General features: G+C 37.4%; 3 protein-coding genes across 3 annotated transcripts in view; 1 reads left to right on the top strand and 2 right to left on the bottom strand.

The window, feature by feature from the left end:
- LOC117326290 (doublesex- and mab-3-related transcription factor A2-like) overlaps positions 1–5,979 on the top strand; it is a 7,146-nt gene extending 1,167 nt beyond the window's left edge. The window contains exons 2-4 of the mRNA XM_033882973.1: positions 1,382–1,633; positions 4,741–4,877; positions 5,070–5,979. Of these exons, the coding sequence (XP_033738864.1) occupies positions 1,398–1,633; positions 4,741–4,877; positions 5,070–5,752 (1,056 nt within the window). The 5' untranslated portion in view covers positions 1,382–1,397 and the 3' untranslated portion in view covers positions 5,753–5,979. The remainder of the gene's footprint in view (positions 1–1,381; positions 1,634–4,740; positions 4,878–5,069) is intronic.
- A 16,779-nt stretch (positions 5,980–22,758) lies between these two features.
- On the bottom strand, positions 22,759–51,047 carry LOC117326588 (tRNA dimethylallyltransferase-like). The gene is made up of 11 exons (XM_033883345.1): positions 50,912–51,047; positions 47,492–47,632; positions 46,636–46,734; positions 32,760–32,976; positions 32,024–32,135; positions 28,337–28,455; positions 27,308–27,385; positions 26,425–26,534; positions 25,423–25,540; positions 23,986–24,058; positions 22,759–23,452 (listed from the first exon to the last, which is right to left on the bottom strand). Exons 1-11 carry the CDS (start codon positions 51,035–51,037, stop codon positions 23,113–23,115), a joined length of 1,533 nt encoding a protein of 510 aa, XP_033739236.1. The 5' UTR covers positions 51,038–51,047; the 3' UTR covers positions 22,759–23,112.
- Positions 51,048–54,373: 3,326 nt separating this feature from the next.
- LOC117326289 (transcriptional regulator Myc-2-like) lies at positions 54,374–58,090 on the bottom strand. The gene is made up of 3 exons (XM_033882972.1): positions 57,923–58,090; positions 56,763–57,265; positions 54,374–56,543 (listed from the first exon to the last, which is right to left on the bottom strand). Exons 2-3 carry the CDS (start codon positions 57,262–57,264, stop codon positions 55,852–55,854), a joined length of 1,194 nt encoding a protein of 397 aa, XP_033738863.1. The 5' UTR covers position 57,265; positions 57,923–58,090; the 3' UTR covers positions 54,374–55,851.
- Between the last annotated feature and the right edge of the window lie 13,999 nt (positions 58,091–72,089).

Below are 72,089 nucleotides of genomic sequence, written 5' to 3'. Positions count from 1 at the left end.
TCATCCGATCCGAGACCTTAATTTCTTATGAGTATATTATAAACGGATTCCGTTGGTAAGTTTTCTATTCCGTTTGTATTACGATATTTAATTAAATACCGAAATATAATCAAATTGTTTACTGTCAAAGTGTGTTTCACTGTGCACTACCAACGATAATGTAAACTTGGAGGATAAAAATCGTACAGTAAAAGTTGAGAAAGTTTAATCATGTTGTAAGCGTTTTCCTTCCCTTTTGAAAGTCAACTTCGAAATGTTTCGACTTTAGATTTCAACTAGTGTGAGCAATTATTCTTCGAAAGCTTTATATATATAATCCCCTGAAGAGCGGCAGAATGTAGCCACGAAAGTACTAGGGAGACAGCAGATCTGTGTTTGGCTTTTTATTTTATTATTATTTACCGTCACATGGACATTTCAACTTTATTCTATATATATATATATATTGTAAAACGATTCAGCAGTGTTGTGACTTGACCACTATGCTAGAAAAACTTCAGAGGGGGCTGGATTGATATAAGCTTTGAGCTTGTTTCCAGATTCTATTGCAAATTATGAACTGATATTTTTGTATGTAATGTCCATGGATTAAATGATATATTGTTTAAACTAATTATTCTTTTCTGAACTATATATAAGATATAAAGTTAAAATATCCCATGCAAATGTACTTTTTCCGGTCCCTGTGAGTCTGGAAGTTTTAGCTCATTAATTATATAACTCGGCCCATGAGGAACTACATATATGAATATATATGTATATAGAGGATCTTAAATAAGTTTTCATTAAATGTGAGATTATATTAAACCAGCCTCAGCGAGCTAGAATTAAAACTTCGAGACGGGTATCATAAAATTTTATACACTATGAACACTTAAGATAATCATCATCATCATCATCATCATCATCATCATCACCATCATCATCATCATCATCATCATCATCATCACCACCACCATTATCATATCATCGTCGTCGTCTTCGTCGCCGTCGTCATCCATCAACGAGAAAATAGTCATCGCTCATATATCTTTTATATCATCTACCCTCGTTATAACGCCAAGTAGCTATTTTGGCGGTATAACGAGGATGGCAGTATTATGGGATGGCGATAGGGCGAAGTAGCACTGTACTATGATAAAAAATTATTCAAGATCTCACATCAAAGTGTACTTTAACTTCACGTAAATGAAACCCTGACGGACCTTTCTCCTCGAGTAAATGCCGAGTTTTTAATTTTACAGTTATCCACTGTGATTATTTGTTTGTGGTGTTGAATTACACTTTTAATTCGATTGTGACATTTGGCGAGTAAATTTATTATTCGTCTATTTTAAAGAAACGGATGTTGTATAATCACGTGATTTCACATTAATTACAGGTGTAAATGGTACAAAATGGACCAGGAGGCCGACAAAACGGACGGACATACATCCCGTGACAAATCTGTCGTTCGGATGACCGGACGGAAGCTGCTGCGGACGCCCAAATGCGCCCGCTGTCGAAACCATGGAGTTGTGTCGTGTCTGAAAGGTCACAAGCGGTTCTGTAGGTGGCGCGACTGTCAGTGTCCGAACTGCCTCCTGGTGGTGGAACGTCAACGTGTGATGGCAGCACAGGTGGCGCTGAGGAGGTATACATATTTAAAATCTTGAACATATATTACATTTTAACGAAATGCTTACAATATTACTGACTTTACAAAAAATATACTTTTTTAACTACTTGTAAGTGTACTCGTGAATTTCATCACCCTACCATGTTGTGCTACCACTAAAACAGCTAAAAAGCATCTTCTATTGTATTAAAGTAACGCAGTTTGAAAATGGCATTTAAGTGATGTTTGGGCAAAGTTGATTGACTGATGGATTGATTTACTTTCGTACCATACATGTTGATATCTATTTCATTTTGTATAATTTGGCACTCTCTTGTTGCTGTGCAATAAGCAGATCTGTTTACTGAGCATGCGCCGTGTAGCGCCATTCGCTTGGTTTAATCAGCTGATATCGTGCGATCTACATAATTACACTTGTTAAGTTTACACATACCTCCCTCTACAAATAAATACTGCCAATTCCCCCAAAGTCGCGTCTTATGTTTCGCGACAAAGTTTACAGTATGGAAATTATATGCACGTGATAGTCGAGCGCTGTTCCGGACCACCATACCGATGCCGGCCTGTTTTCTACACACGCAGCAGCGGAATATCAACAAAAATAAACACACAATCAACATCATACGTAGGAGTATCGCCCGATCATTTCTTTAGCTTTCATAAAAACGTGAAAAATAACAAAGGTTTAAAACTGGATGTATTATATCCCGGAATATTTATATGTTTAGGAATACACATTTAGTTACATTATTATCTTAATCAGTCGATTTAAAATCTGACACGGAACTTTCGCCCCATACGCATGCACGGTAATCCAGCTCTGATACATGCTATCAATTTATCGTCTATTTACACGTACATTACGTTTCAATCAATATTGCTCCGTGCGTCCGGTTCTGTGTTTAGATTTGACCGAGCAGGAATTAAACGGTAACGAGACCCCGCCTAAGATAATCCTCGCCATATTGCGTGCATGCAACTCGTTAATCCTTGGTAGCAGGTGCGCGCTGTCATTCGCAGCGGGAAAATTTACTTAATTTTACTGAAAATTAATTCTGAAATGAAGCTAATTATTCCGGCCAATGTACTTTTATATTGTTGTGCATTGCTCAGCAAATTTGTGTCCGTTCAGAGAATGACCGTGATCTTAGGTCCGTGAAGAATGATACTATAGCGGGGTTATGTAGCGAAATTGTGTCTAAAATTTTAATGTGGACTAAATTTAGTAATAACAAGGGAGTAAAGACTGTTTAGAAAGTTACTTAATTAAGGAACAATTTTCTTATATCCTTGTTTTAATTGGCATGGTCTTTACCGTTGGAATGCAGTTTTGACCACAGGGGCTTGGCACGATTTTCCAAATGATAGTCTATATATATATGTATATAGTATGATACTATATACATATATATATGGACTAACAACTATATACACAACTATATACATATATATATGGACTATCATTTGGAAAATCGTGCCAAGCCCCTGTGGTTTTGACCAACCCTTATTCAGCTCCTAGGGAAATTATGTCGGGGGCCTACAGTACAAATCGTCCGCAAATAAAAAATATATCTGTAATCTTTCTCAGACATATTTACATTCCACTGTAAACCAAACTGTTTTATCTTTGTCGGATATAATCCCCTTCTGTTTTACCTCCCGAATGTCTCATCTTTGTCAGGTATACATAATGATTTCATCTATAAGTCTCTACCGTTATCAAAACAAGACCATCAGTTGGTACTTTTCTACCTTACTTTGGAACATGTCTACAAATCATACATTTCATACATGCAGACTGTTAAACCCTTGTCCGGCACCAAACATATAGTCTGTACCATATATGTACTGTTTGTCTGACACAAAATCTATATGTGTTGTTTGTCCCTTTCAGACATCTAAAGAATTAAGCTTAGAGATTATAACATACGTGCATTTCTCAGACACCAAATCTATTATCCGAACCATTAATATTGTTCGTCCATGTCAGACACCAAACTTATAGTCTGTACCATTTAAGGATTAAATCTAGATTTGGTCGATTTCATGGGGTCATGAATTGAGTTGCTCTTGAGACAAATTTAATGAACTGCGAAGCAGTTCATGTTGAATTTGTCTCAAGAGCAACTCAATTCATGACCCCATGAAATCGACCAAATCTAGATTCAATCCTTATATTTCAATTTTTTTTCTAGAATGAAAAAGTCGGCCTAGATATTAATATCTTGTAGCTTGTGCAAGTCTAAATGCGGAAAAGCCCGAGGAGTTCCGGATTTTGCATGTCTAGTCGGTCGAGTAAAATAGTCCGCTATTTTAGGATTGAAAAACAGTATTACTTTGTCAAAATAAAAGTATTTAGCATATCTGGTCTTTCATAAAATACAAGAATACATTATAAATTTGATAATTTTAATAATTATTCGATGCTTATAACAGCAATGTAGAAAAAGTGAAATCGTTCCGCGGAAGGACTTTAACCATGTATTCATACGCACTGATCAGTGTTAATCTGGTCAAATTCATGAGCAAATGAAACAGATTAAGTTTTGTAGTTTCATTGAGTCAAACTTGAGTAGAAATTGAAATATAAGTGTGTACTTTACATACTTGTATATGCATTAGATATTCATTCCATCAAAATATCTTATCGCCTATAGGAGACAAGGCAATGAACGGATATCAAAACAGATTTAGAAGTTCTGATTGAATTTTGGGTTGTATACGTACCCTACGTGTTTTAAGATAAAAAAAAAACTACATTCGTATACTCCACAGATGGTTCTGACTGTTCGTCCGTACCAATATGTATTGTTAAATCATTGTCAGACACCTAGCCTTTAGTCCGTACCATTAATTTATCGTTTTGTCTGTGTAAGAAACCAAACCTATGTCCATATCATAAATGTATTGTTTTGTCTGTGTAACATACCAAGCCTATAGTCGGTACCATTCATGTATTGTTTTGTCTGTGTAAGATACCAAGCCTATAGTCCGTACCATTAATGTTTTGTTTTGTCTGTTAACATACAAAACATATAGTCCGTACCATTAATGTGCTGTTTGTCTTTATTAGACACCAAACCTATAGTCCGTACCATTAATGTGCTGTTTGTCTTTGGTAGACACCAAGCCTCGGAGATGACAATCACTTTGAAGGACAAAGTAAAAACGGCAACTCAGATACTCCAACACCGGAAGCTGTTACAGCGCAATCTCAGAAGTCTACAACAACAATCAGTGTCACGTGATGTCCTCACAAGTAAGCATTAACATATATAACTATAAAAATATTATATTATAATATTACATTACAAGAGTATACATTTGTAGGTTTATTTTATTTCGCAATGACAAATTTATATTAAGATATAAAGAGTATTAAGGTCTTTTTGAAAGTAATGAAATAAAACTTTATATATTTCCTAATAACAATATCCCCAAATGTTTACAGAATACAAAACAAAACCAGCTGTTTACAACTCGGATGGAAAACACCTGCCGCCTATATTCAACGAACGCATGCGCAAACGAAGATGTTTTGCCGATAAAGAGCTTGAACTTGCGATGTTTGAACGCGAGAGACAAAATGAAATATTACAAACGAAAGTGAATGTTGGCAATCCCTTAGGGAACGGAAGTTCTCTAACAGGACTTGTCGGGACGGATATTTCGGATATGACAACAGTGTTTCCCAGTGTCCCACGTGACTTCCTGCAACAAATATTTCCCTTCCACAGCTCAAGTGTGTTAGAATTAGTCTGGCAGGGTTGTCAAGGAAATCTGCAAAAAGCAATTCAACAAATCGCCTGTAATGTACCATCCATCCCATCTGGTCTTTCGTCACTTCCGGTACCGGAAGTTATTCACCGGAACGTGTTTTCTTACGTCAAAGATTCGCACTACATGGGACTAGAGCACATAAAGGAACCGGAAGTCGACGTCTACGACGGTGGTCAGTCCATCAGGAAGCAACATAGAGAGGCGGGTTGTAACGTACCCAAAACTGACGTATCTCTTTCAGAATCAAAAGTTACGAATGTGAAAAAGACCTTAGGAGGTGACTCTCGCGAGACAGTTGTTCCCAAAACTGCTAGGCTCAAGTTTTCTGTTGCCGCAATTATTGGAGAATTATGAATTCGTGTTTCCACTTTTTCTGGATTTCTCTGTGTGTGAAACAAAGTGTTGGAGTTTTGTGTGTGTGTATGTGTGTTTTTGTTTACGACCTTCTTTGAAAAGTAACAGTTTACACTTAATCAAACACACAGCGACTGTGTAAATATTGCATGTGAGGTTCCACGAGTTTCTGTATTTTACCTACTGTTATTATTCGTACAGTACATAATAAAGTTGACAGCATATATTTCCAGTTATCGTTTTCCTCATTTTAATATTGTAACATCTAATTTTCCTTTTCAGCTCTTTGTTTTTGTTTTTTTCACAACCCATTTTTTTCGCCATTTTTTGCCATTTTTTGCCATTTTTTTGTCCTTAATTGTCGTTCCATACTGTTGAATTAAATGTTATGAGAACATAAGGGGGATGCCGTTTCGTTATTTCGTGCCACTAACATCGCCTGATGTACTGTAACTCTATATCCGGATTCCGTGTTCCCTTCAACGGTTACTCTATTAGATACTAGTATAATACTTCCTGTCGTTTAAGGACCATAGGTAATTAGATTTGCGACTCTTCAAAGCAAAATATTTTAATAGGACACGAATATTTGAAAATAGCCACAGTGGAATAACAAATACTGTTGAAAACTAAGTCTTGTATTGTAATACTCATGCTATGATTTATAGCTATTTTAGCAATACATCGTATTGATAGCCATTTAATTTTAGCTTTACCAAACTGACGAAATACAGCATTTTTTTGATGAAAATGCATGCGCGCAAAAGCGACACATAAAACTTGCAGGGGTGTTTATAAATAATATTCGAACATATTGAAAGGAGTTTTAATTAATTCAGTTAATTAAGTAAATAATTGCTCTATTATTGTTTCGAGTCAACATTGATTGCATTATGTTCAAATGTTGTTTATAAACATCCCCAGCAAGTTTCAGATGTCGCAAGGAAAAAGAAACTTTGACTCAACTGTCCAAAGGAACAGCAAGCGAGCTCATTATTTGAACATACTGAGACAAAGGGATATATATGTTTGTTTGAAGAACGAAATTGACCCAACTTTAAAGGGGCACTCCTTTGTTCGTACATCAGAAACGTGCAAAATTTCCATTTATAAAATCTATGCTCGAATGAGGAATAAATAAGTTTTTGTGCCTACCAGTAATGACAGTAACGGCGAAATATACAGAAAAATGACGTTTCATACACAAATACCTTCTGCCTTTGCGGTAATTAGTGATACTTCGGGTCGAATTGAGATTTTTTTTATGATTTAATACGTGAAGCATTATTGTTTTCCTTCAGAGTAAAACTGTCGTATTAATAAAAAGATTAAGTTTCATTTTGGCGACATACACTTTAGTCAAGCGAAGGAATGTCCCATTAAATAAATGCAGACGAAAGATGTTAAAGCTTGTTAATATTTTTTGTATGGCCAAAAAAACACACATAAAACTTATATTTAAAACGATCGACAATCAGAAGTAACACTAGAGCTATGCACATTACCAGGATATCTTGTTTCTTACAAAGGATGATCATCAACATATTTGTAGACCGATTAAAATTAGTTTAAAAATCAAAATCCCCCAGAAAAAAAAAATAAAAAAATAAAAATAACAAATTAAAAAAAAAAGATAAATAAATGAATTATAAACAAGAAATATCTTTTAAAAAAAGGATAAACGGCATAGTTTTAATGCTGGGTGTTATAATGTGAAACTGCTGGTGAAATAAATTAACGAACTAATACGTTTCTGCATGGATAACAAAATCATATCAGTTTGAATCATTTTTGGTGATAATAAGACTGCATTTGAATCAGGAATATAATTTTATTAGTATGTCATTTAAAAAGATTCATCTACTTATTCAGCTTGCATTCAATCTGAACTTTGTTTCGTTTTTAACTGTATATCTTGCATTTACCGCTACATTGACCAATCACATACTTCATCTTGACAAGTAACGCCACCTGTCGCGTCATATCCGGGACCAAAAGAATATTATACGGCTATGCCGAAAAAGAAATACGAAATTCGAAATAAATAGAAAAACGTGTGGGGCCATTGAATCTTTATTTGTTTTAATTACAGTAGATTTATATGATATTGTAATATTCCGTATTACCGCGTGATTTTAACCCGACATTTCCTTTAAAAGACATCATAATGCGCATGCGCGATACTGCATAAAAAATGTTTGTGCACGTGGTGCGTTATCGGGTTGTTCTCTGTTAGAATCATATAACTCTATTTGTATACATTAGAGTCGCTACATATTGAAATCAGACACGAACTCGATACTGTTTAATGGTTTCCCCTCTCCGACAGCTGTGTGGTGTCACACTCGAAATAGACGCATGCAGAATACAAACCAATGATGGAGTTCCACCGCATCAACAATCAAAGACATCGTTAGGCCTCAATTACCAAGCCTTGTATTTACGCGAACTCATCTCTGTTTAAATTAACGGCCACCCGAACATATTCAACAGAATCAAAGTATCGGGTTTCCTTAGCATCGCCAAGATATCCACATCAACGCTTACGATTAGCATTTTTTCAATATTTTCTTTGACAATTTACACTTTCTCTCCTCCAGATAAGAAGAGCGGCACGGCGAGGTGGCACGATATCAGTAGAGCTCTGATCCGCATCTCTATAACGGAAACTAACAACACGGATCACGGATCGTATTTCCTTTATACATGTACTTCAATACGCGTTATCATCAAGACATGAGATGATCAGTCTGGACGGTTGTTTTATATAGGGACCTCCCTCGCGTAAAGCACGTGTATACAACTATTCTTGTCACTCAAGGAGATAGAAGCAACTTAATATTAATCACAAGCATGTACTCTATGTAGTACTCGGCTACGATTTCCTGGGGAGATGAATTATGTATCTTGAATACGAATGGCTTTGTAATCTGAAAATGAGTTCGTTGTTAGTAGCCATATGCTAATTAGATATAAGATTTGTTTCTATCGTCCCAGACACAGACACGACTGTCATGATTAGCAAGTTTTTTTGCGGATTGGGTTCTTTTTGACGAAATACCAATTGATCATCATATTGACAGCTATACCAGGGATAACTCTGGAGGGGGCCAGGGGCCATTTGCCCCATATTTTCCAAAATGGCCCACCAAAACTCACAAATTTCTTCAATTTTCCATGTTTTGGCCCGTACGATTTCTGAAATCTTGTCAAAATGGCTCATGATTTTTGGCTTCAGGGTGAACCCTGCAATACTATTTATATTGCATTGAGCATCAACGGAATTAAACAATGTTATGTCTGTGAAAAAGTTGAGAGTATAGGTCACCTTACTAGCTCAGACTAGCGGGAATTTTCTTTTAGCCTAGTGATAGGATGTTTGCCTTGAACGTGGAAGGTTTGGTTTATTTTGTTTAACGCCCTATTAACAGCTAAGGTCATTTAAGGACGGCGAACGTGGAAGGTCGCTAGTTTGAAGCCGGCACGGGCATGGTATTTTTCATTACTCCTTCCTATCACAGATTTGGTACCATTGACCACTCCAAGTGAAAGCTATAGGAGATTGAGAGGCTTCCTTGGAGATAAAGAACCTTGGTTGTGGTTGTCTTCGAGGAGCGAAAACTTTGTGAAGGAGGGAGTAGTGTAAAAGTAGAGAGTATAAGGTCACCTTACTATCTCAGACTAGTCGGGAATTCCCTTTAGTCTAGTGATAGGATATTTGCCTTGAGAGGGCGCTAGTTCGAAGCCCGGCACGTGCAGGGCATTTTCCGTTACTCCTTCCTCTGAAATACATTAGATTTCTACAAAGGTCGTTATGAGGACAATGACAGGAAATATATCCCAATCTTCATCTTAAGATCCCAGTAAGTTCTTGGCACCCATCATTGATGATCTTTACTGATTTTACATCTCTTCTACTTTTTAACGTCAGGATGCCTTTGGCACCTGCCGTTATAGTCGTGGTAGGAAAATGTTGTTAGCGACACTTGTGTTTCCGGCTAACAACTTCCGGTTTCTGTCATACAAATGATATACATCCGCAGCCTAATATAGTTCCAATTTTGATAGCAATTATTGACACGATTTTACTGATGTAAACCGTGTTTACTGCAATTATTTAAAATGAAATATAAATGTTTAGTGTTCTAGACTATTTTAGAGTATAAATATTAACATTTTCCTCGTCAGTATATGCAATTTTGTTGGCGTAGGAGTACGTACAATGTAGTTCTGTCTCGATCCTGCCTTGAAAACGAAAGTAAAAAAAATCAGTTTGATCGTCGTGGAAATTTACATGCATTCACAGAGAAACTATCCACATGTCTTAGACTCATATGTTCATCCATAGTTCATATGCAGGAACATTTCATATAAGCCTAAAACCAACCCTATTAACGTAGTCAAATGCACCCGAGCATTCCACGAGATAACTTCAGCTGTCACGTGACTCATCACTAATCGGCAAAAATGGCGGTTATGTCTAATGTAACTAAACCAACGACCGTTCGCAGTTTTATATTCATTTGTATGTCGCTGGAATACGCGAGAAATATCACCGGGAATTGAAGGCAAGTTGTAACAAACTACACTGCCATTTTTCTTAAGGATTTTATTAAATAATGTTATTATTTGTTTATTTGAAAAGAATCTAATGATTATGATCCGTGACTGATGTACTGGGGTCGATGTCAAAACTAGATATGTCTCGTCAGACAACGCAGCCGCAATTTTCCATCGGAGTTAAAATATGTTACTAGGGGTCATAAAATAGATGTTTGCTAGGCCTAATTAACATCTTATAGTATAAATAAAATTTAAAAAAATCTTAAGCTGTGTACATCTTGGATTTTATCTTTGGTTCATGTTCTGTTGATAGACCAATTTGTCGTTCAGTTGATTTTTTTCAAAGTTTACAAGCAGCTTTACTGATTCAGGAGTATATCAATAATCTTCCACAAGCATTAAAGTAATAGGGAAAGAACTATATATACTCCTCAGCTATTGGAAAGTTGTCAGCAGATAAATATGCTATACACGTTTTCTTGAATATACAAAGTATATAGAATAGGAATAACCAGATTAAGATATTTCATCTGATACAAATGTAGCGGTCTGACTATAAAATCCAATTTTAAATTTCTTATTATATGACCTCAGACCCTGACGTTTCTCAGGGCCTTTGGCCCTTTGATTAAATTTTCGTTATAAAGTGAGAATGTTAATTAACGTATTGGCTTGAATTCAAAACCGTAAAAAATAAGAAATGTCAAAATTCAATGTTCAATTACGATAAAGACATAGCATACACAGCTATGATCACACTGGACACTTGTCTAAAGTTTCAAGAATATCACTTCAGTATTTCTTGAGAAGTAGCGATAAGACACTCGAGATGTTAATATGTAATATATGTTGTCAAGTTCCTAATGTCATATGTACTCAACATTTTTTTTTTCTTTTCTAAATCACATATAAAGTTTCTTAAAAAAAGTGGCAATGTATTTGTCGAAATCCAAAATAAAGGGTGGCGGCCATCTTGATTTTGTTATTATATACATTATTATATTTATTTCAAAATTTAAGACAAAAAAATATCTACGCTGAACAAACTTCACACATGAATTTCAAATCCAAAATGGCGGAAAGCGGCCATTTTAAATACAAACAAGAAATATCTTTTAAAAAGATAAAGGGCATAGTTTTAATGCTGGTGGTTATAATGTAAAACTGCAACATAAGTTTGAATCATTTTTGGTGATAATAAGACTGCATTTGAATCAGGAATATAATTTATTGATGTGTCATTTTAATAGATACATCCACTTATTCAGCTTGCATTCAATCTTAATTTTGTTTCTTTTTTTAACTGCATATACCTGCATTTTGCATTTACCGCTACATTGACCAATCACACACTTCATCTTGACAAGTAACGCCACCTTTCGCGTCATATCCGGGACCAAAAGAAAATTATACGGCTATGCCGAAAAAAAAACAATATCAAAATTAAACATACGTATCGAGGATTTATACTTGTCTCTAGTTTCAAAGGGATTTCTTGAATAGTTCTTGTGAAAAAGTGGAACAAACTTTTCTCTATCGAAATTCAAAATTGTGGCTGTTGGCTATCTCGAGTATCATATTAAAGCCAAATTGTGAAACACAAAACTAGTTTCTAACTCATTAGAGAGCCCTACACTTGGTAACCACTAACAGTCGTGTGTGGGCATGTCAGTCACAACAGGGCACGTGACGACATTCCGTTAATTACAGCAGAGACGGTGATTTATCGCCACCTATCGGCCGCGATCTGGTGTGAATGACGTGGAATAAAATATTTGTAGGAGCAACCCTGCTTTGATATATAACTGGTTCACACAGTAGTGCAACTATATATGACGGGTTCACACAGTAGTACAACTATATATGACGGGTTCACAGTAGTACAACTAGATATGACGGGTTCACAGTAGTACAACTAGATAAATTATGACGGGTTCACACAGTAATACAACTAGATATGACGGGTTCACACGGTAGTACAACTAGATATGACGGGTTCACACAGTAGTAAGACTAGATATGACGGGTTCACACAGTAGTACAACTAGATATGACGGGTTCACACAGTAATATAACTAGATATCACGGGTTCACACAGTAATATAACTAGATATAACGGGTTCACACAGTAATACAACTAGATATGACGGGTTCATACAGTAGTACAACTAGATATCACGGGTTCACACAGTAGTATAACTAGATATCACGGGTTCACACGGTAGTACATCTCGATATCACGGGTTCACACAGTAGTACAACTAGATATGACGGGTTCACACGGTAGTACAACTAGATATCACGGGTTCACACGGTAGTATAACTAGATATCACGGGTTCACACAGTAATACAACTAGATATCACGGGTTCACACAGTAGTACAACTATATATCACGGGTTCACACAGTAATACAACTAGATATCACGGGTTCACACAGTAGTACAACTAGATATGACGGGTTCACACATTCGTCACTAGATATCACGGGTTCACACAGTAGTACAACTATATATCACGGGTTCACACAGTAGTACAACTAGATATGACGGGTTTACAGTAGTACGACTAGATATGACGGGTTCACACAGTAGTACAACTAGATATGACGGGTTCACACAGTAGTACAACTAGATACCACGGGTTCACACAGTAGTACAACTAGATATCACGGGTTCACACAGTAGTACAACTAGATATCACGGGTTCACACAGTAGTACAACTAGATATGACGGGTTTACAGTAGTAAGACTAGATATGACGGGTTCACACAGTAGAACAACTAGATATAACGGGTTCACACAGTAGTATAACTAGATATCACGGGTTCACACAGTAATATAACTAGATATCACGGGTTCACACAGTAGTACAACTAGATATCACGGGTTCACACAGTAGTATAACTAGATATCACGGGTTCACACAGTAGTATAACTAGATATCACGGGTTCACACAGTAATATAACTAGATATGACGGGTTCACACAGTAGTACATCTAGATATGATTGGTTCACACAGTAGTACAACTAGATATCACGGGTTCACACAGTAATATAACTAGATATGACGGGTTCACACAGTAGTACAACTAGATATCACGGGTTCACACAGTAGTACAACTAGATATCACGGGTTCACACGGTAATATAACTAGATATCACGGGTTCACACGGTAATATAACTAGATATGACGGGTTCACATGGTAGTACAACTAGATATCACGGGTTCACACAGTAGTACAACTAGATATGACGGGTTTACAGTAGTACAACTATATATCACGGGTTCACACAGTAGTACAACTAGATATCACGGGTTCACACAGTAGTACAACTAGATATGACGGGTTCACACAGTAGTACAACTAGATATGACGGGTTCACACAGTAGTACATCTAGATATCACGGGTTCATACAGTAGTACAACTAGATATCACGGGTTCACACAGTAGTACAACTAGATATGACGGGTTCACACAGTAGTACAACTAGATATGACGGGTTCACACAGTAGTACATCTAGATATCACGGGTTCACACAGTAGTACAACTAGATATGACGGGTTCACACAGTAGTACAACTAGATATGACGGGTTCACACAGTAGTACAACTAGATATCACGGGTTCACACAGTAGTACAACTAGATATCACGGGTTCATACAGTAGTCACTAGATATCACGGGTTCACACAGTAGTACAACTAGATATCACGGGTTCACACAGTAGTACAACTAGATATGACGGGTTCACACAGTAGTACAACTAGATATCACGGGTTCACACAGTAGTACAACTAGATATCACGGGTTCACACAGTAGTACAACTAGATATCACGGGTTCACACAGTAGTACGACTAGATATCACGGGTTCACACAGTAGTACAACTAGATATCACGGGTTCACACAGTAGTACAACTAGATATGACGGGTTTACAGTAGTACAACTAGATATGACGGGTTCACACAGTAATACAACTAGATATCACGGGTTCACACAGTAGTACAACTAGATATCACGGGTTCACACAGTAGTACAACTAGATATGACGGGTTCACACAGTAGTACAACTAGATATGACGGGTTCACACAGTAATACAACTAGATATCACGGGTTCACACAGAAGTACAACTAGATATGACGGGTTCACGCAGCAGTACAACTAGATATCACGGGTTCACACAGTAGTACAACTAGATATCACGGGTTCACACAGAAGTACAACAATATATGAACCCGCAGCAGTACAACTTGATATCACGGGTTCACCTAAGTGTAACCAGAACTGCTTGCGAACTCGTAGGAGTAGATATGGAACAAATCAAACTGAGAATGACATCGGAGATAAGATATAGCCGATAGTTTGCAATATGATATCCTTTATGTACTTTTTAAACAACCCTGAATCACCCATATATCTACATCAACGGTCGTAACAATTTTACTTACATCTCCGTAAATATCAACAAATGGACAATTTAACACCAGCATCGCTATACAGAATGGTCAAAAATATAAATTTAAAGATTTTTTTTTTTTTGCAGCATTTTAATTATGAACTGTACCCTCGCTGTAACACATGGGCCGAGTGTAACATGACTCTCCTCACATATCGGTCTTGTTTGGATTCCAACAGGTTCAACACATCTCAATGCTGATAGAAATCAGTAAACTTTCACTTCAGATGTCTTCACATGAATTTATGCACTTTTGTATCTCTGAAGCATGCCGTACAGCTATCATCTGACACTACATGGGTAAATAAGTTCCTCAAATTTCAATTAATACATCTCGGGGAAAATTTCCGGCATTCTTCGGAATCAAAGTCAGAGTTTATTTCCGAAGAATGCCGGAAATTTTATCGGTAGGTTACTTATTGTACAATTGCTCCCTGTCTCTGGAATATCATAAATGAACGTAAAACTAGTTTTGATCTCTTGGATATGGCATTGTTGTAATTTCAATGGAAATTCCCGGCCAAAGTTCCATCTTTCAATTAGATATTTGAAAATTTGTAATGTACTGATGTACATACGTGTTTGTAAGCTACATACATAAACAAGTTTCATTGTCCAGAATTAAGCTCGTCCACTGAAAGGCCGTAATGGTGGACGTTAAACCCGTTAATGATTATGATATAAACAGATTTAAACATGTATCTATACTAGTATTTGAAATCATACATTAAGAATGACATCTGATACAGTTCTGTACTATTTTACAAGACCATTGATATTTATATTTACAAACGATATACGTATGTATTTATCAATAAAATAAAAATGACAGAAATTAAGATATAGAAGAGCCAAGAAATAGATAGACAACAATAGCGAAATATGTACACGTGTTTGTTACACGTAAACAAACAACTTCAGGTCCGAGCGAAATCTTAATCTAGGAGAATAATATACCTATCAGAACCATCTCTCTTATATTTATCGTAATACAAATTACAAACCTGTGATCATGGTTCTTATCTACAAAGTTGTCAGCCTCAAAATCTAGAGTATCACGTGCTTTCTACATACTCGTGTATCATCAAACGTCATTATAATGATATTGTCATCTGTGGAAGTAAGTAATAGTTGTAAAATACCAAAATGAAGTTTTCTGTTTGAACATGTAATTAACGCATGTACATGTTTCGTGGGGCAGTGGGGACATGTAAGGAGACTCACACTGTGTTTTATGTCTTTATTCAGTATTTTCATAACCATCTGTAACAGTAAGGAGACTTATTTATTTATTTATTGATCTATTTATACACGTGAAGTTGTACATGTCTCGCCTATTCCACTTTGACATTATAGTAAGTTTACGCAAACTCCAAAATTCACTCAAATTTCTTCATTTGTTTCCAACAAAATTAAACACAAACCTCAATTTTAACAAAGCGATTAGCATGGAAGCCCCCTGTATACGTCATAAACATGTGTGTAAATATCAAGAAAGAAATAGGACACACTGCAAAATCACTAATTCACCTTAATATGACAATTTACCCCAAAAGATCTCTCCTCATGACAAGAATTTCTGGAAGTGGATGTGTCGCCTGCGGAAAAAGTTGGGTGATTATAAGAGTTTTTGCAACATTATTTCTGTTTATAGTAACAGTAACCTTGACCTTTGACCTAAGAACTAGTAAATATGCAATCACATGCAAGCGCTTGTGATAAGGAAAAACTGCATGAAAATTGAGTTTGATGGATTCAAAGTAACTTGGGTTATCACAAAGAACAAATTTTCTATTTTAAGTAATAATGAGTTTGACCTTTGACCTTCGGACATGGAAAACAGTCCTAAGCAAGCACTTGAGGTAAGGAAGATCTGCATTAAGTTTAAGTTTACCTTCGTGAATACTGGTTACTAAAGACGAACATCCTCTATGTCATCTCAATCTCGTTGTTTTCAGTAAATTCTTCTTATCCGAACGACACGATAATCCGTATTTCCCCGTGTACACTATGTTCTGTACTTCTTTCTAACATATTTTTAGTTTTTGTTCGCTTTGATAATAAAGCAAGACGATTTACGAGACAGTTGGTCAGATACTGTTAACAATTGCGATTCCACAAGAAAAACAAACAGCAAAGAAAATTCCCGATTTCGAAATGTCCAAACTAAAACCACCGGACTCGGATAGGTATACTACAGTAAAATTGTATTTTTTTTTTGTTTTTCGCCGAATTCAATTGCAAACTTGAGGACAATCATGTCTCATAAGATTGATGATTATCTCACCACTGAACAAACAAACCATGATTACCAGGGTCAGTACCATCTCTATGGCATTTGCAGTTTACCACTTTACGCCATAAACCGCCTATCATATAATATATATTTATTGGGAGGCCGACATTTTACCACCTCGACGGTCATTTTGTTATAATCATCATAAGCTTACATTTATGTTGAAAAATCATACCCCAAAAAACAGATTCCTGACGAGTACTCCGACAGGAATCGAACCAAGGTCCTCGGTGTGTTAATCCTTGGCTTTACCTTCTGAGCCAAAGAAGCATGATGTGTCAGTGAAGTTTCATTGTTTGTGTCATATGCCATACTAAACATGGTCGTGGTAACTTTTTCTCTCTTTTTTTCTTTTTGTATTAGTAACAACAATCAATATAACGAACAGTAGAAAGATGACAGGAACCGGAAGTGTTATTTACAACAGGAAATGGGCAGTGGGACGCATGCTGGGTACTTACTGTGATCTTCTCTGCGTCTTCGTGCTCTTTGTCTTCAGAAACTACAATGTACCATGCACCAATAAAAAAAAAAACAGAATACACAAGGATTTTGATAAATATTTATTAATAGATGTGGACCGTACAATGAAGGACAGGTGATAATTGTACAGGTGTTTGTATAAATCGACCATACTTACACATACATACCTTTCAGCTCTCTTCTTTCCATCAAGCAAAACAAGTTTTATTGTAGAAAATCAAAGTATAGGAAAGATGTGAAATAGACAGACTACAATAACGAGATATGCACATGTGTCCGTTACACGTAAACAAACGTATTGATTCCCGTGGGAAATCATAGCTAGGGGGAAAAACATCACCATAACCATTACCGAATTTTAATCTAGCCCCCAAAACTGACGTCTCAAAATGTGCTATACACACTAGGGAAGGTCCAAATACATGTACACTGTACATGTAGACTGTAACAAATTCTCAGGTCCCTGTGCATAATACAGTATATAAATTGTGGTTCCTTATTTTCAAACTCGCCAATGCTAAAAGATAAAGTGATTTGTGTTTGCTTAATTGTTAAAAATCATTACAAACGATTAGTTTTCTGTGACTTCGTAAAGAAAGCAAAAGTTGATAAATATACCATAATGTTGTTTTCAGTTTTAACATGTAACGAAAATATGTACACATCTCGTCGTCAGGCAGTGGGGACATGCAGGGGGACTCACGTTATTCTTCCTGTCTTGGTTTCAGTATTTCCATATTAATCTTTGAAAAGAGTAAAAAAAAATACTGTACGTACAGTTTATTTTCCTGTTGAGAATTGAATACAACATTAGAAATCGTCATAAAGTAGCAGTCCAAATGATTAAACTGATGGAGTTTTAAAAGCTTATACATATCTCTATATCTATATATGTAAATTAAATGTCACAGGCATACAGCTGCATGACGTGTTACCCCTCTCCTACCCTGCACTTTTTACACTGACACACACACACTAATAACTTAGATCATCTTGACATCCCAAATCATCAGATATTATACAGTATTTAGATATAATACGTTTTTTAACATTTTCTGAAATATTTACCTGTTCAAATGTAAGTTTCTTCAAGCCCGGAAAATGTGTGTTGTTACACAACGTTCTTCCAAGTTCACATCAATCCATTTACGTGAACTACACGAGCAGGTGCACGTGGTGATCGTGTCAGATCACGTGTTTGTCGACACACCTGTATACCTGTTTACCTTACCGGTGCAAGTCGATACTCGTCCAACCATAGCGAATTTCGTCAAAAGCTCTATCAGTATGAAAACAAGAGGCCAATATCTGACGCTATTAAAACCCTTGTACTATTGTAGTACACATACTCAGTAGCGAGTATAATGGTATCGTTGGCCATAGCGGCCATTTTGGATTTTTGACCTACCAGAAAAATAGCAACACTTGAAAATTGGTCAGGACCATCTCAAGATCATTGTTGCCAAGTTCGAGCTGAATGCCATTGGTGAAACTTGGAAAAAATTGAAGTAGACGTCGTTCAGGAAAACCATGATTGTGCAATCATGTTTCAAAATGGCCACCGTGGCTGCCATATCAATTTTTTCAAGATGGCTGCCATGGCGGCAATCTTCGATTTTGGACCAACCCGAAAAATAACAACACTTGGTCAGGACCATCTCAGGATCATTTCTGGTAAGTTACAGCTGAATCCAACTGTTGAACTTGAGATGTTTGAAATAGGTGTTGTTCAGGAATCCCATGATTGCGCAATCGTGTTACAAAATGGCCACCGTGGCTACCATGTCAAAGTTTTAGCGACGCTGAAAAATAACAACACTTTGTTGGCTCCCCTTCTTTAACAACCTCACCAATTTCCAGGTCAAGGGCACCAGTGGTACTGGAGAAGAAGTTTAAAATGTGTTTTTCAAGATGGCTACCATGGCAGTCATCTTGGATTTCGAAACAACCCGAAAAATAACAACACTTGGCCAGGACCATCTCTGGATCATTCCAGGTCAGTTTCAGCTCATTTACACCAGTGGAACTTGAGAAGTTTGAAATGTGAAAAGTTGGCGGACGGCGACGGACGAAGCACGATGACTATACAGTAGGTCATCCTAACCTTCGGATCAGATGACGTAACGAGCTATGAGGAACATCTATATCAGTTCTTTATTAAGTTACATACTAGCTTGTACTCCTACACATAACACAATTTAATTGAAATGAAGTCTAGATATACGCCTAGGTTCACATTCGACTAGATATATACAATCACAGGGACTTGGCACCCAATTCACGACCTATATATAATTACGGGTTATCAAGTCCCTGTGGTAGTTATACATGAAACTTATATTTTTTTATGTATTATAAGATATATAGAGATTATCTACATGTACTCTCAGAAACAATATCACAGAAGAAAGCATACGTAAACATTTGGTAGCTGATTTCGGCCATGTTGCACTGCCGGATTCGCGAGGGTTCGACAGTGTGATGCTGCGATGCGACCATGCGACCATGCGAAAGAGCGAAAACAATAACTTAGGTGTCTTTGGTTAACTTCCTGTTCACATTTTTCTGTCGTGGTTTCAGAAAAAAAAATCTTTACCATTTTTAGCCCTCCTGGTCCATTGGACCGTTGCGATTATATCATGGCGCGGCGTCCGTCGTCCGTCAGTTCTGTCGTCCGTCTATTTTCCCTAAAAATCGCTTCTAGTCATGCACTAAGTAAATTTGACATGATTTAATCTGAAGCACCCAGGGTAAAGGGACACCAATTTTGTGTAAACGGTGGATCCCAGAGGTCAGGTTCCTGAGGGGTGGCACCCAATATGGAAAATATAGCAAACTCTCTAAAATCCTTCTTTTGTAGATATGAAAGGATTTGGTCCAAATTTGGTCCGAGGCATTTTTGGGCAAAGGGGAAACATTTTTGGTATCGATGCTGTTTAATTCTTCATAAACAATATTCTATTTTTCATAATGTATACACAACATATTCCAAAAAAGCATATACTATCTGAGGGATGAAAAACAAGCTGAGAGGTTCATCATTTTGATATTGTTGCATGTAAAAACAATGAAAATGTGCAAAACTTTCGCTTAAAATATATTAATGGGATATTAATCGGGCCATGTTTTATGTTTTAGGTATACAATTTTCGTATAGAGCTACATGTATTTTGTGAAAAGAAAAAGGAAAACAACCTTGGAGCTCACTTGAAAAGACTTTAATTGAAATCTTAATTGACCAACTTTTCTTCGAAGTCTAAAAGTGTTAAACAAAATATAACGATTCACTTTTGTCTGACCGGATGGAAGCGGAAGATAGGTAATCTAGTCTACTTAACGAGAAATAGCGTTTGTTGTTGTTTGTTTGTTTATTTGTTTGTTTGTTTTGTTTTTGTTTTGTTTTTTTGTTTTTTTATATAGAGCATTTTAATCTAGTATATCTCGAAATCTAGATTATATTTACAAAAGAAAAATTATCAGAACAAAAAACCTGAAACAGATATTTTCCGGAGAGTATGTACATTGTTTTGACAATCGATAACTATTCTACATACTTGTCTACTATTTTTGTACGTCAGGGGAGTATGTAATCCGAAGAGTTCCGATGTTGACTTTAAAAGTATATAGGCCTACAGCGAGATCGTCAGAAAATTCGGACTAGGGCGTAAAGCGCCGTTTTACTACATATTCACAATTTTTTGATAACGAAAATTTGATCTTTTCAATTGTTTTTTTGTTTTTTTGTTGTTTTTTTTTTCATATAGGATTTTTTTTTTATTTATATAAAAATTCAAAGATTTGATATAAACAAATCTTAACATAGTTAAATGGCACCTCAAAGGGGAGGGACGGGGAATTTTGTAATCATACCAACTGAATGACGTCACACTAGCAATACTTGAGTCGGTAACGTCAACACTGAATGTGAACGTCTGGGCTAACATTTATAAGCATACAAAAGTGTACATCCTTATGAAGAAATGCTGAAAATGCTTCATTCTGAGGGTGTCAGGACCACATTTCCCCTCATAATAATATCTGATCTTTTAAGGAACATATAGAATTATCCATATCTTCACGAATCTATTCAGTCGAAAAAAAAAATAATCAAATGTTGCTTATGAAATTCCAATTCCATGATTTGATGTTCGGAATGTGGGACACAAAAAACACAAAAACAAAATTAAGACGGGTGGGGGCTTTTTTTTGGGGGGGGGGGGGGGGGGGGGGAGCTGCGCAGGCGCGGTGGGGAAGAAGTGGTGCAAAATCCTTCCTTCTGAGTCTGTGAATACCAAACCAGCAATTGAGGAGGCAATTTTTACCCAGCTAAATGCATTCTCTTTCCCAGCATATACAAATTCTTGTGGGGGAAAATGTTCTTCTTTGGTTGAATGGGGATGTATAATACCAAGGTATCTCTCTTAACACCTTCACGTTCGCATCGGTACGATATGACTTTTATAACGTAATCTTTAATTTCAAACGCATCACAATGCCCTTTATATGCATCTTAGAAATAAAAAGTTGATATCAACGGAACAAGTGATTTCTGTATTTTATAGTCATATAAATTTTATAATAGCTAGTTCCAGATTGCACAGAACCACTCAGTTTTTGTTGGGAAAACGTCGGTAAAAAAAACTGCAGAAAACGGGGTGAAATTTCTTAACGCTTTTGGTAAATAAACCACTCAAAGTCAAAAACGAAAAGCTCTTGGTGTAAAAAGGATTTATACCAATAAAAAGCGGAGATCCCAAGAAAGAACTTAGATGTTTTCTTTTCTCTTTACCATATTTTTTAAGGAAACCAAGCGAGGTCAAAAATCATACCTCATTTTTCTAATATGCATTTTATACGGAAAATTATCACTGTTCGTTGACTTTATCTCTATCTAGCCTGTCTTGTGGGGAATATTTATCACTTTTCTAAAGTTTGTGGGGAATTAGTATCCCTATATTCATCCTATCTTTTGGGGAATATTTTCGGTTGAAGGTTTTACTGTGTAGAGATGATACAACCCTGTCACAATGATCAAATAATCTGGGGCAAAAAAGGAAAATTTGCCCATGCATCATTCCCACTTAAGATCGTAGAAAAATGTCCATTTTGTACTTCAGGAAAGTATCATAGACATAGCTAATCTAGTACACAATGTACCCTGAGATTGGCGTAAATAAATGAAAACAACAGGCCATCAATAAAATTGTGTTAATATTTCTTTAATATTCTTTAATCACAAAATAACAGATAAGAAATCGAGTTAGAAAAAGCAAAGAACCAATAGTTCTTAAATGTCTTGGTAGTTTCAACTTCCACAAATAATAATTTGTGAAATATTCTGACACTTAGATTATGTCGACAACAAGTGGAATGTTTATACCCATGCTCTGAACTTCCCACGCAGGAATATTCTGTTACAGAAAGCTTATCTGCTATCTATCAGTCTACAGAATCAAAACACACTTCTTATTATTTTTTTCTTAAACACCGGTCAAATTGTAGTTTTGTAATCAAGCTAAATCCTCATTGTAACAATTTTCTTTAAATCAATTTCAACTGACATCCTTGTTTTTAGGAGAGTTATCTCCCCTTTCATGGTTTGTATCAGGCGAATCGTTGACATTACTGCCTGACATCGTGGAGTTGCTTCCCTTTACATCATTATCTTCTTTGACATCATGTGACATGGTGACATTATCTGATGTATCAATGTCATTTCCCAGTTCACAGTCATTTGTGGGTGAACCGTGAAAACTGACATTGCCTGATGTAATGTCATTGTCTTCCATTGTTTCAAAATCACCTATGACACTGTCTTCCAGATGAGAGTTATCCCCCTTTACACCGGCTTGCGTAGCATCATCAGAGGTCGCCTTTTCTTTTGCTTCAGTTCTGAACGAAAAATAAATATACAAATATTAGCTATTGTGAATGCGCTGTGAATATAATCTATTCAAAAAAGATAAACAACTTGTACATTAGTGTATACTTTTATACATATAAAAAAGCATTCCCAGTTGCACAAAACAATTTGATATGCCTTAGTTTTATTGCAATGTTAAACTTGAAAGATACATCAAAAACATTCTGAGAAAAAAACAAAGGCAATCTTCAACAGTCTCATTTCAAAACGGACAAATTCTTGTTGGTTATTTTTCTCTATCAATCACAGAATTGAACATGCACATCTATGGACCAAGCAAAATCAACATATACAATTTTGGGAAAAAGACTTGAACAATAAACTTTCAGAAATGGTGAAAGCAACCTTCATTTATCAATATCCAGGATGACTGCCTGTAACATCTGCATGGACAATGAACGGATGACAAACTAAGAATGAATAAGGATGAAGGGAAGAAGAGAGATTTGAACATCATCTAATAATGGTGGAATCAAAACTTGTTTAAAAAAAAGCTACATACCTTTTCAATAAATTAGCTTGTTCTTTTTTAAGTCTATATTTCCTTCTTTCGTGCCTTTTACTTTTGAGATGACCTGGATAAAAGACAGAGATATCCATTATAATGATGATCAGTGATTTTTTCAACAAGATTAAATTTCTCCACTTGATGCGATATTCATTTGAAGCACCTTGCATCAAGATTGTTGAAGCGAGTAGTCCCTGATGCATCAAATGTTAAGTAAATTTAATAACTCATGCATCAACCAAGTTAATTACTTTTGTGGAGTTACCTCCCTTTACCAACATTTGTGTTTCACGTGACTTATGACACAGAATCTTCCAAGCTATATTAAGACAGTGAAAAATAAATATTGAAGGTCAGGTAATACTAATTATCCCCTATATTCTCTATATAAGTGTATTTTCAAACATCACAGAAATTTGTGTAACTGGATTAAACACATGATTGGTCAATGTACCTTGTAACAATTTACGTAGCTAGCTTGTATAACAGTTGAATATACTCAAGGTGGAATTCAATGATTGAGATGATAAAACCAAATTGATGATGTTTTTACTCCCACAAACTAATTTTTTGTCAGAAACAGTCACGTGTACTCATGACATCACAAGAAGAGGTCCCATTGAAAGTGTGAAATTTGACTTTGGAATGAAATGCCACTGTCACAGGTAGGATATAGGAAAAAATTAAATTTGGACAAGAAATATAAGTACTAAACTGCTTTCTATGGAAAGTTATTGTCCTGTAAATCTCACAGGATTAGACAAATTAATCATATCACACGTCATTCAATTTGTCTGCAATTTCGTGAGAATTATATATAGGACCATAACTTTCATGGAAGGGAACTAAAATCGACAATTTACCAAGAGAAATCTGACTAGACAATGACCTTACAACAGTTATTTTTTCATTAATCTATTATATTTATTTATTCCTTCATCTATTATTCAACTTGTATTTATTTTATTCATTTATTTATTTATCTATTATTCAACTTTTATCTATTTTATTTATTTATTCCTTTATCTATTATTCAACTTGTATTTATTTTATTTATTTATTCCTTTATCTATTATTGCACTTTTATTTATTTTATTTATTTATTCCTTTATCTATTATTGCACTTTTATTTATTTTATTTATTTATTCCTTTATCTATTATTCAACTTGTATTTATTTTATCTATTTTATTTCATTATTCCTTTATCTATTATTGCACTTTTATTTATTTTATTTATTTATTCCTTTATCTATTATTCAACTTGTATTTATTTTATTTCATTATTCCTTTATCTATTATTGCACTTTTATCTATTTTATTTATTTATTCCTTTATCTATTATTCAACTTGTATTTATTTATTTATTTATCTATTTATTCCTTTATCTTTTATTCAACTTGTCCCAGATAATAACTACAATATATACTTACGGTTCCATTCGTCTGACGTGTAGAACATGCGACCATCATTACAGATGTCACAAACTTCATGTACAAGGTAGTTATCCGTCTCTTCTGAAGGGATCGGGGCATGACGGGGTTCTCTCCCCTTCAACAACAAAAGTAAAACATACCCATTGAATGCATGTGCGAAGGGAGGTAACCAACTGTAAATTTCAAAGAATCCCTGCTAGTTTTAATAATTTTCTGATTTTTTTTCCTTTTTTAAACCTTTTAATTCTCTCTGAATATACCATGTCACCTATTAAAACCAGAGGAATTTTAACTGGTTTTTTTCCTTGATGAAATTAAATATAAAACATCTTCAAGAGGAAAGAATTTTTTTTTATCAATAAACTGCAGGATTTCTTTACGTTTTTCTTAGCAAATGTTTCGTTTTGATGGGATAGTGAGCTGTGATGGTACAATTCTATTTTTAGTAACAGTGGCCTAGACCATTGACTGATCGTATTTAAATGTGTCCAAGATAAACCTGTTATGTTTAATCAAAATCTGTCAATAAGTCGGCTCACTAGAGGAACAGTAAGAATCTCAATACCCTGTAATTTTACCAGTAAAATATTGTTGAGAATCTCAATACCCTGTAATTTTTACCTGTAAAATATTGTTCTCATGACCCTCTAATTTTTACCTGTAAAATGTAGTTGAGAATCCCTATAGCCTGTAATTTTTACCTGTGAAATATTGTTGAGAATCTCTATAGCCTGTAATTTTACCTGTAAAATATTGTTGAGAATCTCTATAACCTGTAATTTTACCTGTAAAATATTGTTGAGAATCTCTATAGCCTGTAATTTTACCTGTAAAATATTGTTGAGAATCTCTATAGCCTGTAATTAATTTTACCTGTAAAATATTGTTGAGAATCTCTATAGCCTGTAATTTTACCTGTAAAATATTGTTGAATATCTCTATAGCCTGTAATTTTACCTGTAAAATATTGTTGAGAATCTCTATAGCCTGTAATTTTACCTGTAAAATATCCGTTAGGACTTCCACAGCTGGTGTTTTCACACGGTCCTCCCATTGAGAGACATCAGAGACATCCAGTCCATATACAGGTAATGTGTTAGCGCCTCGGCCTGGAAAATATATATGTGAAAGAGTGGAGTATAGGTCACCTTACAAGGTCATAGGTCACCTTACTAGGTCATAGGTCAATTTAATAGGTCATAGGTCAGCTTACTAGGTCATAGGTCACTTTAATAGGTCACAGGTCACCGTACTAGGTCATAGATCACTTTACTAAGTCATAGGTCACTTTAATAGGTCATATGTCGCCTTACTAGGTCATAGGTCACTTCACTAGGTCACTTTACTAGGTCATAGGTCACCTTACTATGACTCAGACTAGCAGAAGTTTCCCTTTAGCCAAGTGGTAGGATGTCTGCTCAGAGGGTAAAAGGTCATTAGTTAAAAGCTCAGCAGTGACAAGAAATATTTCATAACAATTTCCTATTACATCTTTGGAGTCATTGACCACTACAAGTTTATTAGCCACATGTATTGGATTACAATTCACAAAAGATAAATTAACAAAAAATGTCCAGAGGGCCTGCATTGTTCAACTGTATATAATTATTTTAGCAACCTGGCAAAATATTCTTATTGACAGTAACATTACAAAAATTTCCATATATTAATATCTGGTTCTCGGGAACATTAAGAGAAGAAAACTTTTGTAATATTTAATTTCCAGGAGGTAAAGATGATTCAGCTGAAAAACATTCAGTTTCAATATCCAAATATTTGTTACCCTATACAACCCTATCACTCTCCACCATAGTATAAACTCATCCGCACAAAATTCTCACAATTTTAAGAGGACATTTTGAGAGTTTCTTGTGTTACCTACGTCTGATGTATCTGTTGCGGATGTGCTTCACCTGATACTTGGCGTAGGCGCGCGTTCTTTTCTTGAGATTTTCTACTCCTGTAAAACAAAACCAGCACAATTAAATACTTAGAAATATTTCCATCTGTTACAGTCGCCAAATTTCAGGTCAATACAAGTAACTGTCAACAGTGTGTGAAAGTTGTAAAACTGGGTAAAACAACGATTCACAGGTGATTTTTAAGCCTTCAACATCGCCGCATCAAGTTGTTTTTTTAATGTAAACTTTAGTTATTTTATAACAATTATGAAAGTTATACCAAATTAGGCCAAAATAAAAATATAGTTGGTTTGGCGTGACCCCCCCAACTCAGAAAAAATGTGCCAACTCAGAAAATGTTATTGTGAAAAACAAAACTTTTTTTTAAATAATTGAATGACTTGACCATTCCGGATATTTATGCCCAGAAGTTGCTTTGCAAGTTTGAAAATATGTATCGCAAACCAAAATAAGATTGGTGTGTGTTTCTTTTGTTTAAGATCACAAAATAAATAATGATTTGCAAACAGTTTATATTCTGGCTTGTTTTTGTGTTGAAGGTTGAAAATCGGTTTTCAGAAGTGAATAAAAAAAAAGTTCAGCACTACCTATCTACCCATATGTAAAACCCCCTGGTCGGGTTACAGCAAATGAAGATATTTTTAAAGATGGCCTTATATTAATCACTCTTGTTGTCGTAGGTGGAATCGTGTGAGGGTCTTACTTTGGGAGGAAACTAGAGTACCCCAAAAATACATGCTTGGTTAGGCTCGTGACCCCCATACCTTTCAACATCTGATCTAGGAATCGAACCCTGGCCGCTTAGGTGAAAATGTGTTACTAGTGTGCCGTCCAACCACCCAAAGTTGTTTTTTTTCTGACAAGTGATACTAATTCATAATATCGAAATAATATTATTCCACTGATCCACAAAGTAAACATTGTATGAACCACGCAATACAGTAATATACACTACAAAGGATTCTGATGATCTGCTATCCATGTCCTACCTTCTTTAAAGAGTTGCTTCCCTTTGTCTGTGGTTTGCTCCTCCTTTGACAATATGAGGAAGTTGTGGAATTCCTTGAAGCCGATACTCTGGAATATCCCATGTGTGTAGTCCGGCACACTGTTCTAACAGAAAAGTTTTCCATTACATAATGTAACTAGCTCAGTCTCAAAGACACAACTGTTGATGTACCAACATTTCTTATCAAAAATGAATTACCTTCCTGATGAAGCCTCGCATATAGAGGCGAAACTAGTCGACAAATAAATTATAAGTAACCCACTTACCTGGTGACACTTGTCCTTGTTGCGGTTAACCTCCCCCCTCTTTATAAAAATGAATGACGATACACAAACTATGTATTTGGTGGAAGTCTTCAATGTCAAAACAAATCACAATTTTCTGATTAAGTGAAACAAAGAGCAAATTTAAGAATGTCTTTATCCCTAACTAAATTTCACGTAACTCTGGGTTGTGAAAAATGCTTAATGGCATTAATCCCTGACCGATCTAAATCGTCCAGAGGTCAACATAACATGCAAATGAGGCTCCTATATAAGGCTTCCTGATCTCACTGGTCAATGGTATCTATATAGATGGTCAGAAGTATTTATGTAGACGGTCAGTAGTATCTATGTAGGTGGTCAGTGGTATCTATGTAGATGGTCAGTAGTATCTATGTAGATGGTCAGTAGTATTTATGTGGATGATCAGTAGTATCTATGTAGACGGTCAGTAGTATCTATATAGATGGTCAGTGGTATCTATGTAGGTGGTCAGTGGTATCTATGTTGATGGTCAGTAGTATTTATGTAGATGGTCAGTGGTATCTATGTAGATGATCAGTTGTATCTATGTAGATGGTCAGTGGTATCTATGTAGACGGTCAGTGGTATCTATGTAGATGGTCAGTAGTATTTATGTAGACGGTCAGTAGTATCTATGTAGGCGGTCAGTGGTATCTATGTAGATGGTCAGTGGTATCTATATAGATGGTCAGTTGTACCTATGTAGATGGTCAGTAGTATCTATGTAGATGGTCAGTGGTATCTATGTAGACGGTCAGTAGTATCTATGTAGGTGGTCAGTGGTATCTATGTTGATGGTCAGTAGTATCTATGTAGATGGTCAGTAGTATTTATGTAGATGATCAGTAGTATCTATGTAGACGGTCAGTAGTATCTATATAGATGGTCAGTGGTTTCTATGTAGGTGGTCAGTGGTATCTATGCAGATGGTCAGTAGTATTTATGTAGACGGTCAGTAGTATCTATGTAGGCGGTCAGTGGTATCTATGTAGATGGTCAGTTGTATCTATGTAGACGGTCAGTGGTATCTATGTAGACGGTCAGTGGTATCTATGTAGACGGTCAGTAGTATCTATGTAGACAGTCAGCGGTATCTATGTAGACGGTCAGTGGTATCTATGTAGACGGTCAGTAGTATCTATGTAGACGGTTAGTGGTATCTATGCAGATGGTCAGTGGTATCTATGTAGATGGTCAGTGGTATCTATGTAGACTGTCAGTGGTATCTATGTAGACGGTCAGTAGTATCTATGTAGGCAGTCAGTGGTATCTATGTAGGCGGTCAGTGGTATCTATGTAGATGGTCAGTAGTATCTATGTAGATGGTCAGTGGTATCTATGTAGACGGTCAGTAGTATCTATGTAGACGGTCAGTGGTATATATGTAGACGGTCAGTAGTATCTATGTAGGCAGTCAGTGGTATCTATGTAGACGGTCAGTAGTATCTATGTAGACTGTCAGTGGTATCTATGTTGATGGTCAGTGGTATCTATGTAGACGGTCAGTGGTATCTATGAGACGGTCAGTGGTATCTATGTAGATGGTCAGTTGTATCTATGTAGATGGTCAGTGGTATATATGTAGACGGTCAGTAGTATCTATGTAGATGGTCAGTTGTATCTATGTAGATGGTCAGTGGTATATATGTAGACGGTCAGTAGTATCTATGTAGATGGTCAGTGGTATCTATGTAGATGGTCAGTAGTATCTATGTAGACGGTCAGTGGTATCTATGTAGACGGTCAGTAGTATCTATGTAGGCAGTCAGTGGTATCTATGTAGGCGGTCAGTGGTATCTATGTAGATGGTCAGTAGTATCTATGTAGATGGTCAGTGGTATCTATGTAGACGGTCAGTAGTATCTATGTAGACGGTCAGTGGTATCTATGTAGACGGTCAGTGGTATATATGTAGACGGTCAGTAGTATCTATGTAGATGGACAGTGGTATCTATGTAGACGGTCAGTAGTATCTATGTACACGGTCAGTAGTATCTATGTAGACGGTCAGTGGTATATATGTAGATGGTCAGTGGTATCTATGTAGACGGTCAGTGGTATCTATGTAGACTGTCAGTGGTATCTATGTAGACGGTCAGTGGTATCTATGTAGACGGTCAGTGGTATCTATGTAGATGGTCAGTAGTATCTATGTAGATGGTCAGTGGTATCTATGTAGACGGTCAGTAGTATCTATGTAAATGGTCAGTGGTATCTATGTAGATGGTCAGTAGTATCTATGTAGACGGTCAGTGGTATCTATGTAGACGGTCAGTAGTATCTATGTAGGCAGTCAGTGGTATCTATGTAGGCGGTCAGTGGTATCTATGTAGATGGTCAGTAGTATCTATGTAGATGGTCAGTGGTATCTATGTAGACGGTCAGTAGTATCTATGTAGACGGTCAGTGGTATCTATGTAGACGGTCAGTGGTATATATGTAGACGGTCAGTGGTATCTATATAGATGGTCAGTGGTATCTATGTAGACGGTCAGTAGTATCTATGTACACGGTCAGTAGTATCTATGTAGACGGTCAGTGGTATATATGTAGATGGTCAGTGGTATCTATGTACAGAGGTAGACGGTCAGTGGTATCTATGTAGACTGTCAGTGGTATCTATGTAGACGGTCAGTGGTATCTATGTAGACGGTCAGTGGTATCTATGTAGACGGTCAGTAGTATCTATGTAGGTGGTCAGTAGTATCTATGTAGACTGTCAGTGGTATCTATGTAGGTGGTCAGTGGTATCTATGTAGATGGTCAGTGGTATCTATGTAGATGGTCAGTGGTATCTATGTAGGTGGTCAGTGGTATCTATGTAGATGGTCAGTAGTATCTATGTAGACGGTCAGTAGTATCTCTGAAGACGGTCAGTGGTATCTATGTAGATGGTCAGTAGTATCTATGTAGACGGTCAGTAGTATCTATGTAGACGGTCAGTAGTATCTCTGAAGACGGTCAGTGGTATCTATATAGATGGTCAGTGGTATCTATGTAGACGGTCAGTAGTATTTATGTAGACGGTCAGTGGTATCTATGTAGATGGTCAATGGTATCTACCTAGATGGTCAGTGATATCTACCTGTGGTATGTAGACGGTCAGTGGTATCTATGTAGGTGGTCAGTGGTATCTATGTAGATGATCAGTAGTATCTATGTGGATGATTAGTGGTATCTATGCAGATGGTCAGTGGTATCTATGTAGACGGTCAGTGGTATCTATGTAGACGGTCAGTAGTATCTATGTAGACGGTCAGTGGTATCTATGTAGACGGTCAGTGGTATCTATGTAGACGGTCAGTGGTATCTATGTAGATGGCGAGTGGTATCTATGTAGACGGTCAGTGGTATATATATTATGTAGATGGTCAGTTTACCTTTCCTCCTTTAAGCGGTCAGCGTTATACTGTTGATGGAAGTCCTGTAACTCGTCCACCAAGCCACGTTCTATCATTGTGTCCACTCGCCGGTCAGTCCTCTTACCAAGCTCTAAAGTAAAGGTTACATATATGAGCTTTAGTAAATTTTCCTCAAACGTTCTTGGCAACCTTACTTTTTTTATTTACACAGCATTGTAAGGGTATGTGGCTCCAAAGAAAGAAAAAAAGAAAGAAAGAAACAATAAAGGGACAAAGAAAGAAAGAAAGAAAGAAAGAGAGAAAGAAAGAAAAGATAAAGGGACAAAAAAGAAAGAAACGATAAAGAAAGAAAGAAAGGATAAAGGGACAAAGAAAGAAAGAAAGAAACAATAAAGGGAAAAAAAGAAAGAAAACGATAAAGAAAGAAAGAAACGATAAAGGGACAAAGAAAGAAAGAAGGACAGAAACAATAAAGGGACAAAGAAAGAAACGATAAAGGAACAGACAGACCAACATAGTTATGATTTCACTATACCTTCATCAATTAACTATAACAGGTAATTAAAACTAGATGTGATGCAACATTACATTGAATTGGTTTAATTTGGAAAAAGTATATAACTGTAGTTTATTTTCTTGAATCAATCTTATTGATTTACCTAATATTATTAGGATGCCAAAATATTATACCAGAATCAAAAACTACATAAGAGTTACCTCCCCTCCACCAGTTTTACCATTTAAAGATCATTACCTGGAAGGTCACTCTGAAGCCAGAAGACACAGGTGTGGTGGAACCTTAGGGGGCCACTCGGGGCCTGGTTAGACAGCTGGCTCCTCTGGGCCCTATACACACTGCTCAAGGTCACATTGTGGGTGTCATACATCTCTAGAGCTCTGAAATATAAGGACAGGGATTCAAGACACAGCCAAACTTGTCTAACTTTTAAAAGTAGATGACACGCACCATTCTGTAGTCAGCAACATGATCTACAGCATAAAACAAGTGCTGTTCAAATATAGATAAGATTTATGCTGAGAGTACAATGCAATTTATTTATATATTAGTGATACAAGGAAAAGACATAGGAAGCCCACACAATGAAGTGACCATTTGTATTTCTAGATGAAGGAAACGATGATTTCCTCCAGATGTGTATTGGTGGAAAGGGTCACTGTGTTGAATCTGAAGGATATTTTACACCAGGGCCCAGAACAAAATATGCCATAAAAACATCTATCAAGGCTGGTAAGGGTCGGTGATGACATACACGCTCCAAAACATGCCAAATTCCTAACGGGATAATAGCTTCCACAGGGGGCCTGGGACCCCAGGACGGGGAACACAAATGTCCTCTGTAAAACCTCATGTTCCTAGCTTAGTCAGGTCTGGGACCACAAGACAGGGACACAAACGTCCTCTGTAAAACCTCATGTTCCTAGCTTATTCAGGCCTGGGACCCCAGGACAGGGACACAAATGTCCTCTGTACAACCTCATGTTCCTAGATTAGTCAGGTCTGGGACCCCAGGATGGGGACACAAACGTTCTCTGTAAAACCTAATGTTTCAGCTTAGTCAGGTCTAGGACCCCAGGACGGGGAACACAAACGTCCTCTGTAAAACCTCATGTTTCTAGCTTAGTCAGGTCTGGGACCACAAGACAGGGACACAAACGTCCTCTGTAAAACCTAATGTTCCTAGCTTAGTCAGGCCTGGGACCACAAGACAGGGAACACAAATGTCCTCTGTAAAACCTCATGTTCCTAGCTTAGTCAGGCCTGGGACCCCAGGACGGGGAACACAAATGTCCTCTGTACAACCTAATGTTCCTAGCTTAGTCAGGCCTAGGACCCCAGGGGGACACAAACGCTCTCTGTAAAACCTAATGTTCCTAGCTTAGTCAGGCCTGGGACCCCAGGACGGGGAACACAAATGTTCTCTGTACAACCTAATGTTCCTAGCTTAGTCAGGTCTAGGACCCCAGGACAGGGACACAAACATCCTCTGTAAAACCTAATGTTCCTAGCTTAGTCAGGCCTGGGACCCCAGGACGGGGGAACACAAATGTCCTCTGTACAACCTCATGTTCCTAGCTTAGTCAGGTCTAGGACCCCCGAGGCGTGAAACACAAATGTCCTCTGTAAAACCTCGTGTTCCTAGCTTAGTCAGGCCTGGGACCCCAGGACGGGGAACACAAATGTCCTCTGTACAACCTAATGTTTCAGCTTAGTCAGGCCTGGGACCCCGAGTCGTGGAACACAAACGTCCTCTGTAAAACCTCATGTTCCTAGCTTAGTCAGGCCTGGGACCCCAGGACGGGGAACACAAATGTCCTCTGTAAAACCTCATGTTCCTAGATTAGTCAGGTCTGGGACCCCAGGATGGGGACACAAACGTTCTCTGTAAAACCTAATGTTTCAGCTTAGTCAGGTCTAGGACCCCAGGACGGGGAACACAAACGTTCTCTGTAAAACCTAATGTTCCTAGCTTAGTCAGGTCTGGGACCCCAGGACAGGGACACAAACGTCCTCTGTAAAACCTCATGTTCCTAGCTTAGTCAGGTCTAGGACCCCGAGACCTGGAACACAAACATCCTCTGTAAAACCTAATGTTCCTAGCTTAGTCAGGTCTGGGACCCCAGGACGGGGAACACAAACGCTCTCTGTAAAACCTTATGTTCCTAGCTTAGTCAGGTCTGGGACCCCAGGATGGGGACACAAACGTTCTCTGTAAAACCTCATGTTCCTAGCTTAGTCAGGTCTGGGACCCCAGGATGGGGACACAAACGTTCTCTGTAAAACCTAATGTTTCAGCTTAGTCAGGTCTAGGACCCCAGGACGGGGAACACAAACGTCCTCTGTAAAACCTCATGTTCCTAGCTTAGTCAGGCCTGGGACCACAGGACAGGGACATAAACGTCCTCTGTAAAACCTCATGTTCCTAGCTTAGTCAGGCCTAGGACCCCAGGACGGGGAACACAAACGTCCTCTGTAAAACCTTATGTTCCTAGCTTAGTCAGGCCTAGGACCCCAGAACGGGGAACACAAATGTCCTCTGTAAAACCTCATGTTCCTAGCTTAGTCAGGCCTGGGACCTGAGACCTGGAACACAAACGTCCTCTGTAAAACCTCATGTTCCTAGCTTAGTCAGGCCTAGGACCCCAGGACGGGGAACACAAACGCTCTCTGTAAAACCTCATGTTCCTAGCTTAGTCAGGTCTGGGACCCAGAGACGGGGAACACAAATGTCCTCTGTAAAACCTCATGTTCCTAGCTTAGTCAGGTCTGGGACCCAGAGACGGGGAACACAAACGTCCTCTGTAAAACCTCATGTTCCTAGCTTAGTCAAACAGTAAAAGAATCTCTCCATAGTTCTATCGTGTTCAATAAATCGTGTTTAACACTAATTTTCATAATCTTTATGATATGAATTGTCGCTATAAATTTGCTTTAATACTTAAAATTGATCACTTTAAAATTCAAATTGTAATCAATTGATTTCACTGAAACTTAACTTTTACAATTTTAATCAGTTCATTGTCCCTGAAATACCATCAATAACGTAATGAATCGGTCGTCCCTACAACTTTACTATTACAATTAACTGTAATCAATTAATCGTCCAGGAATTGAGGTTAGCAGAAACAGAGTTGAAATTTTCTAAAATTAAAAACTCTTAAATACAAGGATTTTGAAATTATTTTCAAAGGTTTCTAGTCAGGAATTGAGGTTAGCAGAAACAGCTGAAATTTTCTAAAATGAAAAACTCTCACATACATTACTTAACGACAAGACAATTTATTTTCCTTGTACGAATTTCATATTTATGGACACCACCTGTATTTCTAAATGTCTGGTCAAGTCATATCATAAATATATACAGCCCCCAATTTAGTTTGTCCTGGGTCAGTACAGATAAGTCAAATTCCAGGTTTTTAAACCATCACTTGTCTATAGAGGGAGCAGCGACAGGGCCCCAGGGAGCTGGACAGGCCCCTGGGAACAGTTTAGGGTAGAATGACCTAGTGATGGGCCGAAAAAAACCTGTAAGAGTTTGGATGACACACCAAACACATGGGGCAGCTGGACCCATCCTCAGAGGGAAAGTGGAAGTCTAGCCAGTTATAGCTCCGAGATGTTTTCACAAGTGTTCTCTATATAACCTACTCTCGCCTCTGTAGGCCTCTTTATTACTCCGTTCTCATATAAATCACAATACTGGGATAGAATTAACAACACCTCCTCCATGGCATCAATAAACAACCGATCACCACATACTGCAAATAAACAATTTTTGGGTTTTATATATTAGCGAACCCCCATCCCAACTTACTGTGGTGAAAGCATTCCCCTAGAATATGACTGCACTAATAAAATACATCTGAGTCAACAAGAATGATCAAAATAAGATGATATAACTTGTTTTACAATTTTGAAAAATAAAGAAAAGTTTAAGTTTTTACTTTTCAGTAATCTGGTAATTTGCTACACAGCTTGTGAAACATGGTTACATGTAACGATATGTCAATACGAAAAATTAATTTCAGCTTTTGACAAATTTGATGATAATGACTTGAACTCGGAATCTTCGGTGTTATCAGGTGTGATGTTAGGAGCATTCACGCATTCCTCACATGTGAACGAATCCACTTTTAATTTAACTATTCTAAATATCGGGTGACAGCAGTTGTCCCCCTTTGTTTGTCTAGCAATCATTCTAACCTCGTTTCCATATGTTATCTATTCAGAAGCAGGTTTCCATGTCGACATATTTCTGGAAATATATTTATCATGGCGTACAACTATGTCTTAAGGATTTATGCACGAACAGGCTTCGGATACGGTAGCTGACTCCCAAACACTTGAGAAACATCCTTCATAATACCCAGCATGCTCCAGTAGTGTTACAATGTTTTCTTGCCCAAACTGCTCAATCTACTTGGGACATATTTATACAGCAATTATCCATTATACTTGAGCATCAGGCTATCAAAACCTTATCCATATGCCTGCCGTGAAGATAAGCTACCAATTAATTTATCCTGACCAGAGTTTATAGCCTTTCTATGAGGCTCGACACCCTCAGACAAATTGCTGTCAATTGAAACAAGGGTCTGCTATTAATTTTACTGATGTAACATATCTGGTGCATAAGCTTGTTAAAATTTCACGCCTCATTGACGGAGGGCAGAGAAGGAAAGGGGAGACATGGTATCTCAGTGGGGGCCTACACAAGTTGATGAGGCGAGGAGGAGGAGGAGGATATCGGAGAAGTGAACAAAAAGGAATTTGAAATCTGTGATATCCAGATGTACTTTGTACAGAAATAAACAAGAGAGTATGATTTTAACAACAAACCTTCGAATTTGTACAGAAATAAACAAGAGAGTATGAATTTAACAACAAACCTTCGAATTTGTATAGAAATACACAAGAAAGTATGAATTTAACAACAAACCGTCAAATTTGTATAGAAATACACAAGAGAGTACAAATTTAACAAGAGATAGTACAAATTTAACAAGAGATAGTACAAATTTTACAATATTAATAGTATTTATCTAATGTTTGAAGCGCTGTATAATTTATAATTTCAATGGATTATCTGAAAAAGGAAGGCACCCTTTTTTATTTTCCTTGTTTCGAAAGGCTATTTGGAAAACCTCAACCCATATTTCTCTGGATGACATGCAACAGGCCTCCTGTATGTTGTTCAGTAAGGTAGTCACCAACTACTACAATGAGACCCCGCCTCAAAATGACCCTGGCTGTTCACTGGGCGATAAACCCAGCAAACAAACATATTATCTCCCTTCATGAGTCACTTGTCGGAACTAAAATGAAGTCAATAAAGTAAAATGGGATACTCGAAATTAATTGTTAGTGCAGGCGAGGATCCAGGAATTTGGTGGTAATGGGAGCGCCATAGGCGCGAGACAAATTTTTTTTGGGCGAGGGGTCTGGGGGATAAAAAAATTTTCCTCATCCCAAAAAGGGGGGTCCTGACCCCCAGGACCCCCCTCCCCTTGGATCTGTGTAGTGATTAGAAAAAGGTTAATTTCGACCTCTGACCTGGCCACTCAAATTCAGCCAAGTCCAGTTCTGCTACATTCCTCCATACATACTGCATGTGAGGACCTTTTGGGGACAGATAAGATGATGCTCCTGCCACTCTAATGACCTCCAAACACACGATAAAGATAAACGACCCCTCTATGCTCCAACTTTATGGCCCTATTACCAAAACACCAGGGAACTGGCACATCAGGCTCATTACTTCAGAGTTCTCCCAGATCTATCAAATTCAGCTTGGTAATAAAATATTTACTAATTTACCAACATAAAAGTCAAGTAATTCCTTATAAAACTTGTTGACTACCTAAATATCTACTACAACTGGCTACATAGACAATACCACATTTGTTTTTTAGGAACATATACCGTAAATATGCGCAAGTACGTTTTTGAGGTTAATTTAAAAAAAAAAAAAAAAAAAAAATTATATTTTACTGCACAGTAGCTGGATTCTACAGCATAACACCTGGGTAGAAATCTGTAAATTATCAAAGCTACATTGCAACACTTAATTGAAATCATCGGGCAGATTTGACACATTGAATTAAAAGGCTGTTTACATCAACAGGCGGTTTTAATCACATGACCACTTCTGTGACATCACATATAGGGTTGTGAAGTATGGACTTTTCTGTTCCAAGAACTTCACTCACTGATGTAAGCAGAGTCTTAATAACAAAGAAAAACTATGATATACTCAGATGAAAAAAAAGTTATTAATTTGCAGGACTGCAATGAGTTTGTGAGTTGGTACAACGCATGCTACAGGACCATTATGCCATTTGCTGCAGCAGTAACAATCAAGACGTGTATACGATGATCATTACAATAATGTATGGAATGGCACCAACAGCATAGAGATATCTAATAAACACTGAAAATGAAGAAAAAACAAAATAAAAACAGCAATTGCTAATCAGAAGTTACATCCTAAATACAGAGGTGAATTATGATAGAATTTCAATGAAATTAATAACTTACTAAATTTGGATTTAAAAGTAAAAAAAAAAGAGATCTTGATAGGAGGGTGGTAATGTCTTGTTTTCAATCAATCGTAACTTATTATTCTTTTGTCAATGATTTACTACCTTCTAAAACTGTCACCTGTCTATAGAGACTTGTCTATAACTGTCACCTGTCTATGACCTCCTGTCTATAACTGTCACCTGTCTATGGAGACTTGTCTATAACTGTCACCTGTCTATGGAGACTTCCTGTCTATAACTGTCACCTGTGTATGGAGACTTGTCTATAACTGTCACCTGTCTATGGAGACTTGCCTATAACTGTCACCTGTCTATAGAGACCTCTTGTCTATAACTGCCACCTGTCTATAGATACCTCCTGTCTATAACTGTCACCTGTCTATAGAGACTCCCTGCCTATAACTGTCACCTGTCTATAGAGACTTCCTGTCTATAACTGTCACCTGTCTATGGAGACTTGTCTATAACTGTCACCTGTCTATGGAGACCTGTCTATAACTGTCACCTGTCTATAGAGACATCCTGTCTATAACTATCACCTGTCTATAGAGACATCCTGTCTATAACTATCACCTGTCTATGGAGACTTGTCTATAACTGTCACCTGTCTATGGAGACTTGTCTATAACTGTCACCTGTCTATGGAGACTTGTCTATAACTATCACCTGTGTATGGAGACTTGTCTATAACTGTCACCTGTCTATGGAGACTTGTCTATAACTGTCACCTGTCTATAGAGACATCCTGTCTATAACTATCACCTGTCTATAGAGACATCCTGTCTATAACTATCACCTGTCTGTAATGGTCACCTGTCTATAACTGTCACCTGTCTATAACTGTCACCTGTCTATAACTGTCACCTGTCTGTAATGGTCACCTGTCTATAACTGTCACCTGTCTATACAGACCTCCTGTCTATAACTGTCACCTGTCTGTAATGGTCACCTGTCTATAACTGTCACCTGTCTATAGAGACCTCCTGTCTATAACTGTCACCTGTCTATGGAGACTTGTCTATAACTGCCACCTGTCTATAGAGACCTCCTGTCTATAACTGTCACCTGTCTATAACTGTCACCTGTCTACGGAGACTTGTCTATAACTGTCACCTGTGTATGGAGACTTGTCTATAACTGTCACCTGTCTATGGAGACTTGCCTATAACTGTCACCTGTCTATAGAGACCTCTTGTCTATAACTGCCACCTGTCTATGGAGACTTGTCTATAACTGTCACCTGTCTATAGAGACATCCTGTCTATAACTGTCACCTGTCTATAGAGACTTCCTGTCTATAACTGTCACCTGTCTATAGAGACTCCCTGCCTATAACTGTCACCTGTCTATAGAGACATCCTGTCTATAACTGTCACCTGTCTATAGAGACATCCGGTCTATAACTGTCACCTGTCTATGGAGACTTCCTGTCTATAACTGTCACCTGTCTATGGAGACTTGTCTATAACTGTCACCTGTCTATAGAGACCTCCTGTCTATAACTGTCACCTGTCTATGGAGACCTGTCTATAACTGTCACCTGTCTATGGAGACTTGTCTATAACTGTCACCTGTCTATGGAGACTTGTCTATAACTATCACCTGTCTATAGAGACATCCTGTCTATAACTATCACCTGTCTATGGAGACTTGTCTATAACTGTCACCTGTCTATGGAGACTTGTCTATAACTGTCACCTGTCTATGGAGACTTGTCTATAACTGTCACCTGTCTATAACTGTCACCTGTCTATAAAGACTTGTCTAAAACAGGCAACTGTCTGAAGAAACAACTTGTCTTTAATTACATTTCACGAAATCCCTTCAAATAAAAGCTACCTATTTTAAAACATTTTGCACTTTTAACAAATGGAGCTATTTGCCTGAAGATGTACATACTTGCCAAGCTTTATGGATTTCTGCCTTCTTATACTTATACAAGCCGAGGGCTGTAACAGTTTTACAGCAAATATATTGATTTTGAACAGTATAATGCACTCTTAACATTTACATATTTTCTGATCCACTTGTATTATGGAAATCTGAAGTTTAGTGACTTCAGAAAATAAGTTTTAATAAATATGTAAAAGGAAATTTCTCAGAACAAAAGTATTTAAAATGTTTGTATGTGTGCAAAAATAAAACAAAACGTAAAAATCTTACATGAATTATGGTGATGTACTAAAAACGAAAAATCTTTGCCTGATATACATGTACACAATTGTGCACTATGCATAGATATAGAATTATTTTCTATTTCACTCCAACCTTCTTGAAGAAATTATGGAATGAACATCCCAGATTCGATACATTTTGATGTCAAGAATAATAATTTGTGAAATGGCTCCCTAATTAAGATATATTTATTATATAGATGAAACATAACCTATACCAGGTCTACATATTGGTTCAATATTCCTGACAGGAGCTGGAGGAGGAGAGAGAGGGGGGAGGGAGGGGAGGGGGGAGGGGGGAGGTAATATTCTGTAGGCTTGTGACAGTACTCCTGGGAGGGGTGGGGATTGGGTTGGGGTAAGTGGGTCATTTACAGGGAGGGGGATTAAGATACTTATGTTTACTTAAGAATTACTACTACTGGTGTCATAGCCATCCCACTAATCACATCTGTGTAAGGGGATGATTAAGGTCCAGTGCCCTTAAGGGAGCTCAACCTCCAGGGAAATGCATATTCTACTACACAGGGGTTCAGAAATTCTCCTTCATCTGTTTTCCTTTCTGACAAAATTCTCATACATGATATTATTTATTTGCATATTGATTTGCACATCTTATATTGTATATAAAACTTTTCTTGCATTGTTTTGTTAAATTTTCAAATATTATGTTTCGGAACAAATTATATACATGTTTTCTACGATGTACTGTAGGCTGGAGGCCTTAAATACTGAATAAAGTTGATGATGAGAAAATGAGTAAAATTCTTTAAAAAAAAAAAAAAAAAAAAAATTGTACATACATAACATAACGGAAATATTAAGAGCTAAATTTAGCATCAATCTATCAAATACATACACTTAGTGCATGTCTCGAAACACTATAAATAAAACCTTTTGTTCTGGCTGTTTTATTTATTGTTCACAGAAACAGAACTCCAGCCTCCATTAACACTAACGTGTGTATCCCCTAACCTCTGTAAATATTTTTTTTTAGACAATTTCTTTCTGGTAATTTCATTCTCAATCTGCCAATTTTTTTTGGTCAGACAGTAGAAATCAAAGCATGGAGATATTGTTTATTTGAGTGCCGAATGAGCTTTGTATTTCTCCGACGAAGACACTCGGGGGGGGTAGCGGAGTACACAAGATACCAAATTTGTTTGATGTCAAGTGTTTATTGGTAAGGTAACCAAACTCCAATTTACATGCGCTGATTGCTTCATTTCAAGGTAATTTTAGCGCTGTGAGGTCGCTGCGTCCTTTTGCTACGACATTGCCGAGTTTGCCCCATAATGAAGATTTTTCTGTTTAGCCATCATCCAAGGGTGAAGATAAAATCTCTGCCATACTACAGAAATACCTACCAACTTTACAACATGTGCGTTGGCTATGAAAAGCATGTGCATTCGCAGTTGCACATGCATCCAGTATGTCTGTAGGGTCTCAGACATGGGTTTATATATATATATATATATATATATATACACCAAACAATTACCTAAATCGCTAAATACCACCCACATGGGCGGGCCAATAGTTCGTAATTCAATGAAAATATCTGCATGTTTAAAACTACATATAACTCAAGTGTGAGTCCCCTTGGCCTCAATACATGCATGTGCATGCATACCTACAGAACTATAGGGTTACTATCAAGCTGATTCGTTAATAGGCGACTCTCCCGTGACTTTCTCATCACATGCCTTGTTAGTCTACCAACAAACAGCCGTAAGTTAAAATCAAAATAAAAGTTCTTTAAAATACAATTAAAATTATTAAAAGAAAGAAATATATATCATAATATTCAGCCCACAAAAGCATTTTTTTGAAATATTTTTTCCACTCGTAATGAAATATAAACGTTGATTTAACAAGTTTATAACGGAAGTACACATGCTTTCTATCACTGAAGTTCTAGACAGGAAAAGTTCAGTGGTGGCAGTGATACAGGTGACCGATTCTGGAAGTCAAGCATCAGAGAAACCAGGATTTGGTTAATTTCTCCGAGGCCTGCCACCGGCCAAGACCAAGGAGGAGGAACTAGCTCACACCTCAACAAGTCTGCCGTACTGTGATTTATAGAAACGAGGATCTTTAGCTTCTGTCTGTCCCAATCCTGGGGGCCGTGATAGCTCAGTCAGTTTAAAGAGCACTGGGCCACGTAACCTCAGGTGAAGATTCGAGACGTGCGGTTCGACGCTCCCTGCCCATGTTGGTTTGTTTCTCAGGAAGCTGAGAAACAGGCCGGTCTATGCCATTGTGGTTGTGTCCTTTGATAAGACACTTTACCCTAATTGCTCTGGATGGCATATGACAGACCTCTCATATGTTTTTCGGTGAGGTAGTCACCAACTACTACAAGGAGACCCCGCCTCAAAATGACCCTGGTTGTTCAAGGGGAGATAACCCAGCAAAGAAACAAAACTACCAATTAGTTGACTATGGCACCACATTCCCAACCTAGGTACAACGACTATTTTAATCCACTGAAAACTGTATACTCTAGACATGATCATCATTATAGTAAAAAACAAAGAGAGTTGATTGAATTAGAATTTAGGTCAATAGTAGTATTCTCAGATAACGCTATGACATCAACATCAGTGAGCTATAGGTGAGGTATAAATCTGTCCAGGAGCTTACGGGGTATCTTGTAGACATGCTTTTTATTTTAAGAGTGGTCAGAAGTGACCTTTGACCTTTATCCTTGCCCAATGTCCACTAAAATCTTATTTGGTGTAGACCTTAATGGTGCGACATTATGGTGTGAATATGAATTAAATCTGTCTAGAGGTTCATGGGATATCTAGTGCGATAAACGTTTTATTTTGAAAGTGGTGTGACCTTTGACCTTTAGCCTTACCGGATGACCACTAAAATCTATACAGGTGTAGACCTTGATGGTGTGATGTTATGATGTAAATATGAACTAAATATGTCTAGGGGTTTATGACATATCTTATACACAACCCTTTCATTCTAATTTAAAAGTGAAGAAATCTGACCTAACTGACCTTTAAAGATCTCAATGGTATTCTACAACAAACATTACAAATGACGATTGGAGCGAAATGGATCTATGAAACATTCTTGAAGCAACTTCATAGCAAGCCAACAACTAACTTCTCACCTTCGACAACAATCCATGAAATGATTTGTGTTAACATACATGTTAAATCGCTGATAGAATCACTTTTACTTTAATTTGTAACTGCGGCTTTTAGTTGAGGAAATGAACATACACACGCAGAATTTTCCGGAAATTGTTCATATATATGAGAGGAAGCAGTAATGCTCTAAAAAACTATTTTGACATTTGACTTTGAAGTTCGGCCTTGACATTGACATGAGGGTCTGGAAACCCTCTGGCATACCTATGAAGAAAAGTGGAGAGTATGTTGGAAAGGGAGGTAACTCCGTCTGAAAGGAAGTGTGAGAGAGTGTCTGTACCAGTGGTTAGGGCAGACACTTCAGTAGGAAATCAGTGCCAGTCATGTGAGTCTATATTGGGCCATAAATCCATTAACAGCTCCAAACAGGTGCTTCCCACTTCCAGGGAGGGTTCCAGTCAACCAGAACCGCAGGGCTCCCTTGGGTGCAATGTTAATGGTGTGAGGCCAGAAACGCCTGGGACCCCCAAGGTCTACACTACCTCCAAAGGCAGCTAATACACGAATCTCAGGTGGGCCACGATGGGAAAAAAAGTTTCTGTCTGGGAGACTTCACAGCAACAGGACTTCCGTGTGAAATAAACTAGAACGTCTTGCATCCAATGTTAGCTAACTTCAAAACAATCAAAACTCTCTTTGTGGTAGAAAGACTCATGATTTATCAGTAAAGCTTTTTCATTGTTGATAACTTTTAAATTCCAATTAATCAAGAAAAAACAGTAGTTCAAGGCACTTTGTTTTAAGGTTTTTGTCAAAAGGAGATCTCTATTTAAAACCCCTGTAATCTTCACCATGGAAATTTTAAAATGTTGTTAGATACTGGTACAAAGTATGTACATGCGCCAGTTAATTTCTCTACCAATGATTCTGTGAAATGACCTTGACCCTCTGTGTCAAAAATCACTCTAGACTTTATGGTATGTAATGTGAAATTTTTTTTAAAGATGAATTGCTTGTTTTAACACACTGAATGTACCTGTTACTAACTATAATTAATACTAGATAACAGTGATTTGATACGACAACTATTACAACTCAATTATGACATTATTATATGGGTAAAAACAAGTGCATTCCCGTTGAGTGCACTGACTGGAATCGAACCCAGGTCTCCAGGGTGATAATCCGTAAATCTACTTCTCGACTCAAAGAAACATGCTACTGAGTCAAAGTTTTTTGTCAGAATTGCTCCACTAAATTCAAATACTAGACTACCCCCTCCTAGTTTGACCATAGAATCAGACAAATCCTAGTGAACCAAAATCATAAAGCTCAATTCAATTTATAATTCTAATATTCTAGAGACATGTGGCCAGTCTAAGCCAAAATATGCTCCATCGACTGAGCGCCACAGACCGTATTTAACTCGATATACAAGCTACAATGACCCGCTCCTTTTACATTCCTTTTACGTGTACACCTCTCTTGAACATTTGTGCGTTAATTAGATTAAATACTATTTATATTCATATCAGGACAAAATTGACCGGTTACTGAACATTACATAATTTTTATATACTGTGAAATGTTAATTTCTACAATGAAATTCTTTTGTTGCCACTTCATTCTGTATTGCTCTGACGTTAGTGTTGTGACATACTGGAGTAGAGATCGCCAGTCAATCCATAACCAAAGTGGCTCTCGAGTGCTTTTCAAGTGATTAAAAAAATATGGACATTGTGATTATTTTTATCTATTTTTATCAGGGTTAGTTACGAATCTGGCACCAAAGGTCAAGTGGCCCACACCTTCGACAGTCACACTTTCGTTAAATGAACCGTTTTTATTCTATAGAAAGCCCAGGGGTATGAAAGCCCACGGGTATAACACCTACACTTTGACTGAAGACGGGGGTTGGGTTATTGCAGGATAACGAAAATTGCAATTTTTATCGAAAGTGAAATAGATATGGATGGGCTTATTATTTGTTTTTTTTAACTGATCAGGCACGTATATCAAATATGATAAATATCTTTCCTGTACTTCTGAAGTAATATTTTAGCTAGGCCATGGGCCATGGACAATATACAATTTTAATAGCCCACCATCATCACATTTTGGGCTAAAAAATTGAGGTTAAATTTCTTCATCAAGGCAGTATGTTGAATGTTTGTGGCAAAAAAAACAATTATATTCAACATATTTACTGGTGTTTAAAGTAAGATAATCGGTAATTGTGGAATGAAATAAATTTACCTGTTTTACCAGGGAAGTATTTTACCTGCTTAGTAACGATGAAGTTCCACAGGAGGGATTCTATGTAGTAGCTGGTGCCTCCAACAATGATTGGGAGCTTTTCCTGCTTCAGGAGTCGGTCAATCTGACACAAGAGTTAAGTATATAACTCACAACTTATTAATAGTAAATCATTTATACAATAAACCAGGTAATTTATTTTATCAAAACAAAATTTACCCTCTATTACAAGTCGGTCAATCTGAAACAAGATATAACTCCATGTACCAACTTATTAAAAATTAATCATTACTATCTTGTTTAAATATAAAGAGGGGGGAGGTAACAAGGACAAGTGTCACCAGGTAAGTGGGTTACTTATAATTTATTTGTCGACTGGTTTCGCCTCTATATGCGAGGCTTCATCAGTTTTGTTTAAAAATACATGTACTTGAAATCTTATCTGTACCCGTGAAACAGAATCATCATTTTATGAATTTCTTTGTTAAATTTGATATTTTTATATTTTCATAAATTTGATATTTTTATATTTTAAAGATGTCTGCGTATTGGACAGTCAACTTTTGAAGAGAGACATTGCCTTTTGATTTTAGCATTGAATTTAAAATTCTATGAAACACAATACCCCCTGTTACAATACAAACTTCAATAAAAAGAATTGAATTCTCTCTACCAGTTATATTCTAAAGTTTGGTTAGAATAACAGCTATATATTTTGAGAAACTGCAGCTTAACACAAATCCTTGAAGTCCATATTTCCAGCATCCCTAATTCCCAGCATCCCTTATTTCCAGCATCCCTAATTTCCAGCATTCCTTATTTCCAGCATCCCTAATTTCCAGCATCACTGGACCATCCGTAAGAGACAAACAAAAGGATACAATAGGTAGTGTGGCATCTCTATAGTCAGTGACGGTGTAGTTCCTGGTCAGAGGACTGAGAAAGTCGATCATGTGATGGGGACATTGCCTTAACTCTTCAGCTGTCACTTTATTTGTGCTGATGTCTAACCCCTTGTAGACCTGAAAATAAATCAAAAACAAAGTTCTAAATGTGGCAAACAAAACCAGGACTCATACATAACATTTCCTTCCACGGATACCAGTATGGAGAAATAACAAATTCCTAAACGTTAAAATCCAAAATAGTGGCTGTTTAAGCAAATTTTTAAGTACCTTGTATGTTCATTTGTTTTTACAATAATTGTAAAACAAGCTATATCAATTTATACTAAACTTTAGTCATTTTACAACAATTGTGAAATAAGCTATATCAATTTATACTAAACTTTAGTCATTTTACAACAATTGTGAAATAAGCTATATCAATTTATATTAAACTTTATTCATTTTACAACAATTGTGAAACAAGTTATATCAACTTATACTAAACTTTATTTATTTTACAACAATTGTGAAACAAGTTATATCAACTTATACTAAACTTTATTTATTTTACAACAATTGTGAAACAAGTTATATCAACTTATAGTCATCACTTTTGTTGACCTAGAAATAAGCACATGGGAGGCTTTCTTTTGTGGGAGGAAACCAGAGTACAGAACCAGCCCGAAAAAATCCCATTTGGTGAGGCATGTGACCCCAAATATACCTTTTCACATTCAAATTGGGGAAACTACCCGAATGCTTAGGTGAATCACCTGAGCTAGACCATCCATATATTATCTACAATATTTATTTTTCTTGAATCATCTAATGCTTGCAATTGAGCTTTTTATGAATACACTAGATGTCTGGAATTGGGGTCAGACATCTGTCAAATTTTCAAACATCTCATGTATAGCCTGAGTAAACTCGGAATAAATCTTAATGACGCATGAAATTCAGGCTAAAGTTGAAGAAGTACATAATTCAATATAAATTCAACCCAAATAATATCTTAGAACTTTGTGGGTTTTTAAATTTCCATCAGTTGTAACTTAAGTTATCAGTAAAAATGAAGTATTTAAATAACATTTTATGAAAATTTTCCTTGTGAGCTAAATATTTTATCATTAGTAGTTCAAAGAGTGTTAAAAACCCAGCTTTTTTTCAATGCTAATTACATTTTTTTTAGTAATAACTCAAGTTTGTGTATAGGCTTTAAAAAAAATTGTAGGATTATAATAATGGCATCCCCAGAGTGAAATCCCAGATGAGAAACACTGAATCCTGAATCATTTTTTAACTTTCATACCTGTAAAAATAAATATCTCATTTGTATTGGGTGATTATTGCAAAAAATATAGCAGCGACCTGCTCATCTCCTTTTTTATTTGGAAAATATTAAACTCCTTGTGTTTCTCTATCAAAGCAGAAAGGTTCCCCGAAAAGTTAAATAATATTGCCGTTTTTAGGGTCCTCCAAAAAACAGGAATGGATCTGAACAGGTATATAGATGTATTATAATTAATTTTGTGTAATATTCCCGTTCAGGTCCACTCGATCCCATTCAAGTCCCTTTTAGGTCATGTTTGTCGGTTTGATTAGCGACCCAGTAAATGATCTTTAAAATATATCATTAACTTTTTTGAATAAATATGATATTTCAAAATACGTAATAACATATTTTCTTGCATAAAACAGAGAAATAACACATTTATAAGCGATAAAATACCTTTAAAACTAATTCAGGTCTGATCATATCCATTCATGTTTTTAGGAGGACCCCTCTTTTTATAATATAGGATTAACACATTTTTTTTCAAAGTTTGGTTTGGTTTTATTTGTTTAACGTCTTATTAACAGCTAAGGTCATTTAAGGACGGCATCCCGTGTAAGGTCGATGACACTTAAAAGTTTATAATATGGCATGAATATCCATAAATAATTCTAAATATCCATAATTGATTTTGATATCCATAAACCGATTTATGGACATAGATATATACATATTATAACTCGGCTTGAATTAATTCATTTATGGATATCACCAAGTGATTTATAGATTTTAGAAAATGAAATATTGAATGAATTCTGGATATCCATAAACAATTTAAAATAAATGTACACTTGTATACATGAATTATTGATATCCATAAATCAGCTCCCTCTGTATGTTGGTGCTGCAACAATACGCATCCATTACGGTATGATACGTATCGCGATACTTGTCTCACGATACGAAACATATCACAGTATATATATATTAATTTCACTAAAGCAATAAATGTATATGTACCTCGACTTAAAAACCCTGAAACTCGAACATGAACTGTAGCTACTCATCATGAAGTTACATACCAACTTTCATCAAAATACCTTGAAGCATGGCTGAGAAAATTGCAGAAAACTGAGTGAACAGACTGACAGACTGACAGGGACTAATAATGAATTTCTATCGCGGGCCACACTGCAACTCTTTTCATACATAGTTCAAATTATGAATATCCACAATTCAAGGTACATTTCTTTTTACTCTCTTCTTTTTGATAAACTTGTGTAGACACGCGATAGATAAATGTACCAAATTGATGGGCTTCTGCCTTCTAGTAAAACTACAATAAAAACTTAATGGAACGAAGAAAGCCCTTTTTTGATATTGAAAACTGTGGCTGATCCAAACTCTTGAACAAAAATTTTTTAAATCTTGTGTCACCAATTTCCATAGCATGTAACAGGGCAGTTGACTACCTATCAGATCAGTGTCACATCGAAAACTTCCCAATAACTATAACGCATTGGGCGACAGTAAGTTTTGATGGCATTTTGATACTAGCCGCATATATCAATTACTGGTAAGGTTTTATGCTCTTTGGAAAAGGGACTGATTCTTAGGTAACCATTTACCACAGAGAAAATGCTTTTACTTGAACTAAGGACCGTTTAATCAATTGAATGTTATAATATACTTTCATACTGTAGTTTAAACTTAGAGAAGGCTCATTGATACCTATCAAAACTATTATGCTCGACACAATATAGTGTTATTTAACTATCAATATTACATATATATATATTCGTTTCTTTCCCCTATTTCCCTACAAACAATATTAATGCATTCTACTTTCATTTTCAATCCTAGGGCTACCAGTTTTTGATTTCCTTACATATATTTTCCATTCCATGCCATTGTCACTTGGCTCTATCGGCCCTTTCCATAATTAATGTATGGATATCCATAAAGAGTGACATTTTTCCACTTTGGCTTGCCATATTGTGGTTGAGATTTGTGAAATATTACAGTGCAGTGTTACGTAGAATCTATACACAGCTGATACAGTATACAGACATACCCTGTGTATAGGGCTAAGTCAAAAATGTAAACAAACACATAATTCAGCGTTAAAAAATATCAGTGACCTGCATGGAATCGGCACTAATGATTTCTCCATTAAAAATCTTCCCTAGCTCAAGTGCCAACTTCGATTTTCCTGTCCCAGTTGATCCCAAAATCACCACCACGGGCAGTCGCATGGAGGCTGCCATCTTGGAAATACAGCGCCCCCTCTTGGGGATAATTGGTACACTCTTTTCTGCCGAACTGTAGTTGTCTGCTAACATATTTCTGCCGAACTCTTGTCACTATCGCCAGAGAGTCTCTGCATCGACTACATAGTACACGGACTTGGGATCAATTATGACCCTGAGGTCAGGTCAAAAATAATGCTGATATTTTTCATTTCGTTTTGAAATATGTCAAACCGACATATTGTTTAGTGGACAGACTATCAGCATGACTTCCATTGCGTAGTAGTATGTCTGATTACACAGAGGTCGGAAAGGACAGTTTCAGTGTAGAGCGTCTGGTTACACAGAGGTCGGATAGGACAGTTTCAGTGTATAGATAACTATCATAATTTGATCACTTAAGTCTTTTGTCGATTTTGGTTGATATATGAGTATATCGCAATATTCAAAAATGCAGTCCCGAGTGAACCCCCGTCATAGACTGGCCACATATTCCTAGAATATTGAAATCATAATTAAAATCTAGCTTTGTGATTTTGGTCTCGAGGATATGTTTAATTCCAGATCCTAAGTTTCAAACTAGGGGGAAAACGATCTAGTATCAGAATCTAGTGGAGCAATTCTAACTAAAAACTTAGGAGCTGGTGGCCAGCCTACCCCGTCTCTCTCCCATTCTAAACAAGACTCTCTTTTTTAACCGATTCACTTTCTTCTTTCTCTGTACAATTATAACTTATACGTGTAATATTGTCAGCACTGTTCCATTGCTAAAACTCTATAAATATAAATAGACAGATCTACTTCCTTTTTCATTTTCTTGTAGAGGTACTTTTACAATATATACGATGATAAATATAAAATTTAAACTGCAAATTCATTTCTAACTTGATATAGCCTTCTAGATAAAAAGAAGTTTAACCACTATTAAAACTATAGTTAAGACGCAATCTGTTGGAATTATATATAAATATATAGGTCTTTTGTTGTGTTCTTTGTAAAGTGAAGATTTTCTCAAGCTTGTAAGATTTTTCGTGACAGAATTCACTGTCAAAGTTCATAAAAAATACGAGTTATCTAAACTTGTCATATGCTATCTATCAATTGCACGCAAAATGATCTCGGGTGCGCTATCTGAAGAGATAACAGACCGAGTATCGTCAGGATCAATTCTCACAACTCTGAGGTGTCACTTTTCCGTTGTTAAACTTGTAGTCGCTGTTTTAAATCGTTCATCGATAAATGCACATGGTAAATCGGAGATAAAATGTGCAGAATGTGAAATAGATACCGGGGTATGCCACCCGTGAGCGGGTACATGTACCTGTGTGCAGGAGGGGCCGGGCCAATGGCGAGGTGACACAGTCGAGAGTAGGGAACGCTTCCTGTGTGAAATTCAATAGTTAACAGAACATTTAAAATTCCAACAGTTGTCTTTCTGAGAAAATTAAACGACATCTACAATTTGACTGATTTTATCGGCAATGATATTTGTAAACTTCAGTAATATCTTTTATTCCAGCATACTGCTGCGGAACCTTTATAAACCAGAGACCTCAATAGGACTTCTATTCTGAATCTGTCTTAATCGAAGAAAACTTTTTAAAATAGAGTTATCCATATCATCGCTGGTACCTGCAATGCATTCTCTGAAAAACATGGCATGCATATGCAAAACAGATTGATTTAATTGTGACCAAGATTATTTACATGACCGGCGTCGTTGCAGAAAGCGACGCTCTTGGTGAACGTTTCGTCCAATTCATTTGTACCTTTTTCAAGGGTCCGGGTTCAAATCGATATTTTAACCACATTTCGGCCTCGTTTTACCGACTTTTACTTTGAATCAATTTTCATTCCCTTTTCTTCTTACATGTATCTTTCTTTCAGTCTTCAAACAACTGTTTTAGTTTCACATATATGATGTGGTTGAACATCGAGAGATTCAAATTGGACAAAAACGATATTAAAATGCGAACATCTGACAATTATATGAAGAATTCAAGCCCATTGATCTTCAAACCATTATCTACTCTGAGACCATGCACAGTTTTGAGAATTTTCGAGACATTGCCGATTTAGTGTCGTGGCTTTTACTTTGGGGGCTCCATGAAAGATTTTCGAGTAACAAGGGACTTATACAAACTCTTGAGTGATAAGAGATTGTATATAAGACAGGTTCGTTATCCTAGAATATCGAATAGTGGCTTTAAAATGGATTATTGTGTCGTTTTGATAACCCTATGGCAGACGTGTCAGTTTAAACAGTTTCTTAAACGTAATCTTTATCACTGCCAACACTTGTTTCGTTCCGTGGTGGGAAAGGGGCGTCATTGTGGAGTAAGTTGACACATATTGCTAAGGTGAAAGTATTTTACAAAGAACTCCAATGGCATTATCAAATCAAGCCATACAGTTTGTGTAAAACGGAGAATGCGTGCTAACTTTAGTACTGGTGTTAAATAGCAAACAAAATCACAGAGCCCTTTGTGAAGACCAGTATCCATGTAACGGGGTTATGTTTATCGATGACGTTTATTATAATGGTCTCGTCATAGCAATATCAATGAGAATATGAATTCAAACGATAATCATTTACATTACAATTCACACAAGTTTTACAGCTTGGACGTTTGAACGTCTCGAGTTAAGGCTAATGTTATTACATTGAATCCCCGCCTTGTTTGTGTAAAGGTTTATTTCTCTGGATTAGCCCCGTATTTACATATTATCACTTGTTGTTACAGAACTTTGCTGTGATTATGGTTTTGACGCTGTTCCTTGAGAATAGAAGCCAGCTTTTTAAATGTATTACTCTATATGTAAGATGTCTGGATTCAATAAGCCCCGTTTGGATGGAAGTTGATATCGGAGATGACAAATCTTGTGCAACATTTCTACATACATAGCATGTCTATAAATAGCTTGTATACTAGCGTTCAGTGTGAAACTTTGCTCGGTCAGTTTTTTTATCATTCACAAATCCATACAATGATCACGGAAACCCGATCTTAGCCAGTGCACTTAACCAGATCTCGGCTAAACTTTGTCAACATCAATTCCATGTAACATAATAACCGAACAAAATATCTTGTATAGTTACTTTTTAGTTACATAATCCAAAACCCAGCCAGGGTCTATTGTGATTTGCTCGCCCTCGCCCAGTTTCGCTGAATACCACACATAGTAATACACTGAAACTCGCGCTGTCTGGTTAGTCATACACTTTCCCGCCAAAATGTCACAACAGAGAGTAGTGCTGACCTACATTCCTCAAGTCTGGTGTATTGGCTCCGACCTCTATACCGATTCTTCCAGTACATTCCGTGGCTTATAAATGATGATAAAACACATATATACAAGTTAATCTGTAGTCTTTAATTTCATTGATGGTAATTTCTACCAGTAATTATTAAATGCGGTTTTCAATATTTCAAGTACATATATGCAGATCCCCTGCACACACCAAAAACACAAATTTCAAATTTTTCTTATTCATGATTGTGTATATTTACAACAGACAACAAAACAATCACTTCGTAGAACAAAAGGTGCAAGAAACGTTGGGTTTAACCAAGACAGTTTCTGTAACAAATAGCAAAGCTAACTAACAGTATAATTCACTCTTCGTAACTAGGAGTTTCATATAAAACAGTAAAAAATATAAAACATCAAATTTAATTGGCAGCATATGGTATTTTTCGTTCAGAAAATGTCAAATCAATGTAAAGTAATGCCCAGCAAATTTTAATCATTGATGAATTTTGAATGCACATGAACTTTTTATTTCGAAGTAAAAACACTATTGTAAGATTGATGATTTGAATACTATGAATAGCAGGCAGTCTTGAAATGCATCGACCAATAATATTGCTTCTATGATAGTCATCAGAATGAATAGTGATAATAGAAATATTTTGAAAGTGGGTTGTCATTTCTGAACTTTAATTTTACGACTTTATCTACTGGAAGTTACTTAGCTCAAACAATACACAAACCATGTTAAGAAAAACAATACAACACCTTCCAACCACCAAACTCGATTGGGACCATCATTGTTACATCACATCATGGATTTTACGATATTCTGTCTATAACAATGAAACCTAAGCTAGGTTGTAGAACTTTCTGCTCTACATTGGAAATACCCAACAGACTAACTAAAATAATCAAAAATGTGAAAACTCTTATAAAACTCGGTATACTCAATAACATATTGCAATATATATATAAATATAAACAAATTATCTTTAATAAGGACAATTTATCCAACAAAAAATATCTACTCGCCATATCAAAATACCTCAAATGACCAACTGCACCAGTCAAGACCAGTACATTTGTCACCAAATTGTTGTAAACCCTTGTTAGCAAATTTTACTCTACATTTTCAGATGTTTTTTCATGAATTTCTCCCCCAATTACTTTAGTCAAAACTGAATTCTCTTGGGTCACCCGTAAATGTCTTAGCAAATAAATTAACAAGCCCATCCTATGATTTTGTATGAATTACCATACAACACAAGAATTTGAGGTATATATTGCTATGGTCAAATTTATCTAATGAATCTTGTAATTTTATATAGCTCTACAATTCACACATACGACAGACAGTACTAGAAAAAACACTTTTAGAAGCTTGAGATATATATTGTATAACATGGTATGCAAAAATAACACAGCATAATGATTGTTTATATAAGTGATAGCTGATCACACATTATATAAAATATATTGAACACATTCCCTGGATAATGAACACAAACAAGTCCCTGTCAGTATATATTTCAATACCACACAGATTGTACCACAAATTGCCATTTATATCACACACGTTAAAAATCCCTAACTTGAAGTTTGTTCAAAGTTCTTCTCAACTGATCGTGCTTAGCACGAAGTATGTCCGTTTCCTTTTCCAATCTCGAACTTTCGTGATTGAGTCTGTGTATATGGTCAGCAGCTTTTTTCAATATAAGCACTTTGGGAGCTCTTTCCTGTTGTGAAAGTTCTGGTACACTATCCCGAAGGGTAAAAAAACTGTACTTCAAGTCATTTCTCCTTTTCCTTTCTAACACATTATGTTGAGTCCGTTTGCCCCCCTCACAACACTCCTCAGAGTCTGAACTGCTTCTACTGGAGCAAGAACTACTGCAGCCACTACGTGATCCTGCCCGAGAAAGCTTTTGACAAAGAGTTTTCTGAAATTCTGGCGCACTTATTTGACTAAATTCACGCTTAATCCGTTTTGAGGATGATATAGAGTTTGATGGTGACACTGGACTGGACCGCACACGTTTTAACGAGTGTGAATGAGGGAGACTGTAGTTGTGTACATCTGTAGGACAGTCTACTTTCACTTTCAGAGTTATAGAACTTTTCAAAGGGGATTTCATTGCACCCGCATAGTCATTATCCTCGCGTTCTGTTTTTATACATCTTGCTGGTATCGTCGTGGACTTCCTGATCTGTGACGGTTCAAAATCTTCATTCATTTGTTCTCGAACAGTGACAACATCAATTTCTTCTTCTGCAAAATAAGACAACACAATTTTAATATACTAAGCATTGTAATTATGGAGTTTCCTTAAATTTAAGTTCAAAGTTTCCAAGTCTTGTGACTATTAACATTTCAAGAAGTAAGTTTTAAATACAGAAATGTATTAACTTTTTAAACCATCTGAATTTTAGAGACTTTTGAGCGATACTTTTTAAAACTAATAACTGAATGATTTTTTTAACTATGTACCTGAATCGGATGGGGTCTCAAGGCCTTGAAGATTGTCCACCCTGGTCTCTGTCATGTACTTGTCTGTAATGTTGTGCATTGGGTAGGGAAACACTGAAGCTGGGTCAACACAATCTGCTGCAGCATTCGTATCCATTGACGAATTACAACTTGATTTCTGATCAATATATCCCTTGGCTAAATTCCCTGACCACATACAATCCTGGATCAACTTTGACTGTAAATTCAAAGGCGTGCCCTCAGCAAATATGTGCTTCATTGTGGCGAGAACATCTTCCTCCCTATTGTCAAAGAATTCAACATCATCACCGAAGCCAATTCCGTCAAGTTCGGTAAAATCAGACATTGCTTCATGTGGAGGAGATCCTGGAGGCGTTGGTGGTCCAAGATCAAATTTATTCCATATATTCATGCAAATTGAACTGCCATTGTCGCAAGTTTGACATTTATGCATCTCGTTCTCCATCTGATGAGAATGTCCCTTTGAAGTCCGTATAACCATCCTGTAATTAATAAAAGAAACATTACAATTTCGAGAATACAAAGCAAGATATAAGTATCGACCCAAATGCTATATTTAGTTCCGATGGACCTAGACCTTGCCAGATAACTGTTGGCCCCGCCCACTAGATCGCGTGTTCTTGACAAGTCTCATTATCAAATATATATTAGAATATTGAATTAAACTCGAGTCAACATTAACAAATAAAAGTGTTGTACTATTAAGAGAGTTAGTGTTGGGAGTGACAAAGTACTTATCCTAATATTAAAGGTCGCTTTACTAAGTACGAGCTGTTCAGTGTCGAACTTGGCAAATGTTCAAGATTTCCACGTTGCACAAGCATGGGTCGACATACCTGAACCGGCGAGATGAATTTGATCAATATTAGGGACAAGTACAGCTTTTCAATGCAACAAACATATGTAATATAACTTAATACGATATAAGTCACAAATGACAACTGGTGTCAAGTGATGTTAAAGAGTATTTCAACGGAAAATCTATCAAACATGAGTTTGACAGATGCGGCAACATGCTCCGTTCCGTACTGTAACCACCCAGTAAGATCACACATGGCTACCGAATACAACGAAAAAAACACTTTAACGTTGATAACATGTATTACAAAGTATGTCTCCTGATACAATTAAACACGTACCTTCTTGTTTAAAATATATTCCATATAAGAAAACTGTGAAATTTCAAAATCGTGACCGCACCACTAACACAACTTCGCAACTATGTCCTCCGACACCAAGTTCGACCTCTTCATAAACGTCGGCGGATCACATTTATGCATAATTAGAATTCATACGCATAGCGTCTACAGTCCAAGGTCATATTTACACATATCTGAGTTGCTGTATGTATCTTTTAAAATAAGATGCAAAACAAAAAAACAAAATTAATTTCCAACACACTCCAATTCATGGTAATATCGTCCGTAAAGAAATTAATTTATATGATGCATACATCTCGAGAACTATATTTCTACACTAAATAGCAGTGAACAGGCAAACGGCGGGAAAGATGGTGGGCGGGGCTTGTGAGATTTACTACTCGGAGCATGCCAATCATGTATATATGTCAGACGGTTGCGACCAGTAAAAAGTTAATATTAGAATATGAATGAAATCTACGGGGAATGGTTGTACTACGATCCGGTTAACAGCTGATTGTATAGAAAGAGGACGAGGCAAGCGGAATACCGTTCACTTTGTAATCCTTAGGGAAACGGTCATATATAATGTAACATCTAAACTTACGAGGACCATTTATTGTGTACGGAAGTAAATTTTGTAGATTATAAGTTAAATATTGATAACTTCGGCTATAGGCCTATTTATTTATTTTGAAATAATTTTCAACACTGAGAAGTTGACAGCGGAATTTACAACATCTATATGTACGGGACTTACTGATCGATTTGAAAAGACACATGCTTTCATGGTGAGATTGGTATATTTACACGTAAAAAAAATATATAGTATTCTATTATTCAAATTTAAATCTACCTTTATCATGTCAAACATACAGATTAATTCTAATTTAAAAAGTCCAAGGCTAGCATGAAAGCATTGTTTGTAGTATTGGATTTAAATATGTAGATTGGGTTGAAAAAATCAATTCAAAACAAAAATAAATGAATATTTTCATATAAAAATTAATATATTATATCCAGTTAAATGTTCACCTTTCAGACAATATACGCTCATCGCGATAATTATGAGTCTGAATCCGTACAGGTAGATACAGAAAACAGTTTAAAAGTGTACCTTACTTGAATGACGTTTAAAAAAAACTCAATTTCAACCCGTTTTTTTTTTTTTTTTTTTTATAAACAGAAGCAAGCCATCCACGAGTCGGCACGCGATAGAAACGGGTATCTTCTTATATATGTGTCATAAAAACCCCTGACAATAGTGGCGGATTGCCAAATATTTTCACATACACCTGTCCGACGGAAAGTCGACAATACACAAAGAATACACAAGCAGAAGGGGAGTAAAATTGACGGCGCAATTACCATAGCATTGCAATGCGATGCTATTTTAATACAGGTGCTTATCCTATGGACGATTTCATTGGCGCGAGCTGCGACAGGTGTGCGAATTTGAACTAACCTGTTGGTATGTTAGCAGATTAGATCCTCATTGGTTTGTAGGACAAATTTGTGTCTATATCATGACGGACACCAGCTGCCTCACGGAAAATAAACACGAAAAAATCAAAACAAAAACACAAGAACCCCGATAGTTTTTAACCGAGAACTTTTTCAGACGTTTCAATTGGTTAGATTAACATTCGGTAAAAATGACACCTCTCTGTTTTCACTAGCTATACATACCAGGATACTAGTAGGTCCAAATACACATAAACAAAACAAATTCCCAGGTCCCTGTGAATAAATATAAAAAAAAAACATGACCGTCTACGTAATGGAGTTGACAGTTTACGCTATTATAACGAAACGTTCGTCATACATGATATTTATTCAACCAACGAGTTACATTAAATTAATTAACACTATACGCAGTTGGACATAATAGATAAAAGTTTTTATATAAAATATCAAGTTTTAGACTTTATGAGTGTTTGATATCTATACCTGTGTTGACGTCCTGTTTTGTAACGCACGTGTATGACCTCGAAGTAAAAACGTGTGTATCGTGAAACCCGAACTGCACGTGTCGTTTTGGGGTCACTTCGGGTCACGTTCATAACAAAACATACAACACTTTCTATATATATATTCCAATATTCGCTTTCTAAAATCATCATTGTTGTATAATTATCGAACGGCGCCCCCGACCTGCGGGACACTGTTTGTTAACCAGCATTAATTAACTAATACCCTAATCACCAACAGATAATCTCCGGTATAGGCGATACGGGTCGGGTAGGTATACCGGTAATAAATTGCCTATATGGCGTTACAAAGAGTGTCTGTCAATTTCTTTATGATTTCTAATTGGTGTTTTTGTGTCTATAGCTTACGATAAGTTTGCTTAAGCCCACAGACAGGAATACGTCATATGGTTTTGAAACCTGTCAACCTGAAGCCGTCAGTCGTTGTTTTGATAGATCATGGTACACATCCGTCCCCATAATAAACACAGGGCATGGGAATTTGTCACATACGTATTTAGACATATTCTCGTGCAGGGTATTTTTTAAAAGTTTTAATGGGCAAGATAAATATTTTATAAAAAAAAAATACACTGTCTTTTTTATTAGATATAGAATGCTAATCTATCATAAAATTAAAAACGCCTAAAATACTCTACACATTAGGATAGGCCAACTATACCTAGACTGTAACAAATTCTCAGGCCCCTGTGATACACACTTGTTTATGTCCAAATACACCTAGACTAACCAATTCTCAGGTCCCTGTGGTTCAATACACTTTACAGTACTCCGAGATGTTATGAAGTCCCTGTGAGGACATCATGGTTTATCTATCAAACTTTAAGTCGCCGGTAATCCAAGACGTATCCAGAGTTCACAATTAACGAAACATCGAAAAGACGAAATAACAACTTTTAAATCACGTCTATCTTATTTTCTTTGCGAAAGATAAAGGGATGCTTCGTCTTTTTACCCGTTATTCTTTATCTTTTAGACGCGAAAAGATATCTTTTATTTTCTAACTGTCTTCTATCACAATAAAAGAAAGTCTCTCTCAAAGAAATATATAGCATACTGTACTAGTTTGATCAAAATACTTTTACACGATCCGGAGAAGAAGGATTTGTGATATCTACCGTTATTCCCTTTTCAGTGCCTGCTCCTTTGTGCACAGAAAGGCCGATTCCTCCGTCATATTGAATATGTCCGTCTTCTGGCGATAGTGCAAAACTGATGCCGACTTTATAGTGCTACTCCACTGAAACATACTACCGAAGACACCCAGCAGGAGATCACACACTGTCACACTAGACTCACAACGAGCGAACCACAGTAACTTCCATTTTTTTGTTAATGTCAGGTTCTCAAAAATGAGGACGGCGTAGCGATTCGCATGTAATAGAATATTTTCCAAATAAAGACGATTTGTATGATTTTTTCATATGTATCTTTTTCAGATCAGACTCTGGTGACCGATATTTACCATTCGTTAGTTTGTCCCCCGAATCATCTTTTTTACGCAGCGACAAAACGAAAAAAAACTTTAAGAACCTTAATGAATTAACAAACAAAAAAGAAAAAAAGCGAAATCGCTGTTTAGCAAACCGACATATTATTCGCCCTGCTTATAACCGTCGTTCTGTCGCCCCATGGGGCAAAGTGATAACGATGTTTATCGTTATTTCGCAGCCACAGAACGACGATTATCACTATTTCGCCCCGCGGGACGACAGATCGAAGATTAGCGGAACAACTTACATATTTATATGTATGTTTGGTGTGACAATGTATTAATACCGAAATTATTACAGTTTCTAGCACTGTTTTTCTGTGTGTAATCTTTTAAAAATATTGAATGCCATGACAAAGTTGGAACTTTTTGTGTTATTTTTTATTGATGAGCTGAAAAGCTCAAGGCTTAAAGAACTATGAACTACCGTAAGGCAATGGTTAGCAGAACAGAAGAATGAAGATTATTTCTCGGCAAAAAAAAAGAAAGACAGAAAGAAAAAGAAAAAAAAACGGAGCGGTACATTGAATCAAAATATCATTATATCAAAAAGAAGGAAGAATCCCAAAACTTTATTTTAAAAACAGTAATCTAACAGATTTTATTTGCAGGGCAAGTCGCATAAAGCCAAACGCGATAGTACGTAACATTATATATTAGGCATGGCCCTCCGAATCACTGACGTAAAATGCCATTATCTACACCGAAAAACTTCTCTCAGAAAAATAACAAATTTTAAAAGTGGTTGTAGACACAGTAGGATCAGCCGCGGGGGTCCTCTGAACGGCTGTAAGGTTTTATCAATGAAACATGTGAGGATATGTACATGACTGTGGGAAAATACGTCCGGGTTTGGGGAGAGGGGCTGTATGACGGAGTCGCGAGGTGAAGATGATGAATAGGGGTGTGACAGGGCGTGGGGCGATTGAGCAGGGCGGATGTGATGAAGCAGGGGCCAGTGTGGTTGTGTAGGGCAACTTCGGGACAGGGCGGATGGCATTTGTAGGGTGTGGCGATGAAGCAGGGATGGTTGGGGGATAGGTAGGACGATTCAACAGGGTGGTATGATTGGGAGGGGGGGGGGATTCAACAAGGATGGTATGATTGGGCGGGGGATTCAACATAGATGGTATGATGGGGGGGGGGGGGGGGGGGGGGATTCAACAGGGTGGTAAGGTTGGGCGGGGTGATTCAACAGGGATGGTATGATGGGGTGGGGAGATTCAACAGGGTGGTAATATTGGACGGGGTGATTCAACAGGGACGGTATGATTGAGTAAGAGTGGGGAGATTCAACAGGAATGGGATGATTATGGGGGGGGGGGGGGGGGGGGATTTAAGAGGGATGGTATGATTGGGCGGGGTGATTCAACAGAGATGGGGTGGGGTGGGGTGGGTTGGGGGTATTTAACAGAGATGGTGGGGTGGGGGTATTTAACAGAGATGGTGGGGTGGGGTTGGGGATTGAACAGAGATGGTGGGGTGGGGGCGATCTAAAAGGACAATGTTACGGGACGAGGGAAGACGGAAATGATGGAGAAATACGACGTGGTAGAGAAAGTTAAAGATGAACAAATGAAACGGTGATGGAAGGGGTGCTGGAGGATGGAAATGGGTTGTTGAGGATGGAAAGGGGTTAAGGAGGACTGTCAGACAGAGTTTGAGGAGGACTGTCAGACAGAGTTTGTGGAGGACTGTCAGACAGGGTTTGTGGAGGACTGTCAGACAGGGTGGATACGCCAGAACGAAAACGAAAGATGACAATGGATGAACAGTAAGGACTAGGAGAGGGAGACGAGAGAAGAATGTCATAGGAGGTAGACGAAACGAGGAAAGACTTAGGACGACAATGGATAAATTTTAAAATGGGATGTGTATGATGAGGCAACCAAAGATAACGACACACAGAGATACGGAGTGAGCAGTGAGATGGACACCGATACAAACTATTTTACATCTATGTAGACAGAGGAAAATACGAACGTCAAAATTACAAATATGCTTCTACATATGGCATTAATCTGGATTTTAGGGGCAAATAAAAACTATGGTATTTTCTCTACAGAAAAACACGTGCATCAAAGACATCTCGGAATGCACGTGCCAGCTATGTTACGTCACTCTTAAATTCATACCCAGATACCGTTTATAGAGAGCTTGATTCAGTATGACGTGTATGGTGTGATGCTGTCATGGTGTCAATGGGTGACATCGGGTCATCTTAACCTAAGGTCAGGGTCTTGCTCCCCGTGACCCGGGCTGGGCTTCCTGTGGTTGCCGTGCCGGGGAAGTGAAAACACGAGCTTGTCTAACTATACCCGGGGTGTGGAGTATAATACTGGAGTTCTGACACCCCGTCCTATTGTGTGCAGTCACCATTCGCTAACCATCCTGACACCGTTACAATAGTTTTAGTTACGCAAGGGAAACCAAGTCGTCACGTCATCGGCCATTGTAACCTTCCCCGAGATTCTACTCGTGATTGTATACAACGAAACTCCCGGCTCTTATAATGCACGGTCGATGTAAGACATGATAAGCTCGTAACGTATATGTTTAACATAGATGCCAGTTTTAATAGACTCGGACCACGCTAACTAGATGACCAGACAGCCGAGAGTCATTGGGTACAACTGTCGTCTGACCCCAAGTAATAACGCTGAAATCTGGACTTCGCGAGTCGTCTACGTGCACGGCGGTCACAGCCTCGCTCTCAGGGACACATATTTGTGATGTAGGGTGGCCAGAATTCTGTGCCACGCCCCTTTGCACGATATTTCAATATATCGCAAAGAAATAACTAAAATACAAAAACGGAAAACACCGATACATGAAAACTATTGATTGGAAATGTTACGCTTGAATTTATCTTATGAAGAAACTCATTAAATTGATTTTTCGTTAATTTTCGATATTTTCAAAACGTCACGAATTGAAAAATGAATAAAACTTTCAAACAAATATTTTCAAAGTGTGCAATGTACACATCTGGAAAACTCTGTGAACAGTTAATACATAATTATAACCGACCATTTATTTTCTAGTAAAATATGTAAATGATACTTACTATATATATATATATAAATATACAACTCCGTAGAATCTACATAAATGGACAGACCTATTCATTAGTCAAGCCGATCGTTAATAACCTATATCATTAACTTTATGGGTATAAATTATCACTGTGTTGAAAGTGACCAATCAACTTATTTGTTGACAATTAAGTTATTTATATATGTACTTTCAAAATTAATAGCTCATACGAACCATCTATTGATATTGGTGTAATAATAATAACCTGGTGTCATATTAAAATGGTTAAGGGACTATGCGGATGAAAGAGAGCAAAATTGGTACTAAATAAACGGCCTTGAATAAATAATAAATAAAAAAAAAAAATTAAAAAAAAAATCAAAAAAAAAAAATCCCCCCATTTAACGATATACGTAAGGTATAGTTGATATATCATAAAACGACACAAAATGGAATAAGAACCGTCTATCTTTTCCCGCAGAGATGGCAAGTGAAGTCAGGAAGGGTTAAGAGAGGCTTGATGAGGTGCACTCAAGTCCCTCTTGACCCTGCATGACGTCAACTGTCGATTGGCCGTTAACGTCAAAACGTCTAACTCAAAGAGTTTTTTGTTTCCGATGGTTTTGTATTGTTTGACGTCCTAGGAGCAGCTGTGGTCATTTAGGACGGCGAGTTCTGTGTGTGAACTGCATGCGTGAGGTGATAGTTTGAATTCGTGTTTGTCGCCTTGTGATAGCGCGGAACTGACGTCGGCGTTATAGTGCGATCTCACTGAAATATACTTTCGTAGACACCCAACGTGCACCCCCGGTCACATGCTGACCACAGGCGAACCAGCCACCATACTCTCAAAATACTGCAGGAGTAAAGTAACTATCAATTTTTAGACTATGGAATGTTTCGGCGAGGGGACGGGACCCAAAACTGTCCTCACAGGGGCAAATTCTCAACTAAAGGCCAAAAGTGTGACAAGTTAAAGAGACGTTAGGAAAAAGAAAGTTGTTTACAAAGAAGGGAAAATATAAAATTGCAAATTTAGTCGCCTCTTACGATCATGCAATTAGGGGGGGGGGGGGGGGGGGGGGGGGGCAGGTACAATGCTTAAACCCTGCCTGAAGGTGAACGGACAAGAGGTGATAAAACGAGGTTGCGCTTACTATAAATAGCATCCACATAACATGATGAGGTCCCAACTCGAGTTGCACGAAACTTGCACGCTTGTCACAAAGCGGTTATTGGCCCGTTGACAGCTCGTGGAAGCTGATAACGTGCATGCAATGCAACCGATTGTGGTGCAACTTAATAATGTCCGATGAAGTCAGATGGGGGGGGGGGGGGGGGGGGGGGGGGGGGATGCGGTGCGGGGGGGGGGGGGGGGGGGGGGGGGAGTTGTTGTTCTCTCCTCGTTATGTTCCTAACTCAGCCCGAGTTTCCGTTCGCCCTGACACCAGACTTAGACATTCTGACAGATAGGTGTCTGGTCTGGTGTCAGAGACAAAGGAAACTGGTTACGAGTACGAGTACCTGTGTCCGTGGGACTGCGAAAATTACCTCACTCCTGTGCATAAGGCTGAAATAATAGCGGTCATTACAATCGAGGAAGAATTTTGACACCAAGAACTATAGCTACATTGTAATCACAAAGCACTTACTGTAACAGTTCGCACTCCGGGTAACTGTCAATCAATCGCCGTAATGATGAATTGTCCACACAGGTAGGACCTCGAATCTATTTCACCGTGTTAATTTATCAACAAATAGCTGTGTCCACTAATTGTTTGTACGGACATAGATCAGGGGTCATCGTTCTTTACATGTTTGCGGGTTGTCGAGTGCGGCTATCAATGTAAACTATTTAAACAATATTGATTTTAAATAAAAGAGGCACCCCGGCGATTAATCTGGCTCCCATCATCTCAAGTTTGATGTCTTTGTCCGAAGAGACTTTGTCCTATTCTTGATGGACAGCCTGATACCGTACGACAATGCCAGTGACCATAGAGAAACGAAGAGACAAAACGGTTTCCCTAACATGTAATTTTGTCTCCATGCATGGACACACACGAGTTCTGTCCTATCTTATATGAAATGATATTTCATTACACCGACGCGCATATTGAACAACTACAACGATGAGCACTAAAAGTATCAGTTTCGAACACGACAACTAATTCGCCGTAAAAAGCACCACACAAATTGATTTTTTACTCCGAGATTTGAATAGACTGAACATAATAACTTCAAACGGATGTTTAAGTTCTGTCTCTTAAAGTTATTTAATTGCGGTCGACAAGTTCAAAATAGGACTACCTCCCAATTTTCCTCGATACATCGTTTCGAAAAAGCGAACCGTTTAACACCAAAGCTAAATGAAACGCAACATGAATTTTTAATTTTCGAACTAAATGTTTGTCACGCTGACTTGCTTTCCCGTTGTCATCAAGTGTGTCATACAACAACAACAACAACAACAACAAACATTACCTGAAGCGTTCCATCAAAGATAAAGTTTCTCACTAAAAATGGCGTCTGTCAGTGAAGAAATAAAAACACATGCAGCGCCATTTGATAATGGCCGGCCGCTTATGTAACCGACCGTTCCACGCAAAATATAGAGGCGGTAGAGTTTCTTCGACATGTAGTTTATTATCTATTTAAATACAAGATTATAAACTCAATATATTTGGAGGGTGGAAATAGCGTAAACTAAACACCAAATTCTTTTTTTATTCAATCGATCGTGCAATGTCATCTACTAACTTGTTTTCTATATGTCGCGAATGAGCGATCCTTTATTATGGCATTACCCGTACAATTCATTTGGTGACAGTGCTATTTTCTGTACATTTCACTTTGCGACAGTGACGCTATATGTACATTTCACTTTGCGATAGTGACGCTATCTGTACATTTTGCTTTGCGAAAATGACGCTATCTGTAAATTTCAATTTGCCATAGTGCCGCTATCTAAACCTTTTTATGTGGCCACAATTCCGCTATATGTACATTGTACATTTTACCTTGTCACAGTGCCACTATATGTACATTTTACCTTGTCACAGTGCCACTATATGTATATTTTACCTTGTCACAGTGCCACTATATAAACCCTTTTTACTTGAAATTTCTTAACTATACTCTCAATGTTTTACATACATGGCCTTAGGTCCAACAGCGACATTCATTCTATAAAAAAAAACACAGTATGTTTTTTTAGTACGGTGTTGGTATGTCCCAGATAAGTAGTTAACTGTATGGTTTAGAAGACGTGTGGATTTGTGTCTTTAGAGGAACTCAACCCGTCTCGTACATCATACCCGTACCCTTCACTCCGCATTCCGCCCGTTCCCGAGTTCCATCCTCTTCTCTATCAACTAGCATTACGTATTGTTTCGGCATTATCTTAGCCATCTCTGCCTTTTCCTCTGAGCAGTTTATGGCTCCGCGACGCTGCATGGCGACCTTGAAGATTCTCCAGAGGAAGGCCAGGACGGAGCAAATAAACGTCAAGGTATTTTTATGGTTGCTAGTAAATATTGTTTTGAGCAGCGAAATAGAATGTTCAGATAAATCTCTTTTATGTTTCGTCACGTCCATCACCACACGTGCTTCTAGGCCAAAGAGTAACGTCAGTAGACACACAATGTAAAAACACAACTCCAAAATCCAAGGGTTCCTCCTTCGATATTCAATCAAACGGTTGAAATCGCAGCCGCCCTAAAACGCGCCATCTTGTGGCTGATAATATTTGAAGTCTATGGAGAATAATGGGGATCAGAATGATGTTAAAATTGACTAATTGTGTGGTCTCCGTAAACAGTCAAAGACAGGAATCGGACAAATAATTGATCAATGGATTCTAAAGGTACAGACAAGATTTGTATTATTGATAGAGAGACGAGAATTTAGAAGTGATAGCAACACTGCTACTTTCAATGCAATATAAACAGTAATTAATGTCATTTTTACATTTTCCGTTACAAATAACTCTTGCGTTGGTTGTTCTTGTGACTTTTGATATGCTAGAACAGACCGCTTACTCGCGCTGTCTGTCTCGCGATTCGATCGATACGAGACTTACTGTACGATCGTCTGCTACTTCCAAATACACAATCGGCATCGGCGGCGAAATCTCTTCTGCATTCTGTAACAATAGAATCATGAATACGCCAACATATGTTAGTTTGTGACGGTAGTGTTTTTTTCTCGAGATTCCGGCAGTCAATCCATACACATCTAAGGCCCTTGTTCCTAGCGCTTCTTAGGCACACTAAACAGACAAAATCTGGAGTATCGCTAGCGTTACAATTAACAAGCTATAAGGATATTGACGCAATCGTTTAGCATAGCGAAATTGGCTTGTTATTTGTATGACTAGGATAATCCACTTTTATCTTAGAAATTATGTTATGATAATCTATATATTACATATACTCATTAGTCTACATCGAATTGACGAGATATAGACTAATAGATTTGTAAGGGCAGGGCGTCCGGCAAGTTAGACTACTAGATTGTCAGAGGAGGGCGCCCGCCGGGTTAGACTAATAGATTTGTAAGGGGAGGGCGTCCGCCAAGTTAGACTACTAGATTGTCAGAGGAGGGTGCCCGCCGGGTCAGACTAATAGATTTGTAAGGGGGGAGCGTCCGACAAGTTAGACTACTAGATTGTCAGAGGAGGGTGCCCGCCGGGTCAGGCTAATAGATTTGTAAGACGGACAGCCCCGGGTTTAAGAAAGGGTGTAAACCGGAAGTCGGAATGGCGAGAAGGTGAGGAGAAACATCTAATGCTTTACATTCAATCAAAGTTGTCTGTGTTGAGGAGATAATGGGGTAGCACTTTATACATTGGGGGATCACATATCCCCGATTATATCTGGCGGGCCTTTGATCGGCCAGTAAATCTCTTAACTTTGACAGCGGTTACAATTAGCCGGTTCACGATAGCTCTGTTGGCCGCCTTCGCGACAGATCTCGTGACCACCTCTTAAACGTGTAACGTTTTCTCGGATTGTTGACTTTTTTTTGACATTTTTGCGAATTAGTTGCTCTGAAAAGAATAGACAAAGCGTGGAACATTTAGATTCTTCGGTTGATGCCGACCCCCCACTCAAATAGGGTTCAAATATATTTACTATCCGATCCGACGCTCCCACTAAGCCGCTCCCGAGGTCAAACATCCGTGTACGTAACTGTGCATAGGAATAAATGTTTTTGTTTTACAACGGAAGAAAAACAAATTGCCAACAATTGGGTCATATAGCTCAAGTATGCACGGTGTATTGGAAAAACCCAAACATGACCTCAGGTGTCAATCTCGACTTAATCAGAGTCATTTAAATTTAAAAAGAACATTTTAAGAATACACAGACGTTATCAAAACCGACAGAAATTACACAAGCAATGTCTAGAATCCTCACAAAATATATTAATAGAAGTTTTTTCTTTTAAAATAAAAGCTAGTTTTGAATCGTACACATAAGACGCATTTGAGATTTTATAATACAAACGTAATATTTCGTCGTTACACATTTTTTATTTAGTTCGTTCCTTTTTGTTTGTTTGTTTACAATGTCTTTATTTAGTTCGTTCCTTTTTGTTCGTTTGTTTGGTTTTTGTTTGTTTGTTTGTTTGTTGTTTTTTTTTTTGTTTTTTTTTGTTTGTTGGTGTTTTTTTTCTTTTTGCGATTTAATAGCCACAAAATTAATACTTTATAATAAATATGCTAATGATAATTGAACTGAATCGTAATTTACTCGAAGACTATAAGCGCAAAAAGTTAGGCTGACTAAAGACACAAGTACCAAATCGCGAGGAGGAGGGAGGGGGAGGGGGAGGGGGTGGGGAGGGGAATCTGTGCTGATGGCAAATTATACCAGACCAGTACTGGGAAAGTGATACTTATAATGACACATTTTATGAGGTCACGCCTTGTTTTGTCCAGACCAATATAGAAGGGCCAGGTTTTTGAACAGCGTTATTCCCAGACACTCGTCAGCTGGTGAGGTCGAGAGAACAGTAATGTCACAGACAGGTCCCGTCTACACGGGGCAGGAATGTCGAACCCATACTGTCAGCGAGGGTCGGACTGAGAGGGTCGAAATAAAGACGAGGGCAGAGAAACACAGAGTCAGTAATTGACAGCGAATGAGAGGAATGGATGTCTTAGGGTCAAATAAAATTATAGAAATGAAACGAGGAAAAGTGGATAAAGATATGTCGATGATATGAGGGGAGTGAAAGACGGACGAAGACAAATATTACCATATGGAAGATAGACGTTGTGTGAGTGAGAAGGCGGGGCAAAGGCAGTGAGACAATGAAGGGATTGAGAATTGGAGAAGGCGAATGAGTACAGATGAACCAAGACAGTGGCCATTGTACTAGTGTCTGGGGCGAGACTGTTGTTCTTGTGTCTGGGGCGGGACTGTTGTACCTTTGTCTGGGGCGAGACTGTTGTATTAGCGTCTGGGGCGAGACTGTTGTACTAGCGTCTGGGGCGAGACTGTTGTACTAGCGTCTGGGGCGAGAATGTTGTACTTTTGTCTGGGACGAGACTGTTGTAGGGGAGATTGAATTTGTCGAATAATGATCTGTGATAAGTTTACATAATAATAAGTTACTCTCGAGTCATAATCCAGCGCACATACGTCAGAGAAACTACCGATTCTCTAAATAAAATGTTAATATCTTACCTAGAGGCAGATGACAACGCACATTCGTGTAGATCTCTGGTTTGATAACGCCCACCCCAAACTCCACCCCTAACCCCCACCCCACCCCCCACCCTTAACCCCATCCCCACCCCTAACCCCATCCCCACCCCCCAACCCCAACTCCTTCCCAAACAGTCCCCTCCTCAACTGACAAGTGACGCGAGGAGGATATACTATTTCTAGTGTTGAAAGATTTCTCATTTCCATTTCGGACTTTCCCCGAAAGGTAACTGGACGGTCTATCTTCCTCAGTTTGAAGTTCATTTAGGCCTTTTCATGAAAAAACGAGCGTTGATGCATTTATCTAGAAAGAAACAGTTATACAAGCTTGGACCTTTTATTCTCGGGGTGATATGCAGCACTCCGTTCTGCGGTTCCGGAAACGTAATTGACGGAAGTCTGCATTACAAACGGAACAGGTCAGACATGGGGACGCGGATTGACACGGATACGATCACAACCAGATCGGAGTTAGGGATAACCCGTCTGTGCTGTGCACTATGTAGTGCAATGTTACAAGTCGGCAATACTTACACTCCAAGAGAAAGAAATCGATGAAAACATCAACATACGCCTGTATTCCAGGGATGTATTTTTGACTTGGCAATGACCAAAACTGAACAATGATATTGTAGGCCTAAACCTTATTTGAATAAGAGTCGACTACAATCAATAGGCACCGTCTTGATACTCGGCCAAATATGAACCCGAACTCCGTCATTATTGACCACGATTTGACAGGGAATCCATTGCCCACATAAAGAACCAAAACCTCATTGTTTCATTCGGACACCTCTGTTAAATTACTTTCAGTGACGCAGTGCTGAGTTAAAAAAAAATGCAGATTCAAATTTGATTCAAGCGTTAACGCTTTACCCATATTCGAAACACAGACGACCATAAGCACTTCAGAAAAAAAAAGAATTTTACTT

Source organism: Pecten maximus, chromosome 4 (genome assembly GCF_902652985.1).
Source record: "Pecten maximus chromosome 4, xPecMax1.1, whole genome shotgun sequence".
Classification (NCBI taxonomy): domain Eukaryota; kingdom Metazoa; phylum Mollusca; class Bivalvia; order Pectinida; family Pectinidae; genus Pecten; species Pecten maximus.
The sequence above is the reverse complement of the archived record's forward strand: the minus strand, read 5'-3'. Positions and strand labels throughout refer to the sequence as shown.

What these genes read in the sequence shown, in the direction of transcription:
- LOC117326588 (XM_033883345.1), bottom strand. Translation starts at nt 51,037, where the DNA reads ATGGCAGCCTCCATGCGACTGCCCGTGGTGGTGATTTTGGGATCAACT. An exon ending in TCCTAACGGATATTTTACAG is followed by an intron (nt 25,541 to 26,424) that starts GTAAAATTACAG and finishes TTGTTGTTGAAG; the next exon opens with GGGAGAGAACCCCGTCATGC. An exon ending in CAAGCTAATTTATTGAAAAG is followed by an intron (nt 23,453 to 23,985) that starts GTATGTAGCTTT and finishes TTTTTCGTTCAG; the next exon opens with AACTGAAGCAAAAGAAAAGG.
- LOC117326289 (XM_033882972.1), bottom strand. Translation starts at nt 57,264, where the DNA reads ATGGTTATACGGACTTCAAAGGGACATTCTCATCAGATGGAGAACGAG. An exon ending in TGAGACCCCATCCGATTCAG is followed by an intron (nt 56,544 to 56,762) that starts GTACATAGTTAA and finishes CTTATTTTGCAG; the next exon opens with AAGAAGAAATTGATGTTGTC.